The 68,037-nt window shown below is 51.5% G+C and overlaps 4 protein-coding genes across 5 annotated transcripts in view; 2 read left to right on the forward strand and 2 right to left on the reverse strand.

Annotated features, from left to right (window-relative positions):
* Positions 1-16,361: 16,361 nt before the first annotated feature.
* Positions 16,362-20,035, forward strand: LOC132331308 (protein FAM163A-like). The gene is made up of 4 exons (XM_059854646.1): positions 16,362-16,697; positions 17,053-17,075; positions 17,553-17,667; positions 18,476-20,035. The coding sequence occupies exons 3-4, from the start codon at positions 17,575-17,577 to the stop codon at positions 18,881-18,883; spliced, it is 501 nt and encodes a 166-aa protein (XP_059710629.1). The 5' UTR covers positions 16,362-16,697; positions 17,053-17,075; positions 17,553-17,574; the 3' UTR covers positions 18,884-20,035.
* Positions 20,036-21,584: 1,549 nt separating this feature from the next.
* On the reverse strand, positions 21,585-42,434 carry LOC132331412 (ADAMTS-like protein 2). The gene is made up of 18 exons (XM_059854852.1): positions 42,251-42,434; positions 35,411-35,633; positions 33,249-33,324; positions 32,662-32,764; positions 31,855-32,000; positions 31,510-31,633; positions 30,174-30,254; positions 29,676-29,851; positions 28,994-29,423; positions 27,896-28,304; positions 27,058-27,164; positions 26,746-26,872; positions 26,203-26,416; positions 25,499-25,654; positions 24,945-25,115; positions 23,134-23,310; positions 22,264-22,408; positions 21,585-22,146 (listed from the first exon to the last, which is right to left on the reverse strand). The coding sequence occupies exons 1-18, from the start codon at positions 42,432-42,434 to the stop codon at positions 22,028-22,030; spliced, it is 3,168 nt and encodes a 1,055-aa protein (XP_059710835.1). The 3' UTR covers positions 21,585-22,027.
* Positions 42,435-46,776: 4,342 nt separating this feature from the next.
* Positions 46,777-54,627, reverse strand: LOC132331309 (torsin-1A-interacting protein 2-like). 2 transcript variants are annotated; one of them, XM_059854647.1, is made up of 6 exons: positions 54,430-54,627; positions 53,424-53,623; positions 51,469-51,798; positions 51,027-51,338; positions 50,506-50,670; positions 46,777-49,723 (listed from the first exon to the last, which is right to left on the reverse strand). In XM_059854647.1, exons 2-6 carry the CDS (start codon positions 53,455-53,457, stop codon positions 48,963-48,965), a joined length of 1,602 nt encoding a protein of 533 aa, XP_059710630.1. In that variant the 5' UTR covers positions 53,458-53,623; positions 54,430-54,627; the 3' UTR covers positions 46,777-48,962. The 2 variants fall into 2 exon arrangements, with proteins under 2 accessions (XP_059710630.1, XP_059710631.1); XM_059854648.1 differs by having other exon boundaries at positions 50,572-50,670; positions 54,430-54,620.
* A 3,782-nt stretch (positions 54,628-58,409) lies between these two features.
* LOC132331310 (torsin-1A-interacting protein 1-like) overlaps positions 58,410-68,037 on the forward strand; it is a 10,442-nt gene continuing 814 nt past the window's right edge. Inside the window, exons 1-6 of the mRNA XM_059854649.1 lie at positions 58,410-58,608; positions 58,820-58,888; positions 61,766-61,867; positions 62,718-62,777; positions 65,276-65,335; positions 66,315-68,037. The exon at positions 66,315-68,037 is cut by the window's right edge and continues 814 nt beyond it. Of these exons, the coding sequence (XP_059710632.1) occupies positions 58,437-58,608; positions 58,820-58,888; positions 61,766-61,867; positions 62,718-62,777; positions 65,276-65,335; positions 66,315-67,108 (1,257 nt within the window). The 5' untranslated portion in view covers positions 58,410-58,436 and the 3' untranslated portion in view covers positions 67,109-68,037. The remainder of the gene's footprint in view (positions 58,609-58,819; positions 58,889-61,765; positions 61,868-62,717; positions 62,778-65,275; positions 65,336-66,314) is intronic.

Consider the following 68,037-nt stretch of genomic DNA (forward strand, 5'->3'; position numbering starts at 1 on the left):
AGAGCCAGAGCCATACAGGCTCCTGGGGGCTGTCTGGGTGGTCAATGGGGTAATGGCTCAGTCCTCCCTGACCTCCCTCTCACCTGTGCCAAAGGAGAGTAGAGCCAGGCTCGTCAGCCCATGGCCAGGAGCTGTCAGGGTTTGGGCAGGCACTGCTGTCTTGATTATGGCCAGAGTGTGACTTTGAAAGGCTCCTGTGCAGCCAGGAAGGTTGGATCGGGCTCTGCTCGCTAAAGAAAGAGGTGGAGGTCTTAGCCCTGCCCTGTGCTGGGGCTTGGGAGTGTTGGTTTGGGTTGGGGTAGCACCACTGCACCCCTTGCTCCTCACTGATGGCTCCTGAAGCTTGCCAGTAGGAGCCTGACTTCTTCCTTGTGGCTTTGTCCCATGCTGCCCTGTCCCATGGATGGTCCCTGTGAGGATGTTCCAACCAAACCATGGAGCTTGTGCTCCCATGAGCCTGGAGGGGTGGTTGGTGTATGTGTGGTGAGGTCATGCTTGGCTGCAAGGAGTTAATTTTCTGCTCTGTCTTTCCTACTCCACTAAGCACCACCCAAACTCACCCTTTGGGGCTGGGATGGGCTTTTCCCTGTGCCTGCTGCTGGCCCTGCTTGGAGCCACATGAGCCACAAATCCCACTGGGCATGTTTTCCCTACCAACCCAGTGCTATGTCTGTGCCCACAGTGATTGATGGGCCTCTGCCAAGACAAGCAGGGCTGTGGCTTGGCAGGCACAGAGACCCTTCAGCAATCGATGCACCAAGGAAATCCCTGGCTCTCATGAGAGCCTCACTGGAGCAGGGTAAAACCTCCTTGCTGGAGAGCCCCAGGTTGCTCAAAAGGTGGGGCATTTCCTTCCTGGAGCCAAGAAAAGCAGTTCAGCTCCATCAAATATTTAGGTTTCATGTTTGTGGGTAGGCAAAAGGAAAGCTGTGTCTCATGCCAGAGTTCTATCCACTAGTGATGGAAAGGGCATCAGCACTTTCCCCATGGGACCCCTGTGTTGGCTGGGAAAAATCCTGCCTCCTCACATGCACTGGGCAAGGAGGGTGAAAATGAACAGGTTTTTTAATTTATCCAAGTTTTCTATGGACACCACCATTCTTGTAGCTGTCCCAGTGGATACAGCTGGTGGTATTCCCCGTTTTTTATCCCAGACCCCATGTGAGGGAGCCTGTTCCCTTTGTGTGGCTCACTCTGTGTCTCCTGGGGAGGATAAACCAGGAGGGAGGTGTTTACTCAGCTCAGCAAGCATCCCAGTTTTAGACTGAACAGTCCAAAATGTAATGTGGGATATTTTCCCCACATCTGAACTATCTTAAGGTAAGGTAAAGTGCATCCTTAGCTCCTGGCAGGGTCTAGGAGCACACAGTACCCCATGGGCTACCCAGATCTACCCTCCACAGCTTTAAATCCTGTTCCTTGATCTCTCTGGACTTTTGAGCTTCTTCCCATGCCTCTGGGATGGGGAGACTGAGCCAGCTGAAGAGGGGAAGCAGCTCTTGCTCCCAGGCTGATGCTCTGGGAGTGCAAGGGGTTAATACTACTCTGCTGCCTAATCACAGCCCAAAGCTGTAAACTCCTACCCCGGGGGAACATCACTGCAGCTCTGGACGTAAAATACTCAAGCCTGAGCTTTAATGATCTTTATCTTTGGGAAGGAGAAAGCATAACTCTAATGATATTAGCCAAGGCTTGTTCTGTCTCTCCTCCAGCTCAGATGGATGGGCAGCCCTGTGTGTCCCTGTGCAGTGTGGAGAGCCCTGGTCCTCGACACCCAGGCTGGAGTTCCTAGATAGCTGTAGTGATGGGGAAAGATTCTCTTCTGGGCAATGCACCCTCCCTTCACCAGCTCCTGGGGGAAAACAACCATCTGCTCATTCAGTGGGTGTGGAGGTGCCACGGCGCATCTCTCCCCCACCCACTGGCTTTGGGGGTGTCTGCAGTCCCGCAAACACATCAGACTGGGGGGGAGTGCAACCACACAGAGACCCCCCCTGTGACACTGGTGCCTGGCTATGTGTGATCCCTGGGTTGCAGGATGGGCACATCCCTCAGATAAGGGAGGTGCTGAATGTTCCTTGTGTGATTGAGCTCGTTTTTCAGTGTTTGTGCAGGCCAAAGCAAACCCACCGAGGTGTACCATGGCTAATGAATGCACATCTGGCATGGGAAATATGCTGTGCAGGGGGAAGCTGTGCATTATTAGCTCCCCTGAGCTTTCCCCAGCGAGCAGGCAGGCTTGGGAGGCTCTGGCCAAATGCTCCTGGGTGGGGATGAGAGGGATGAAGGTCCAGTGAGGGGTGAGGGTATCACAGGATCATGCTGAGACACTGAAACCTATGCATACACTCACCCCCCAATCAGAGATGCAGAAACATGCTCTGGCTGACTCCTGAGGACCCTTCTGTATGTTAATCCCCCATTTTCAAGCCAGAAGCCCTGATGTTCAGTGCACAAGGCAACTAGAGAGCTTGAAACCTGTGAGGAGCAGGCTAGATGCAGGTAAGGACAGAATTTGACACTGTCGGGCTTTTTCTGATTGATACAGCAGCCTTGAGTTCTGCTAAAATGAAAATAAAAGCAAGATCTAGCACAGAATGAAATAAATTCTCCTGCCAGCAGCTGCAGGTTCAGCTCCTGAGCATCCTCCAGCATCAGCATTTTGGGCTGGTGGAAATGCTGGCCTGAACAGGAAGGAAATGATTTATGTGCTGGAGAGCAAGGGGTGAGATGTACCAAGGCAAGGGCACCCAGGAGTAGGGCTCTGCAGCAGGGCTGGGGCTCTGTGCACACACCTGGGTATCTCGTGGGGTTTGCAGGTGCAGATATTGTGGAAGAAGCACTTAAATTAAGGATTCACTGACTTATTTACCTGAATGTTCATCCTCATGAATAAGGATGTGGAAAGAGAAGTCTAGGGGCTTAGATTTTTTTACAACAGAGAAAAAGCCAGAAGGAACCAAAAGTATTTTATGGTTTTGTTTTAAAACTAGTCAGTGAAATCCTTTCCAGCATGGGCAAGATGGAAATTTATAAAACCCACAAGAACTTCCTGTGCTGAATCAGGATTAGCTGCAACACTTAAAAGGTTTAAAATCAATTGTGCATGTGGGTATTGCAATATCTGAGGGTAGCAGAGGGTGAGAGTCTGGCAGGCTCATGATCCCTCTATTGCCAGGGTACCTGTGTACCTGGGGCCTGGCATGCTGAGCTGTTTGTGGTGCCCTGGCAGCAGCTGATCCCGAGATGCCAACAAGGCAGGATGCTTTGCAGGTGCTTTGTGTTGCTCTTGCCCCAAAACAAACTGAAATAAGAACTTGACAAGTATTTTGTATCAAGCTGCTGCTTGATTTGCCAGTAGTGCTAACCTAAACACTCTGAACATGCCAGCTTAGCCTCCCAAACCATGTATTTTATTTAAAACCACATCAGCTGAAAACAAAACCTTCAGCTTTAATTTTCTTTCCCGTTGCAGAGCGTCTGGCGCTTCTGTTTCTGAGCTTTTCCCAGCCACCACAAAGTGGGAATCCCACCTCCTTCTCTGTTCTGTTTGGTCACCCATGCATTGCTTTAAAAATAATGTAACAACAATAGGAAAGACAGCTTGAGGGGGGAAAAAATGAGACCAGCATAGGAATCAGGCAAGCTGATAACTTGCTTGCTGGAGCGATGCTGCTTCACACTGGCTTTGCTGTGATCTCCTGCAGTGCCTGCCAGCTTTGGGCCAGAGCCACGGGGCTGATAGGGGAGCATCATCTGGATCTGGGCAATCGCAGTTCTGTGTAAGCCAAGTGACTCCTTAAGCCCAAAGAAACTCTTTTCCATGTCCATCTATGGAAAAGGCAAAATGTCAGATCCTGAATTAGCTGTAATAATGCCTCCCATGGGCCTGGCAGTGCTTGCTGAGGGGAGAAGTGGCTCTCCCTGCAGCCTGGGCTGTCATCACCTCCTTGCATCCTGCCCAGAGCAGCCCAGGAAATGACTTTGTCACTTTTCCTGGCCTCCTCCTCCGTGCTCGCCTGGATGTCTCTAATTCCCATCCCTCCAGCAGCTCTGAAGCCCAGCTAACGGGAAAATGCATCTCTCCTACCCTGCGCAGAAACACTCGGCGTGCTCCGTGCTCCTCTGTATTTGCCAGCCCTCTGATGGGCTGGAGTGGATGATGTGGATTCCCCCACCGGCAGGGGAGTAGGGAGGCTGTCCCTGGCCGGGCTGAGTGCAGGTGTTGGTGTGTGCCACGCAGCCCTGCATCCCACAGCAGCCCTGCATCCCACAGCCAGCAGGCGCAGAGGGTAAGTGCTGTGGCAGGATCCACTTATCTGGCCTTTGCATTTCATAATTCATCCTGCCCTTTTGCTGAAGGCACAGAGCCCTCTGCATCCAAACGAGCGTTCATTTCCTCCCGGCTCAGCTCTGCTGCTGGATCCCAGGGAGCAATCAGCGGGTCGGGCTCCTGGCATCACAACCAGCAGCTACAAGGGCTGGGCTGGAAGAACAGAGAGAGCAATCCGTGCCCAGCAGAATGCCCTGATGGATGGCAAGGTGATGGAGGAGAAGGTGAGTGGTGTTTTCTGCCCAGCTTTATAGCTTGCTCTGCAGGGAGGAAAAGTATCAGTGGTGTCTTGTCCTTAGGAACTGAAGGACAGGAGAGTTTGCCTTGCTGTAGCAGAGGTTCTGCATTGATCCCACCAAGCTGCACTGCCTTGCCATGGCTTTTTTGCCTTGTTGAGACCAAAATCAGAGAGAAACAGGCAACCACATGTTCTCCTGGCACAGCAATCCTCACACTTGCAGCGGTCAGCTTGTGGTGCAAGGCATGAGATTCAATTATCTTTATCGTAGCTCGCAGCAGTGAGCAGCTCTCTGCTTCCAAAGGTGATGCCAACTGCAAGCTGTACCTTCTCCAGCTTAAACTCTTCCTTTGGAGCTTCAAAGCTCCCAGCAGCTGGAAACTCTTCCTGGGAACAGTTCTGTTTATGTGTGTGTGGCTTTCCAATGCCAGCATGGGCTTGGGGCACTCAGCAATGGGCCGAGCTTGCAGCAAAGCCAGCAGTGCCTGTGGCCTCACACTGGGGAGCCAGTGTCTGCTAAGAGAGATGTGTTTTACAGGGAGTCGTGGAGAGGGAAGGTTGTTCTGTCTGAAAAATGGTGGACAGGCTTGGCATCCCCACCCCTGGGCCTGGCTTATCTCTGTGGCAGTGGTGTGTGATGGGTTTTTCTCCTGGCTGTTTGCAGAGGCAGAATAGTAGTAGCTGGGACATGGTGAATGGATCAAGCCAGACCCTCTGAATGCCCACCATGGGGCCGAGGCAGCGGTGACATCAGGAGACACTGTTAGGGATGGGGGTGCTCAGGGGACTGCAAGAGTGGCTTTGGGATGGCTGGGGTGCTGCAGGACCTGGGCATGGGGATGTTGCAGGTTTGACAGCGACTGGGGTGATGCAGCGCTTGGCTTTGGGGGTAGCCGGAAGGTACCCAAGAGTTCGAGGCTGCTGCCAGTGTGTGCTCCCCCGGGAGAGGATTAGGCTTTTTTGTGTGTGTTGAGTGGGTGTACCCCCTCTTTCCCCTACCGTGGGGCCGGGGGCGGTGCTGGGGGCGGCAGCTCCGGCCCCGACAAACTCCTCCCCCGCGGCCGGACCCGCCTGGGCGCTCCCGCTCCACCGCTCCGGTGATTATTCTTCCTCCTATTATTTATTATTCCCGCTGTTATTGCTCTTGCCCTCCTCCTCTTCCTCCGGCCCTCCCCCGCCGCCCCGGCCGGTCCCCGCCTCAGCCGCCGCCGCCGCGCTCCGGACCAGCCGCCGCCGCTCCTGCCCGGCCCGGGCGCCCAGGTAGGGCTCGGGCACCCCGCCGCCCGCCTCCCCCGCTCCGCGGCTCTCCAGGGGCGTCGGGGCCGAGGAAAAGCTCTGCCAGGGATGGGGGCTGCGATGGGAAGGGGGAAGCCCGAGTGATGGGGGGCGCCGAGCACAACGGGCAGGGATGCTCGGGTGGGATGCTCCCAGCATCATCCTGCTCCCTGCATCCCGGGGCTGCTCCGGGTCCCTGCGCCACAGCTTCGTCTGGGCAAAGCTCCGGGGCTGTGGTGCCCTACAAGATCCTGACTCGTTTTATCAGGGTTGTGTTGTCCAACTTAGCGCTGTGCTGGGTTTGTTCAGTCCCCGTGAACTCTGATGGCAGCTCGGGTGGGTAGGACAGAGTTTTCCCATCTCTAAACCTACTTCTTTGCAGCCGCTTGAAGTTTTGGAAGTCCCAAGCCAGGGGCTTAGCCTCCTGCTCCCTCTCCTGGGGCCCAAAGCTTTGCCATTCATCAAGGACATGTCAGCCCATCAAATCCCCAAGCTCACCACCAAACCTCTCCATAGAAATGGTGGCTGCCTTTGCTGAAGTGGAGGAAATCAAATCCTTTTGTTTATTCCGAAGGATCTCTGTTTTATCTCTCATTGGGCTGCAGTAATTAAAGGAGACCTCTGCTTGAGCTATTTGCCTGGCTTTTGTTTTCTCTTAAGGTTATCCTGGAGGATTTTATTCCCTCCAAAAGGGCATGTGGAAACATTTAGTGTTTTCAGCTGTATTTCATTTGTATACTGTTGATTGTCTCTCCAGGAGAGAGATTTTCTAAGGGGTGGTGGAATATTCCACCCCAACAGAGGTTTGTGTTTCTGGGGCTGTTTTTTATCCCTTCCCCAGCTTTGCCCCTTGCTCCCCTAAGCCTCAGAATTCCCTGTGATGCTGTTTGAAGGATACTGTGTGTACTGGGGCTGCTGGTTGGCATTCAGCTTTGTTCCTGCAGGATCGAAAGGGTTCTAACCTGGGCTTTGCCAGGAGTTAGGAGAAAAGGCTTTTCCTAGGAAGGACTTTTTCACCTGTTGAAAGTCCAAGAGGGGAGAGCATCAGAAGGCTGCCATTCTGGATGTGATGGTGAATATCAGATCAATGAGTCTGATCCTATTCCAGCACCATCTCTGCTGGGATGTGAAATCCTTGTCCATCTCTTTCCAAAGTGCTGGATTTCAGTCTGGCCCCAGCCCTGAGGGCAGCCAGTTCCAGAGACCTGCTTAGGAGAGACAGCCCAGCCCTGCACTGTTCCAGCCCAAAAGACCTTTTGCAGGGTGGAAGTCAGGTGGGAAGGATTTTCCATTTGGCAAGCCCTCCTCTGTGGAGAAATGCAGAGCATCCTCCAGCCATTTTGCATGGGGCATTTTGGGTGCGTGAACTGACAGGAGAGCTGGCAGCTTTGTGTGTCTGCTGGGAAGAGTCAGGACGGAGCATTGAGCTGCTCCCACCCGGTGCAGGATCACCCAGCTTAGCCATGGGCACAATAGGAGATATGCTCCTATTTCTGGGAGCTGCTTTGTGGTCATGCCTCAAATCTGACAGCCCCCAGGGCAAGTGGCAAACAGAAATAAGGTCAGGCTGTGGTGTTCCCTTTGTTCCCTGCCCCGGCTGCCTCCAACATTTCCCCCTCCATCCTCCATCCCTGCTGCCCCCTATCCCTCCTGGCATCTCTGCCCTCCTAACCTTTCCTGTCACTCCTTTCCCACCAGGATGAAATATTTACCGTGGCTCTGTTACCCTTGTTTTCTTGAAAATGAGTTTCACACTTCATCTGCAGGAGACATTTTAGAGACTTCACGTTGGGTTTTCCTCCTTGCTGGGTGTGTGTGGCAGTGTGTGCGTGACCACCCCAGCCAGCCCCGCTCCTGCCTGATGGGGCTGCTAAGGTGGAGCATCCTGAGTGATGGATGAGTCTGTAGCCCTGCTGTGTGATAAATCAACAAGGAGAAAAAAAAAAAGTCTGAAATCCAGCAAAGAGTTTAGCTCTGCAGGGCTGGCCCACCCGTGCCCAGTTGCATTGTGGCTCCTTGCTCTGCCTGGGATGCAGTGGGTGAAAGGAGTGTGAGTAGCAACTGCAGGTGAGCTTTTCCTGTAGCTTTATAGAAAAGTCAGTCCTGGACCTGATCCTGGAATGACTCCACTTGAATTTACCACAAACAGTGGGGTTTGGGTCAGATGCTGTGCCCTGTGTTTGAACCCAGAGCCAGCTGTGGCCCCAGCTTTCCCTGGTGTGTGCAGCCATGGGGCTGTGGTCCAGGATCCTGAAGAAGGGGCCGTCTCTGAGAGATGGATTCCTGGTGGCTTGGAAAGCAGTGCTGTGGCTGGGTGACCCTGTCCATCCCATGGAGCGTCTGCTTCCAGATGGGCTGTCCTCCCACAGCACGCTGTCAGCTTCGTTGTGGGTATTGGGCTGTCTGAACTGCAGAGCAGGAAAGGGGACCCATGGCTTTCCCATCCCTGCAAGGGGCAACTTTCCAGGAAGAGAGAACCTTAGGTCTATGTCAGAGGATTCACTCTGGTGACTGAGGGGAGCAGGAGGGGCTTCCCAGCATGTGTCGTGAGGATGGGGATCTCTGGAGATCAGAGTGGCTGTAAGCTCCTGTTCCCATGGGTGGTGTGGCTGTCCCTGGGTCTGCAATCCCACTGGGAAGGGTGAGGTACGAGGGCTCCTTGTGGATGGTGTCAGATTCCCTGGATTGCCAGTGGTGGGGTTTGGGCTGGCTCCCCTCCAGGCTGGCTGGTTTTCAGCATGGCCACTTCGTGGTGCCCTCAGGATGGGAGGAGCAGCTCATCCCTGTGGCATGTCCAGCTCTCTGCTGGGGTGACCTGCAGTGGCTCCCATAAAAATTCCTCCCTGCTCCTGCTATGCTTCCTTGGAAGCCCATGGGGAGGTTACAAACATTTGTGTTCCCAAGACTAGAAAATGATCACCCAGAGGCCCTGGAGATGGGCATCCAAGCTTTGGTCTTCCAAGCTCTGGGCATGTCACGTCTCCTCCCCGGAGCTCAGGGATGAGCAGCCGGTAGCAGCTGCCACATTGGGTAGACAGAGGCAAATGAAGAGAAGATTAGAGAGTTTTCTGGGTTGTTTTTTGGATCCTGATCACAAAGTCTCCCTTCCAGAGCCAGCAGCTGGCCCTGATGTCTGGCCCCAAAAAGAGACAGTCTGTCTGCCTTGCACTTTCGGGGAGGCTCCGAGAGCCCTCCCGACTATAGTACTGGTGCACGTGGGAGGCTCCTCTCTCTGTATTGCTGCCTGAATGCAATTAGGCTTTAATGAGTCATTAAAATAAATCTCTGTTTCTACTCCAAGCAAACATGCTGGGGGGATGCTGACAGTCGGAGCAGCAGGTCTTGCATCATGCGGAGGAAGAGGCTGCCCTTCCCCGTGCCTTCCTCCCCTGGGCTGGCACCCTCCATCTCCCTTTCCCTTGGAAAAAAATACATTTCCCAAGCACCATGCAGATTAGCAGCTACTGTGAGAGTGGGATTAAACTATAACCAGCCCTAGAGTTGGGTTTTTTGCTGGAGGAGCTGTGATCTGGAGGGTTGTCTGTTCCCTGGTGCCAAAGTGCACCTGTCTGGCTGGAAGTGGGCAGGGATGTACCTGGTTTGTTAGAGATGTTGATGGCCATGTCCTGTTTAACCCTTACCTGGATCTGGTAGGCAGCTGGAAGAGATCTCAGCTGGCCTCATGGCTGGATGGAGATGATTGTGAGGCAAGCAGCAAAATGTGAAAGTGCAGTGATTCACCAATAGAGATCCATATAGTTTTCCTAACTGTAGTGTAAGTGGGATGCAGACCTCCTGAGCCAAGAGGGGTGGTGGTGGCCCCTCACCTTATGGGCAAACACAAGACTCATCTCCTGTCATTCCTCTTAACTGGTAAACAGTGCAATTACCCCTAATGATGTCTATGCTAATTGAATCCCTCCATAGAGGCTGTCTAGCTGGCACACTTGCAGGCAGGAGGGCAGATGCTGGCAGGACACAGAGGGACATCCCCTGCGTGTCCCAGAGGAGCAGCGCCCTTCAAGCAGCTGTCACTGTTTCAGCCACCAGTCCCTGGGCTGCAGGAGGGCACAGGTTAAACCTGGGGGCGAAACAGAGAATTTATTTTGTGTTTTATTTTAGCAAAACACGTAAATTGGGTGATGCCGCGGCACAACGGATCCGCCCTGGTGTTGTGCCGTGCCAGGGGGACTGGAGCTGATGGGATTACAGAGGCTCCAGCCTCATCCAGAGCTTTTCCCCTGGGCTTTGCTTTCGGGAGCAGAGCTTGCTGCTGCTACATGGAAAGGTTTTGCGCAAGTTGTGTTTCATGTGGCAGGCTGGGAGGAACTGGGATAGGGCAGATCTGTGTGGAACTGGGAAACTGGGGAAAGAGTTTTCATGGGAATGGTAGAAATGAGATGGGAAGGGTGAGATGGCATGGATGTCCAAGGCAAGAAGAGTGACAATGAAGTGGTGCCTTGGAGGAGAAGTTGTCCTAGGGAAGCTGCTGAGAAACTGGCTTAATGAAAAAAAAAATCTTTGGAGGGAAACTCACTGCTCTGCTTGGCTGGATCTTGTCGGGGTTGCTCTGTGGGGTTTCTCTGAACAACGCTTCTGGGATTGATGCTTCTCTTCAACTGTGCCCGGGATGAAGATGTGTTTGGTGTCCCTAAGTCCTGGTGGAATCACCCCCACTGGAGAGCAGAGCATGCACCTTCCTGTGGGGGAGGAGCAAGACAATCAAACCAGGGAGAAGATCCACAGAGTGTGTTGGCAGCCCCCAGGGAATGGAGGGATTTGGCTGAGGTCTTCATGTCCTTGCCCTGATGGGAAGAGCCCACTGGTGTGCGAGGTTGAAGGTTTCATCTTGAAGCAATGAGAGTGCTGGAGAGACCTGCCCAGGGCTGGGAATGAACAGGGAGTATCCTTGGTGGGAGGCTGGCTCCATCACACTGCTGGGCAGAGTGCTGGGAATGCTGGCTGATGCTGGGCATTACCTGTACTGTGTTGGTGCCTTGCCACAGGGTTAAATCAGTCATGGGAGCAGTGCAAGGTGCTGGAATCAGGGTGGAAGCAAATAACCTTTCCTGCTCCTTTTCAATCTCATGAGGATCCGTGTCTTGCTGGATGTTGTAAGCACCCATTGTGACAGGGGCTACATGGGGTGCAAGTAAGATCCAAGTCCTTGCTCTCCAGGTCTGTGTCCTTCAGGGATCCACAGTGCAGCAGGATTCAGCCTGGCCTCTGGCTCTCCTCAGGCTGTGGCCATAGGCAAGGTCCCAAGCCTTTAGCACACGTGTGTGGGAAAATTCTCCAGTTTTTTGGCGAGGGTCAGTCTCACCTGGGCCACACCCAGCATCCTGGCTCGCTCCACCGCTGGCTGCCGCAGCTGCTCCTCACGGGGACGTGTGGATGCTGGGAGGGACGGTGCCTGCAGCAGGGATGCTGGCCAGGTGCTGCCTGTGGGGATCTGACGTGCAGGATAATCTCAAAAGCCTTTCTCTGTGTGACCTGGCTTCATGCCACCGGTTTTGTCCCTGGTTATTTTGGGAGCGTGGCAGAGCGGCTCCCCGGCACACGTTCCTGGCCTCGGCCGCACGGGGCTTTTGCCAGGGGCTGCCCCGGGAGGAGCCCTGGGCACAGTGGTGGGAGATGAGCCCTGTGGATATTCCCATCCTGCATCCCGCTCTGAGCTGCCCACGTCTGACGCCTTCCCTGTGTCCGGGGCTGCTCACCACCCTTCCCGGGACTGCATCCACCCAGCCTGGCTCCGGGCTGGGCTGCCTGGGAGCCGGCTGAGCAAACCCAGCGGGTAAGAGACCTGTGGGGGGGATGAGGAGCGAGCTGCCATTCTCCAGCCCTGGGTTTTAAGCCACCCTGCAATGAGGAGGAGCTGCAAATGGCCTTGTAATTATATGGAGACTTGCCTTGATCCAGGTGTAGCCCTGGCTGAGCCCACGGAGTTGATGTCTGTGTGTGTTTTTGGGGACAGGGTGGGGTGACAGTCCCTTCTGTGCCCCTCTGTCGTATCCATGGCTGCAGTTAATCCACGCAGGCAGGTGAGAGGGGATCCGAATGGGCGCTTAAGGAGATAAAGGGCAGATGAGGTGCCCTAGTAATGAGATACCAGGATAATCCGTGCCTGAGAGGTCCCAGCCTGCAAAGCTGCCCTTCCTCCAGGAGTCTGAGGAATGCTAGGAGGTCTCCCAGGGGGAGGAATGTGGATGTGCCAGCTGGTCCCAGGATGTGTCAGGGCTTCACACACCTGGACAGAGATCGGAGGGGAATGTTTGGTCCTTTGTGGCTGTAAAGACAAATTGCTGTTGGCAGGGAAGTTCTCCTGGGCTCCCACAGGACAGGATGAGGCCTGGTGTGGGAGGCAGTGAACCTGGGTGGTCAAGAAGGTGGTTTTTGGTTGAGTTTGATGGCCAGAAGAAGGGATCTCCTGGGCTCAGAGGGTCAGGAGCACAATGTTACAGCAGGAGTGCAGCCCTTCTGCCCACCTGGGAGCTGGGGTTTGGCTGGCAGCTTCCACCATTGAAGGTGTTTGATTTTTTTTTTTTAATTGAGATTAATATCTAATTTCCACAAATTTTTTGCAAGAAAAGAGCTGGTTTCACACCCTTGGCACTTTGTCTTTCCCATCCCTGGGCTGGGAAGAGGCAGTGGGGAGCCTGGGGGAGCTGGTCCAAGTGGTGGAGGGAAAGCAAGGGCAGACTTGCAGCAGGGCACAGAATTTTTGGTTTTGATGACTGACTGTGACTCACTGGAGCCTCAGCTGGAGGACAGTGTCATCTCTGCAACCTGGCTGCCCTTGTGGTAGCTGGGAGCAGGGTGTTGGCTGCAGCAAAACTGCTGGGAAAACCCCACGTGGCTCAAGGCACCAAAGGCATCACAGCAGGAAAAAGCTCAGGCAGGAAATGGGCCACATGAAACACCCTTTCTGCTGGGGAAAACCTTATCTGGAGTTCTCTGCAGCAGGCAGAAAAAAAAGTTTTCCCAACTGCTGCTGTGATTTCTGTCAGCAGACTGGTCCAGACTCCAGTATAATTCCAGCAGAACCAGCAGCAGGTTCAGCTGATTCGGCTTCACAGTGACCCAGGGGTTTTCCATCTGGGCAGGAAGCCTGGGGGCGAGCCCCGGGACCAGAGGGAGGTTCTTGGGGGGCTGCCAGCTGCATCCCACCACACTGCCATTGCTGGGTAAAATTCATTTCATTTGGCTCAGCTTGTTTGTGTAGTGGGGTCTCCTTGGCTGTGCCCCCGTGGCTTGGTTTGTCCCCTCATGCTTTGCAGTACAGAGCACCTCACATGCAGGGAGTTTGGGGGACCCCAGCCTTGCCTGAACATCCATCCTGGCCCAAGGCTGGGGGTTGCAGCAGAGGATTGATCTCCCTGAATCTTGCTGGGCTGGGTCTGTGTGGGGCAGGTTGCAGCTGCCTGAGAGCTGCCCTGTTGCCTGCTGCCATAATCTCTTTTGAAAAGGCAGCCCCTGATGCTGGTTTTTTCCAATTAGGCCCTGGGAGATGACTCTGGTGAGGCAGCGGCCGGGCTAATTTACCAGGCAGACATTTCATTGAATTATCCCGTGAGCTGCAGAGCAAAACCAGGAGAGCAGAGCTTGGGTTGGGGCAGGACTTGTGGCAAGGTTTGGCACGATGCTCTTGGTGTGTAACCGTGCCCTGCCCCAGCCTGAACCTGCTCCCGAGCTCTGGTGGGAGTGCTTGACCCCTGCCGGGTGGCAGGGATGAGCAGAGGCTGCGGGGACACCCAGCTGAGTAAGGATGGCAGTGTCTCAGCTGGGCTGGGAGCGCTGGTGGCTGGCAAAAACCTCACCAGCCGTGTAAATCTGCTATGGACGTCACTGAAGGAGAATAAATATAGAAGCCTGAGATGCCACTCGTTCCCAGAGTCACTTTTCAGGCCCTAACTTTGAGCCGTGAAGCGACATCAATTAAAGAAAATGTATCTCTGCAGCCAGCGGCTCTGCCCGGAGGAGTTCGATAGAGCCACGGACCCGCCCTCCGCCCGCCCCCGAGCGCCGGGGACTGAGTGACACCGCTCCGATCGCTCCCCGAAAGGCAGGAGCACGGTAACGCAGCCCTGCTGGAATAAATCCTGGTTTTATTCAGATGATCTGTGTGCCACAGGGTCCCCGTGCCTGTCCCGAGGCACCCGGGAGCGGGTGAGCAGCGAGTGCCAAGGCATCTGCTCGACCTGGGATATTTAAATATTTAAACAACTCTCGACTCCCTTTTTAAGCCAGAAGGAGAAATGGGACTGTGCCTCGGGGAATTGGATTTGTGCATCCCCCTGGGATGCCGATGTGTCCTATCCCACTCCAGGACAGCTCAGCTCACAGTGCAGCCTAGGTTTTTACAGGATCCATAAAATTGTACGGCCTTTTATTGGAATGGGGTGGTGGGGCTGTGTGGAGCTGAGCCAGTGGAGCCCAAAATGCTCCTTTCCCAGCAGGTTGGGATGTGCTTGGGAAGGGTGGATGGAAAAGGGGTATGGGATGGTTCCTGGTGGCAGAGATGTGAAAAGGTTGCTGTAGTTGTCCTGCTCCTTTCTGGACATACTGAATCTGTAATTCCCAAAACCCCAGTTACTCCTGAGACTGTGGCTCTTGCTCCTTCCCTGGGAGGTGTTACATTCCCTTCTTCATCCATGCAGGAGAGAGCTGTGGGCTCAAGAAAGCGATTTTATAGTCACAAACGTGGTAGGAAATGAACTTCTGGGCTGCTGGTGGGCTGGGTTTGGGGAAGGGGAGAAGGGCAGGAACTTCCTTCTCTTAAAAAACACCCCCTCCAAAGAGAAGAGGAAAGGCAGCACTTCTCTTGTACTTCATTTTCATTTTTGCCTTTGTTTAACATTCACTTTTTTCATAAGGAAGAGCTCAGTTCCTGAGCGGGGCTAAGTGAAATGCTGACCCCAGCATTCCCAGAATTGGGAACACCAGAGAGGGGCCATGAGGAAGCCCAGCTATCCTCTGAGACCTGAGTGTCTCAGAGGTGACCAAGAGAGCCCCAAGGCCAGCCCCTCCTTACCCAGGGTCATTCTCCAGGCCCGCCTGCTCACTCCAATCCTCAGGCTAATTTAATGCTGCTCTCTGAGCTCTAAATCAAATCACAGCTCCCATGAAATGAAGTTTTCTGGATGTGAACAGCTGCCTGCATCATCCATCACCACCCAGCTTGCAGCGTGTCCGTCTTGGGGTCATCAAAGGTCAGTGTTTGCCGTTTTCAGCCACCTACTGTCACCTTTTCCCTGTTAAGGAAGGCACCTGGGGAGGTGACAACTGTACCAAAGGCTCCCTGTGTGTCCCCTCACACTCCTGGCAGTGGTTCAGGGTACGGTTTGGTAACAGGGAGGCAGGAGCTGAGTGTGTTGGTCTCTATTATTAGCTCTGTGCTGGGTCTCCTGATGGATGGAGATATTAGCTGGGTTATGGACATATTGATTTCTTTGGGGTTTTTTTATTCCTTTGTTTCGTGTGTGAGAGCGGCTCAAGGAGGAAATCCAATGCGTGCCCGCCTTTTGGCTTCCTACAGGAACTTCCCATGAGCTGAAAATCAAATTTGTGGCAGGCAGGAGGTGCAAGCCACCACAGCAGAGTGAGGAGGGTGAGTGATTTTTGGGGAGGAGGGTTCCACACTGTGCCTGCTGGGACGTGCAGCGGACAGGGGCCAGGGCAGAGTTGGGAAGGTCTCTCCTGGAAGCTGCCACCTCTCTCCATTAATTAGGGCCACGTGGTGAGTGGGTAATTAGATCTCCTCAGCTGCAATGGGCTGGCACTTGGGCCCTATCAATTATCCCTGCTCTGGACGAAGCACAGAGGGACACGGGGGCCAGTAATGAAATGAGGCTGTGCTGCTATCGGCAGGGGTGATGGGGCAATGGCTGCACCCACTTGTGAAAAATGTGTATTATATGATTGGCTTTTCACAAATATTCAAATGAATATTCTATGTGTTATGTTACAAAGTGATGCTGTATTCATTTTCTTAAGTAGTGTGTTAAATATAGTTTTAGGTTATAACAAAATGTTAAAATAGAAACTGTGCTAAGAAACTTTTTTTAAAGAGAGAACTCGCACTGAGATAGCAGCCACAGGACACCTAAATCTTTCAGAGGAAAATAATTTATTGCTCTCTTATCGAGTTCTTCCTGCCTCGCTCAGCCCTGAAGATGCCGTCAGGATACAGAGGAAGAAGCTGACACTGCCCAGACAGAATCCTGTGTTTGAATGGAATTTATGCATCGTGGATGAGGTGTATGAATATGCAACAGGCTGTTGCTTTTAAGGGTTAATCCTCTGTTAACGTGTGCCCTTTTTTAGGCTTATTTTGCTCAGAAACAGGTACCTGGACTGTCCCTAACTCTTTGTTTTTATTGTCTCATATTGTCCTAAATCCTAATTGTCCAAATTTTTTTTACTCTAATTATATTGCTATTTTTATAACCATCTTGTTACTATTAAACTTTTAGAATTTTAAAAACAAGTGATTGGCGTTTTTCACACACTTCTTGCTACAAGTCCCCAGTTTTGGTGAAATGGCAGATTTGGGGCATGGCATCATCCTTTCCTGGAAGTTTGCTTTACCCACCTTTGCAGCACCCACCTTTCCTGACAGCCTCCCTGAAAAAAACAATTTATTTAGCCCCACTGCAGTGACAGAGGTGGCATTGGTGGGGATGGGGACACTGGACAGCCCCTTTGGGAAGGGGGATGAGATGACAGTGGAGTTTTTCTCCTTGTTCTCCCTCTCAGGACTGCTGAGTCTCCCTGTGGCCATGTGGTGCTGCCTGACCCCACCATCCGGCCCGGGGCCAGCGTGACTGCGACATCCTGCCTGTCCTTTTCCGGGTGAGTGTCCATGGGATGGGGTGGAGGGGGATGCTGGGGCTCCTGGAGGGGATGGAGGAGAGATTTCGTTTCCCAGCAGCACCTAAAACATCAGCACGATGATGCATCCGCCTCCCTTGTAATAAATTCTAAAGTGGAAAAGGCCAAGTGCTGACTAAGCCAGGCCTGCACCCTGTTCCTGTAGAGCTTGGGAAATGCCTCCTTTCCCTGCTTCAAATTAGAGAAAATGACATGGGGGTGAAGCAGGGCTTCCTGCACATCCCAAATCAAGGCAAATTCTTGGGAAATGGGGAAAGGCAGGCAGGTCAAGGGGTGCTGTCAGACCATGTCTAACCTCTCCCTCCACTTCTTCCAGGTCCAACGCCTCCGCCACTGAACGTGAGTATCCCCTGGGTGCCATGGCACAGGGATGGGGGTGGGGGCTGCTTGGCAAGTGCCTGACAGGCAGCCAGGGTGCAATTTTTGGGCTCAGACTTTTGTGGAGTTCAGAGGCTTCCCTTTGGCTTTGCCTGGTGAAAAGTCCATCCAGGTTTGTTCCTGCTTTTGAAGCAGAAATTGGATTTTCTGCCAGGAGGGTAGAAATCATCCCTTTTGGCTCAGTAAGGGTGAAGTTTTGCCAGTGGGCCGTGGGATGTTTGACAAAAACCCCAAGCCAGAGCAGCAATAACAGTGAGGGGATGTGACGCTACATCTCAGGTGTCCTCTCACTAAGAGGAGGATGATAATATTGGATTATGCTTTTCCAGCTGGGTAGAGGGGAACGAGGATGCAATATTTTGGGATGGCTTGTGGGGATCACATCCACGATGTGATGACAAAAGCAGGGAAGGTGAGTTTTGTGTCCCTGCCTTGCAGAGTTTGATGGAGAATCGGTCGGATGACAGCAGGAACTGTTGTTATCACCGGGGGAATCCTAGCAACAGTGATCCTACTGTGCATCATTGCTGTGCTCTGCTACTGTAGGCTACAGGTGAGTGTCCCCTGCCTTGCCACCCCCACCTTGTTCTGGTACAGGCTTCCCAGGGCACTGGTCACAGCCCCAAGCCTCCTAGGGCTTAAGAAGTGCTTGGACAATGCTCTGAGATACATGGTGGGATTTTTGGGCTGAACTGTGCAGGGCCAGGAGTTGGACACTATCCTTCCAGCTCGGGATATTTTAGGATTCTGTGCTCCCCGGGCCAAGGTGCTGCTGTAGGAAGGGTCTGGATGGGAGATTTTTGCCTGTGATGGCAGGAAGTTGAAACCTCCTATCTCCCCAGGTGCTGCAGTTATGTCCTTCCCTCCCCTGAGGCTCTTGAGGCTCTGCAGCACTTGCTAACCGAGGTACAGGCTTGGCTGGGTTTGCAATACCAGATGGAGATTTTTATATAATTTTTTTTTCCCTTGTAAATTAACTGAGGAGGCTTTCAACAAGGGCTAGCTACCACCCCCTGCTCTTTAAAAGTTAATGTGAAGTCTGTGCCATGCAGCAATGCCCGTGTGATGAAAAGTACAGCGCTCACTTGGAGCAGTTTTCAGCCGGCAGGATGAAATACCTTCCCCTTGCAAACCTCATAGGGGGAGGAGGGTGAGTTTCCCAGCTGGTGCCTCCTGCAGCACGCTCAGATCCAGGTTTTGTCTGGCTTCTGCTGCTTCCCAGGATGCAGGAATGATGGAGCAGATCGGCGAGAGGCCCCGGAGAGTCCCTCTGGCAGGGGGATGAGGGCAGTGGGGATGTGGCAGGGCCGCCCCATCGGCCGCTCCGCTTCCCCTCACACAACCCCTTCCCTCTCCTGCAGTACTACTGCTGCAAGAAAAATGACTCCGATGAGGAAGAGGAGGAGGAAGAGGAGGAGGAGGAGGAGGAAGAGCCCGACCTGCCCGCGCACTCGCACCTCATCATGTGCAACGCCTGCAGCTCCCGCATGGTGGACGGGCATGGCAGCCCCGCGCCGCCACCCGGCGAGCTCAACCAGCACGGGGCTCACACCTACTGCCCGACGTGCTCCCCCTACGGCTCCCCCTTTTACATCCGGACTGCCGACACGGTGCGCAACGGGGGCGAGAGGGTCGCCTACACCCCCGCGTGCTACAAGGAGGTGGGGCCGCCCCTCAACATGGCCTCCCTGCAAAGCTACACGGTGAGCCGCCACGGCCTCCTCCGCGACAGCTTCCCGAACCCGCGGGCCATCAGCACGGAGGTGTAGTCACCATTGCCACTAGCACAGGGTGTCCCCAGCTGGTGCCTGCTCCAGGGAAGGGGCTTTTCACTTGTTTTTGAGGAGAGGAGCCCGTAGCCCAGCCCGAGGCCATCGCGGCCCTGCTGAGGCGCCCGGCACAGCCAAGCCCCGCGGGCCAGAAGGCGAGTGAGACCTCAAAGGGCAACGCTGAACCGGCCACCTCCGAACCCATCATAAGTGTCATTATTATCTACTCTCTCTCCCAAAGGGACTTGTCTAACGAGGGCTATGTACAGTACAACCTAATTTAATTACCCCCGGCTCTCTGAGCTCAGTGAGGCCTTTGGTGTCCCCACACAGCCAGCCGAGGTGATGCCTGCTGCCTCCGGCACACGGAGCAATGGGCTGATCATCCAGGGCCACCTGCCGTTCCCAGTGAATCCCAGGGCCCAGCAGGTCATGCCAGCGCTCCTCAGCCATGGGGAAGTGAAGAAGGGAAGATCCAGGTCATCCTGCTCCCCTCGTACTGCATCAGCTGCCACTAGCAGTTAGCTTTTCTGTTCAAGTGTAAGATAGGGCATCGTCTCCCACCTGCTTCGGTCTTTGCACGTGCTGAAGAAGTTCAGGACATGAATTTAGGTCACTGCTGGGGGAGGAAAGTTCCTCCCAAAAGAGCTCACCCATGCCAACAGGCACAGGCCAGTCCTTCTGCGGCCAAAGCCCCCACCTCTTCTACTCTTCACAAGCTTTCTTAGGAACAGTTTTAACTTGGACCCATGAATATGGCAAGATTTTACTTATGGGAAGAATTGAATTCCTAAATAACCAGTTTTGGTCACCTTCAGCTTTCAAAGCCCCGCCCTGACAGCTCTGACAGCCAGAGGAAGGTTGGCTTTAGGATGGATTTTGATTTTGACAGCAACAGCAGAGCCCACTGGCTCATGTCTTCTTTGCAGGGTGCTCCCACTGGAGAGTGATGTTCAGGTGTTTGGGGTCCCCCTGCTTTTGCTTCTGGAAGAGGAGAGTGCAAGACCCAAATGTGTCCTGGACATGTTGTGAACGTGGGTTCACAGGCACTGCAGCCAACAGTGACAGCCAGTGACTCTGCCTTTCTGCAAAAATGAATGTGGGAAAGTTTCTTCTTCCTCCATAAATCAAATTAGGTGAAAAATTACTAAAGGGACATCTCCATCATTCCCAGGCACTTCCATAGCAACCAGTGCAGGACTGCTCTGCTGAGCACTTCCCATTCACGGCAGGGAGGAGGGATGGGGACAGCAGTGATCCCTGCAGATGCTGTTGGAGGCAATGGCAGGAAACCCTTGCCATGCCTTTGCAATATAGGGTAGGACTGCTCAGAAACATGAGTGGTGGGATTTTATTTTCACCACTGCGTTTAAGAAATCATCCCACTGCTCACAGAAGGATTTGGACTTGACCTCCCCGCTCACACACAGAAAAAGTAGGTCTCAGCACAGAGGCACACAGTGCACCAGCCTCAGATATCCACATTACCAGGCAAAAGGCTGATGTACACATTGGGCCTGCCCATGCCTTGGCACTTCTCTGAAGAAAGGAGCCAAAACATCACAAAACATGGTGATGGTCCTTGTAACCAAACACATTGCCCCAGCCTGCGTTTTACACACACTTCTGAGCAAATGTTATGCACCATCTCCCCCACCTCCAGCCCAAAAAGACATTGCATTTCCATTATCTGGAGACTTGGCCTGGCTGCATTGCTTTTAGAGTCTCTTTCCATTCTCCAAATAGTGATAGCAGGTTTTAATGTCCTCTCACATTAAGGGCAGGCAGGAGGGAAGATGAAAGTTACCAGCAGCAAAGCTCTCTGGATCCCACTGGTCAACAGTCCGTGGCTCCTACTGCCTCCCATCTAGCCAGTGCTCCTCCCTGAAAACATGGTAACTGGAAGAAAATCTTGGCTAACTTGATAAATCCCATTCCTTCCCACTAGAGCATCTGCTCAGCTAGGTGTCCTCGTGCTGGGAGCCAGGAGAAGTTAATGTGTCCCAGCGTGGTCTCTGCCAGACAGCCCCATGATGCCGTCCCCTTGGTGGGCGCAGAGCCAGCACACGGACACGGCGGCTCCTGGCATCCAACTCTACCTCTTGACACATAGAAAGGCTTTCCACCACCATGGCAGCACCATGACCTCCAGAGGGAGGGAGTAACACACTTCTGGGGGTCACCCTTGTGGTTGAAGGAAGGCCACTCCATTGTCATCTTCGTCACAAGCACATTAAGCGTGACCTGTCGTGGTATAACAAGGTGCCAAGGCTGGGCAGGCAGTTCCAGAGCAGCCAGATGGCCAAGATGAGGGTTGGCCTCGCAGCCAACACACACCCTGGGTCTGGCATGGTTACAGAGAAATGGGTGAGTCTGGAAGGGCTGAAAACAAGGGGGATGCAGCTGAGAATTAGAGGGTTTGGGAGCTGGTGGAAGAACAGGATGGGGTAGGGGCAGGGATCCCAGGTTTTTTTCCACTTCAGATTCCTCCTGTTACTATTCTCTGTCTTTGTTGCTCAGCTATGGGTCCAAATTCAATGTCAGAAATAAATGAGGACTTTGAAATACAAACCAGGAGTGGTTTCTGTTCTTTTGGCAGGCAACACCAAAAGGGCTTTATCCAGTGCTGCCTGGAAGCTCTACTGGTGCAAGGATTTTTCCTCCCACCCTTCCTGCTCCTGCTTTTGCTCCTCTTGTGTCCCCTGCTCCTCCCTTGGCTCTGGCCTAGGCACATGCATCCCAAATCCAGAGTTTTATAGTTTATCTCTTTATTGTGACAATTTTGGGTGTGTTTTGGCAGTTGCCCTTGTAATGGGAAGCCTGCAGGGCAGAGCAGAGGGATGCTGCCATCTCTGCCCTGCCGCAGGCTGGACTCAGCACCCTCAGAGACGGTGACAGCAGGGACAGGCTCTCCCAACTCACTCCTCAGTAGCTTTCTAGGCACTGATGGTTTGTCTTGTGTAAAACCCTCTTGGTGGAGAGGGAACAGTGATGACTAAGTCATAAAAATCCTTCCTCGCTGAGCAGGCTGCTCTACAGGGATTGGCTCAACAGCCAGGCCAAGTGGTGTGGCTTCAAGTGGAAAGTCTGAGTTGAGGGGGCTGCTGCCCCTGAACTTGGAAGGAAAGTAGAGCCTGGCAGCACTCAGGATGACTTGAGGCGACAGGACCAGCAGCAGGCCTTCCTGTAGTACCAGTGTGAGCACAGCTTCACCTTTAGCACCAGCACGCAGTTGGCCGTCGCTTTGTCTTCACAGGCATCTTCTGGGGAGGAAAAGCACACGCAGAAGGGGTTACAAAGGAAATGTGCTTCCCCAGCATGGACATCACAGCATGGACAAAGCCGAGGGGTCCTCCACCTCCCTGCCCTCCCAGATGTACCTGGTGCCTCCGTGGGGCATGGCTGGAGTTGGCATGCCTGCCTGGCCTCTGGCTTGGCAGAGGGGTCGCAGCCCTGAGCCAGTGCTTCCCCCTGGTAGCACTTCACCTCCCGCAATTGCACACCAGCACCACACGTCTTGCTACACTGTCGGGGTCAAGAAACAGCAGAGAGAGCATGAGAGGCATTTTCTGTTTGTCTATGGCTCCCAAGTTCTTTGCTCGAGTGAGGTCTCCTAATCCCTGCTTTGGATCCCTGGTCTTGAGGAGGTTTGGGTCAAATGTCACACTGATCTCAAACTTACTCTCCCTTTTTTCTTGTCGGAGGAAAGCATCCCTGAGCTGGGGCTGGGCCAGAGCAAGGGAGAGTTTGCTTTTCATCTCTTTGCTGCAGCTCAGAACTATTCTTGTTTGGAGTGCTGATGCCGTGACAGAAAATGGAGAAACTTGCTGCTATGAGCCAGACACAGCTCCCCAGTCTTCCCATACCCAAATGTTCACCAGTTACTATTAAGGGAAAGAGGGAAAGACAAAACTGGCAGTGGAGACTTCTGGCAGTAGAGCAGACACAGCTTTACCCTGCATGTTTGGAGTGTGGTGCATGCTCTTCTTGAGGCAATAACCCCCATGCTCCAAGATTTTCTCCAGCCTGCGTGTGCCAGTCTTTCATCCTGCTGCCTGTTCTGCAGAAGAGCAGAACTTGGGGTCCCATCGAGACCTGGCAGATCCTTGGGAGAGCAGAACTTGGGGTCTCATCCAGACTTGGCAAATCCTTGGCTGAGCAGGCTGCCGGAGAGCCTCAGCACAGGTCCTGCTCCACCAACCAGGGCTATGAAGCCTCCCCTGCCCCTTCCCCACCACCCCCAGCCCTACCTGGGACCAGGAGGTGGTGAACCATGTAGAACACGGCCTCCTGAAGCAGACAGCTTGTTCCTCAGGCTTTGGAGAGGTCTCACAGCGTTTCTCAGGGTACTCCCTGTACAGCCCGTTCTCCAGGCCCACGCACAGCACCAGCCGGGTCTTCACCCCTCGCCCACAGCTGGCGTCACACTGTGAGGGAACAGAGCAGCCTGGTGACAAATGATGCTCCAGCTTCAAGCAAGAGGGCATTCTGCTCAGAAGGAAGGCTTAATGCCTGTGCTAACACCAGTCTAACAGAGGGAAGTGCTGCCCAGGCCACAGGAGCAGGGAGTGTCTCCAGGTTTCCCAGGGAGCAGGGACAGATGCTGGTAATTAGTGTTCAGCTGAGTTCACCTTGGCTGGCCTCGAGAGCAGCTACCACAGGGTGCCTGGAGCGGCCAAGCTAAGACTGCAAGAGGCTGTTTCTGTCTTATTTTATGTGTAGCTCTGCTCTGAAAATTCAGATAGCAAATGCATGTAGCAACCTACATCTTGGAGTCCTGCCAAGCTTTCTGTGGGCCCAAGGGGACCCAAGTGGTGCAGTGCAGGTGATGTGCACAGACACACACTGCTGAACCCAGAGCTATGCAGGCTGAGCTGGGAAGGTTCTCTCCCTCAGGACAGCACCAGGAAAAGCAGCAGGAGGCAGGATGTGCTCCCTGATGCCCATGCAGGCAGTTGCCAGTTTGAGATTTCACTGCTTTGCGTCTTTTTTCACCACAGCAGGGCCAGCACAACTGGCTTGCCTCCGCCCTTAGTCATCCTGAAAACTCAGAGCTCATCAGTGGAGAGAACACAGCAAAGAAGCTGGCATAGGCAAAGATGGGGAGCTCAGCTGGTCTTTCAGAGCTCTGATGAGTTTCACAGCCAGGTCACAGCTGAAAATGGTGCTTCAGGACTGTGTGTGACCCACATGGAGGGCTACAGAACGGCCAGGTTTAACCAGCCTGTGCTTGTTACTGGTGCTGGAGGAGGCTCAGCTGAATCCAGTCAGCAGCTATAAAGGGAGCAAAGTGAGATGAGAGGCTTAGCCATTATTGGAGGGAAGAGGGCTTGGCTGTTTCTCTTATTTCCTAGAAACCTTCTTCCTTACTGCTATATAGATCCCTGTTTTTCTCAAGACTTCAAAGAAAAAGCCCAAGCCTCACAACTGACTCAATGTGTTTCTTTGGATATTCTGGGATTTGGATCAGCATGTATGGCAAAGCATGAAGTCTTTTGGCCTTGAGCAACAGAAAGAGAGTAAAAAGATGTGCAAAGATTGAGTGTTGGGTGGAACAGAGCAGCTGGACCACGTCCACTGGATTGTAATCCCTGAAGCAAGTACACTGTTATGATCTGGATGTGACTTCCAGCACAGGGATCTGGGCTGTGGTTCAGGTTTACCTTCGGCTGTTACTTATCAGAGATGAAGCCGGTTTTGTTCTGACTTTCTCTTTACTGGTGGGAAACTTGTGTCCTCTGTGGGGGTGAGTGAACACGGCTCTGCTGAGGAGCCAGGTGGGAGAGTAGTTTCCTCAAGGTATTGCTGCCCTCCCGTGGAGCTCCTTGGGAAGGCAGCAAATGCCACAGACTTTGGGGTTTTTATTGGGTACGGCAGGGACAAGCTGGGATATTCACTACTCCTTCCCCCTTTCTCAAAGGAGCTGGGGCAAGGATACAGATCCATGTCTGGAGGTCACGCCGTACAACTGTGCCCTGCCAAGGGAACCAAGCTCCCACCACATCCTTGGGATATGGGGTGGAAAGGAGCTCTGAGGACACAGGGCTGGGCTTGGCTTTACCTGCTCCCACTCCTGCTCCACCCAGTGTGCGGGGCAGTTCTTGTCTCCACACGGGTGGACAGCCAGGGGCTTGGTGGCCGGGTCACACTGCGAGCTGGAGATCACCTTGCCCTCCAGGTTGCGGCACACGACGAAGCGGCTCATGCGCCCCTCGCCGCACGGACCTGAGCACTTGGAGAGCAAAAGGCATTTAGACACATCAGAAAGCAGGGAATTGGACAGGTCAGGGTTGGGGGTGCCAGTAGAGTTGAGTCCAGAGTCCAGCCCTGACACTGGGACTGTTGCACTGGATTCCAAGGGGCTTTAGAGGTACATTTACTCAGGGGCTTCCATTCTCCAGATGCTGCGAGCTTCCCAGATTATCGACTAGAGCTCAGCTCACAGTTAACCAAAATATCCAGCAAGGACAGCCAAAAACAGAGGTTATTTTAGTTTCTGTAGCTCGGCCCTGCCCGAAGAGAGCCGACAGAGCTCTATCTGCAGCTGATCTGCCCAGCCGCTCCCACCCTCCAGCCCAGCGCTGGGTGCCAGCGGCGCAGCACCCCCGGACTCACGGGGCCCCAGTCGGAGGCGGTCCAGCGGCGGTCGCAGGGCGGGCCCGTGCACTCCTTCTCGCTGCTGGGCTTGCGGGACTCGTCGCACAGCGGAGCTTCCACGGAGCAGCGCACCTCGCGCTTCATGGTCCCCGCCGTGCCGCACCGCGCCGAGCACTGCAGGGGCCACAGCGAGTCAGCCCCGGCACTCAGAGCACAGAACAAGGTGCGGAAGCGGCTGTGCCGCCTCCTGTTTTCCTCCTGCTGCTCTAGGAGGGAGGGGAAGGGCCCCAGCAGGGACAGAAAAAGGTGTGTCCGCCGCTACCTTTGCTGCTCATTTATTTTGGGACCTAGAGCTTCAACACATCAATGTGCTGATGCTTAAACTGCTGTTCAAAGCCACTGGGCCACAACCAGAGCAGTCAGTCAAAGGGACTGCAATGGGCTTTTAGTTTTTCCCAATTGCCCCTCAGTTTGGATCCTCCAGAAGAGGAAGCTTCTTGCTGGCAGGGCTTTCACTTGGTCACTGTCCTGCTTTTGAAGTGACCTTAGAAAAAACGTTTTGCAATGGGCTTTGTCTGCTAAGCAGTGCTAGAACAGGGCAGCTACAGATAAAGACACTCCTTGTTTCCCCAGGGGCTTCCTCAGCACCAACACCTGCCAGCCACCTTCCTCCAGGTCCCCCCCCCCAGCCCTGGCTGCTCAGGTCTGGGAGCAAAGCCTACCTCAGACCACTCGGAGAGCTCCCACTGGGGCCCACAGGCCTTGTTCTTGCAGGCTTTCCTCTCCATGGGCCTGGCCAGCCCCGCTGCCTCGCAGAGGTCATCATAGACAGAGCTGTCGAAGCCTGGCGCCAGCATCTTCCAGCAGCGCACGGTGCGGTACTGGGAGCCCTCGCCGCAGGTCCGGGAGCACTCGCTCCACCGGCTGGTCTCCCACCTCCACGAGCAGAGAAAGCACAAAGGAACACCCAGGTAAGGGGGACCAGGGGCCTGGGGTGGCAGAAACACAGAGCTACACACCCAGGGCTGGCTCACCCAGCAGCTGCTGCTGTGGCTCTGCTCATGACATCTGAATAAATGTGGTTCTGGCCTTTAAAAGCAGGCAATTCAGGTCCCAGATTCTTCCCCTCTTTTTTATTACAAGGGGATATGAGGTCTTCTTAGTTTAAGCATACCTTTCAGCCCAAAAATGGCTGTATGCCTTGAGCAGAGAGTGATTCTTAGAAAGATATCTCCCTGTGGACAGCTGATGTCACTTCCACTCACCTAGGCTGGCAGTCTCTCCCTGTGCAAAATTCGTGGGTAGGTTCTGGTCGGGTCAGGGCATCACAGTAGGATTCATCCACTTCCACTCCATCATAGCGCACACACATGGCATAGGAGGTGCTGATACCTGCTGGGCCAGCAAAACCCTCAGCCATGCTCCCTCAGAGCCAAGAGCCTCCTCTCACCAGCATTAAATTGCTGGAGTGCTCACTGCATCTGAAACTCTCCCTGTCATATAAAGAAATACCAGGATTCTCTCCCTCAACAGCGCAAAAGGACCTCACGTGATCAGTCACCTGAAGCCAGACCTACCTGAAGTGCAGGTGGAGCTGCAGGGAGCATAAGCTGAGACTTTCCACCGATACATGTCAGCCAAGCTGATGTCATCGTGGCCCACGGGGCTCACATCAAACTCATTGCTGTGGAAAAAGGAGGTGGTGTGAGCTAAAAATGAAAAAAATTGCTGCAAACATGAAATATAGGGTAATTCCTCCTTGCTGTCTTTGAAGATGGAAAGAAAGCCAGTGTTTCTGCTTTCCATTTCTCCCATCTTGGGCAAGGCAGACCACTGATGAACAGACAGTGCAAAGCCTTGATCCACCTCCCAAATTCAACTAGCAAGGAGGAAGCATCATTCATAGTGAGTATTGTGTACATCGTGGTTTGCCAGCCATGGGGGTGCCCTCAGCCTCAGCTTGTACCTTGCCTCGAGGCATGATTTGAGTTGGAAAGGGAAGCTCAAGCAAAGTCTCTCTCATATCATATAATGTGGTGGGGAGAGTTCATATGTGGCTTGCCAGAAATATTTAAAAGCTGGTCCTCAGTCTCCTGCCGGATATTTACAGAAGCTTCAGAAGCTTATGTGCCCAGAGGAATAGGACAGGAAGGGTATGACAGGATGGTATATGTGACATGCTATGGATTCCTGGCCTTGTTTACAACCAACACCAGGTCCTTCAGCACCATTTAAATGGACCCTGAAATATGTTCCAGGAGCTCCATGTCAAGCCAGTTGTAACAATCAGTCCTTGGAGGAAACACCTACAGCAGCTTCCATGGATAGACACTGGTGAACAGGGACATCAAGGACAGCAGGGGACTGGCTTGGCCCTCCCTCCCCAGCCAAGCATGCTGGAAAATCAGGTGCCACCTTTCAGTGCCAGGGGCTCGCAGAGGCTCTGCCTGGCTGATGTTGGCGGTCGGGCTGGCCCCGAGCAGAGGGCTCTGCACAGATGCCATCGTGCTGTAGTTGGCTGCTTCCCCCTGACTCCCAGCAAACACCTCCACCTTCAAGTCCTCCAGCGAGTTCTTCTGAGCCAGGGCTCTGTGGAGGCCCTGTGGCCAGTGGGGCCAGAGCCTGGCTGTGGAGTTCCTGGGGACCAGCCTGGCTGCCAGGGGCTGCAGCTCCCTGCAAAAGGCGGCATTGTGGGGGTCTCGCTGGCAGAGGCGCCTGAAGAGACGGAGCCTGGAGGATGTCCCACGGCTCTTCTCTGACATCTCAGGTCTCCTCATGCTGTAGGGCACAGCTGTACTGATGGATATTTGGTTGAACCTGAGAGCTGGAATTAAGATACAAGCTTTAACTATATGGGATTGCTTGTATTTCAGTGTGTGGCATTTAGCAAGGCAAAAAACATTCAGCGTTCAGCCTAAAAATCAGAGATTTCTACCAGGGAGCATCAACAGGCTTTAATTACCCTGGCCAAGCCCTCACTCTGTCTGCCCACTACTCTGGAGCCCCATTTAAGCTCCAGTCTGGGCCTTCAGTACTGGGCTGCACAATGTTGCACATGTTCTTTGTTCCTGAATTGTTGTATGGCTTTCCCAGATCAGCCTCGGGTTGGACATTTGACTTGTCTCCTTGCTGTCCCCTGATGATCACTGGACTGTTGCCAAGCTCTGTTGGTGTCACTGCCCTACCTGCCAAGCCCAGGAAACAAGCGAGTGCCCTGCCAAATCCAAATTACAGGATCACATAGCTATAGAATGAACCAGATTGGCAAAGACCTTTGAGATCAAGTCCAGCCCATGTCCTAACACCTCCTCACTGTGGCCTCCCTCTCAGAGCCTGCCCTTCCCTCACAGAGCTACTGGCCCTTGCTGCTTCCTGACAGTCTCCACCCCACTGTTTACCATCCTTCCCTCCTGCTCACCCTGATGCTAAAGCCACCTGAGATTTCCAAAAGACCACTGCAGAATGTCCGCTTCCAGTCAATAAAACGGGGGAAGGAAAAACAAAGCAACCAACCCAACTCTGCTTCTCCACCAACTGTTGCTGCTTCCTCCTCCTCTTCCTCTCCTGCTATGTTTGCATGGTAGACCTGTCTGATCTGAAAGTCATACTTTTCCTTCTCTTCACTTTGTTCCCAGCCCCAGTCCTGGGTCTGACTGGTAAAGTTGGTCTGGAAGAAGTGCGGGGGACCAAAGTCTAAATCTTCTTGCCCTTCCCTTAGAGGAAGCTGTTCACTGGTGTCATCTGGTGACAGGGAGAGCCATGTGGCATTGAAATCTCTCTGGGCAGCTCTGGAGTTGGCTGGAATGGGGTGGCTCTGGCTGGTCACTGGTAGGTGGTGATAGAGAGGCCTGGCAAGAGCAGGGGCTGCAGTTCGGAGAGGTGGTGTCCGTGGCACAGTGTAGTCGTAAGTTATGTGAGGCATTTTCCCATTAAAGTTATAGTACTGGAGGAAATGGGGAAAGAAAACAAAACTGCTTTTAATTAAGGGTATGAATTTCCCAAAAGCCTTTTCTAGCCACATCTGTTTGGTGATGGTTGTTAAGAGAAGACAGCATCCTCATAAATCCAAAAGGAAAGCCCCCACCCACCTGTCTGGCTTCCTTAACCCACCTACACCCAGGTTTGGCTTGGGAACCAGGTTATACTCCTGTTATCTGAGGGAGGCAGGCAAGCCTAAATCTGGTTCCTCACGTACCATGGCATTCAGAGACTGGTTAGTGGGCCCATGAGCTATGATATACTCCAGCCCATCCGAGTTCAGGCTCGAGGGCCGCCGGTACTTGAAGACAGTCCCAGCCACCCTGAAGTTCTGAGGGTTGTCAATGGCAGAGTTGCCGTTGAAGAAGAAATGTCCAGATTCATCAGCAAGTGCTTCAAAGAGAGAGAAAACAGACAAATGGGACATTCTGCAGAGCTCTGGCACTAAGGAGAGCAAAGAGCCCACGAAAGAGGAAAGCCCAGCAGAAACAGAACCCCAGGCCCTGACCATAGCAAACTTGAGTTCCAAATGTCTCTCCTGGCACTGTTCTCCAGTAGCCTTGGTTTTTGGAGAGATGAGGCACCCATGTAGCTACCCTGGAGGAAATGGCTCTCAGTGGCTCTCTCACAGCATAGGTGGGAGTTCAGGGAGCCTCCTCCCAGCTCCCAGGCAGCTGAACCGGGGTCTCCACACCCATCCAGCTCCTCTGCTCACCCAGGATGTTTTCTGTTTTCCTGCGCTCAATGATGAGGATGTCTGTGGCACCAGCAGGGATGTTGGTGATGAACACATAACCTGAGGAACAGAACAGGGCGTGAGGAGACCCCCAGGGCAGAATAAAAAGGTCTGGGTGGGAAAAGCAGCTCATGGGACAAGTGTGTTTGTAGAGAGGCAGCGCTGCCCTTCAGGAGCAGGGTGCCAAGGACCTAAATGTACATTGCACCAGTCTGAGCTCTCGTCCCAGATCTCCTCTGAAATCCCATTAACAGATCACCATTACGGATGTCAGTCTGAGCACTGCTGGGTTTGGAGTCGGGAAGGAACTGCACAAGGAAACAGTCTGGCTTTGGGGGTGTGGATGATTGTGCTTTCACACTCTTTCTGGCAAGAGCACAGAAAAAAAGCTTAGTAGTGATCAGGGCTGATGCTGAACAGAGGGTGGAAAAAGAGCATAGGTCCCCTCAGCTCCTGACTCCATGGAATTTGTCTCAGGAGTAACATAAAAATTGACCTTTAAAGGGAGAGGAAATAAGAGGCTTTTAAAGTTGCGTGGTTTGGCAGTTTGTCTTTCCTGCTGGAAACACAGGTCCTGTCTGTTCTATAAGATATTATGAGGGCTGGAATGGGAGCCCTAAAGTGTACCCATACTGCTACAGGGGGTAAGACCATTACCCCTGCCCTGGAAAGGGGCCTGAGTGCTTTTCTAGGCTGCTGTTTGTAGGGAGTGAGGCAAACTAGTGAAACAACATCAGTGTGAAATGTTGTTCCAAAACATCCTCAAACCCCAGTCCATTAATTACTAATGAACATACCACAGTCCATTCCTCCTGTGGTTGGAGGACAGGGCCACCAGGCTGCAGGGAACCTCAGCCCAATTTCAGAGGGGTATGTCCCTCAGCTGTACCAGCCACAGGACTGGGGAAAGCAGGGGATTAAATGCAGGTTGAAAAAATGCTGTGACCCTCATCATAGCTTAAGTTTCAGATGAACACGTAGCACAAATAAAAGAAGATTCATTGATCTCTTCACATTATCTGAGGTGGGCGAGATGCCAAAATCAATAGGAACAAATAGATCCCCAGCTGCTTCCTATTCTAAACAGGTGAAGGGAAACCTTACCAGCCTAATACAGAGCACATTAAACCAATCTCCTCTGATGATTAAGTGAGAAGGACAAAACACAGGCGTTTAAGCAAGGGTGGTGGCACTCCTCCACTTTTTCCACCAAGCAGCTGGGAAAGCTCCTACCCACGTTCAAGCCAGTCCCCCTCCATGCCAGCTGGTGGTGAGAAGTAGCAAGTGAAGTCTCCAGACTGGTAGCAGGGAGTACCTATCTGTGAGATTGCCTTTCGGAAGGTGCCCGAGACACGGTGGCAAGTGCTGCCGTCCCCTCCACACACCCTGCATCTGTCCATGGTCCGGGGCGAGTACAGGCTCCCATCGCACCCAACTGGCTGCAAAGGACAAAACAACAGAGGGTTTCCTGGGGCCAGCTTATCTCCACAGGGGCAGGGTCTTTCCCTGAGTGCTCTTTTGGGGAGGTTCTGGGGGTAGTAATGAATGAATCCAATGCGAGGCCTCTGTTTCAATTCCCCTTAGCTTTGCGATGACCAGAAGGTCCAGCCACGCAAGTAAAAAATCCCAGTTTCTCTACTGCTTCCTGCCAGGACCTCACCTCACACCTCCCATTGATGCAGACCCCTTGGTAGGTCCTGTCCTTGCAGGAAGTGCCATCCTGTGCTCGGGCCATCAGCTGCCTCTCTCCACTACGGGTGGTGCACTGGAGGTCACATGGCTTGTTGGAGATACTGGTGTAGTCATCTGCAGGGACAGAGCCACAGGGTCACCAGGCAGCTCAAGGTGCCCAGAGATGGGCAGCAAGGAGGGGGACCTTCCCCTTGTCCCTGCTGATGGTTTGATGTCACCCTGGATGTTCCTGGCACTTGCAATGACACCCCAAGGCCATGGATTTTACAGCAGAGCAGGGGTCACGGTGTAAGGCTGCACTGGGGATTGTGCCAAGCAGAAATACTTCCTGCTGGCAAACCCTCTTCCTTGCCATGCCCTTGTAGTGCCATCACTGTGCCCAACATGGCAATGTGCATCAGCAGATCCCAGGCCACACACAAATGCACAGGAGCAAAAAAAGGGCTGTAAGAGGGGCACTGACTGTGGGCTGGTGGCCAGCTCTGCCCCGTTCACCTGAGCAGCTGCAGGTGCAGATGTTCCATGTGCCCTTGGCAGCTAATAGAAAAACAGGTGAGTCCAGAAAGAGGCTGATATCTTAGGTGAACTCAGTCTGGGCCTCAAGGGACAACTGGACACCCATGTGAAGTCACTGTGTAGGAAATGGATGAGCATCCTGTTCAGAGCAACCCAGAGCATCCGTCCCTTGTCCCCTAGGACTTTACTTTTCTGCGCCCAAGAAGATTCTGTGGGTGTTTCCTGACCATCACCCTTGTGTGAAGTTGTGAAAACCCACCTGGATAGAGGGGCATCCAGTGGTAATAGTGCTTCCCAAAGGCTTTGGCATTGAAGCTGGAGCACTGCTGCTGCTTGAAGCTTGCTGTGTTGGCTGGGCAGGGCTATGGAGGGAATAAAGGCAATCACAAAGCTCCCTATCTCACAGCCATTCTTGTGACAGCTGCTTGTCCCTGCTCCATCCTTGCAGGATGAAAATGCCCTGTCCACCCTGGAAGGAATTGGTGATGGCAGAAAGGCCAGGCCTTCATTGCCAAGGGCCTCTCAAACAGCTGCCTTTAACAGCCCTGCAAAAATTCCTTCCAGCAATGGGAAAAGCAGCAACGGGAAAAGCACACTGGGAAAACTTTATCCCTCCCCTCACCCCACAACAAATATGCTTTTACATCCTTTTGTCCCATCTCCCAGTCCCAAAGAACAGAGCCCATCTCCCACATCCACCTCCCCAGGAGAGGATCGTATCCCTTGTCTCCATCCTCTGAGGGACCAATCCCACCCCCAGTGCTGGTGACTTTGCAGCTCCAAGTAGGACCCCCTGAGTCCCTCACCCCCCAGTAAGGACCAGGCAGAACTGGAAGTGGTTCTCACCTGCTGCTGGCACAGTTGGTAGTGCTTGGCTTGACCAACACACATGGTGCTATTTGTTCCCTGAGGCATCTGGAGCCTGAAAAGCAGAAGTTTCCAGACATGAGCTGGAGGTCTATGAAGTACCCAGGTACTGAGGATGACACAGGAGTCAGGCCTGACTTAAGTGGGAGGAACAAGGCAAGTGTTTCACCAGAGCAGAGCCTTCTGGATCTAGACTGGCCAACATCTCATCTGAAACACATCTTCAGTGCTTTTAGGTGGGCTGTGATTTTAGGCTGGTCTTGTTTTGGGGTAGGTTGAGCAGAGAGGGAGAAATTGCAGTATTGGCACCCCTGTGTCCCTTCGCCTCTGAGCTCCAGAAGGGCTGATGTGACCAAAAGACTGCAGAACCTGATGGTCCATCATTCCTATGGACGTGCCCAGGACTTGCAGTGACTGGGGGAGGTGATTTCAGAATCCACTGTGCAATAAGCACAGAGAGATGGTGCCTGTCAGGGGGACTGGTCACCCCAACAGTTATCAGAGAAGGCTTGGTACAGGTGATGAGCCAAAACCATAGGAATTTCTTAACACTTGAATCTTTCACTCTGGCCAGCATGAGCTCTGCAGGAGATACTGGGCTGATGCAAAGACAGAAAAAACTTCTTGAAAGCTGTGCAGATATATGGAGAGTGGCTGAGAGCATAGGTTAAGGCAATGCAGTAATCATCTGCAAAATAATTTAGGCAATGTGTCAAGATGTGCAGCAGACAAAGTGTTAACAGCACTGGGAACTGAGGATACAAGATCACCATAAGCATATTCAGGCTGGCCTGGCTGGAGGTGCTGCAGCTGTCCCTCCAGAGCAATGCTCTACATGACACAGGCAGAGCCTAAATTTGCAGGAAGACTTCAAAAGTACCATGCCTTTCAGAAGCCGAGGCTTCCTGCAGACTCAGACAGAAATTGTTTCATGGCCATACCTGGCTCACATTAAGCAATTCACCTTAAAGCTGCAAAAACCTTTGGGCTGGGATTTCTCTTTTTTTTTTTTTTAAATTCAGATTTGATCCCTGGACTAAAACACCATAGCAAACCCTTCCCTCCCCAGCTGTGGAGTCAAGGATAGAGGTGGCATCAAATGGAGAGAAAAATCTCTATTCTGGAATCAAGCAAAGGGCAGAAGGGCAGCTCTGGCTGTAGGGGTGCAGGACCGCCCCAGGCTCCCTCTCTGTGCTGTTCCCCACTGCTTTCCCAGGGTGCTGGAGAGGAGGAGCAGCAGCAGAGCCATCCAGAGGGAAGGTCCTACAGCACATCTGGACCTTCACCATGCTGTCAGCCAGCTCACCAAAAAGAAGTTTTCTGCTGCAGGAAGGAGGGCAGGCCAGGGGCCCTGGTCTGAGCCTGCTCTGCTCAGGAGTGCATTCACGCAGAAGGGAAAGCTCGCTGTGCTGCAGGATGCCTGCTCTCATTAACAGCCCACCAGCCTGGGGTAGCAGGGTACAGAGCTGCTGGAGGACGAGGAGGAGGAGGGGGAATTGGTGGCAAGGTAGCCCAGAGAGGACAGCAGAAGTTCAGGCAGCTGTAGTTCCCTGCTCTCCCCGCTCCCACGAACCCAATCCCACTGATCCCAGCACTGTTACAGCTGTAGGGGACAAATGCAGATGCTGTCAGATAAATGACAGAGGGGAAAAAACTTGCCAGCTCTGCAGGGAATAAAGGGGAAATTGCTGAGATGTGGCTGAGCTGGCTGCTGCCAAGAGTAAATCAAGTCCCCATAAGGTGTCTGGCAGTGTGTGCCCACATCCTGAGCACAGGAGCTGGCCACAAATCAGGGCTGGACTGGTCAGAGCAGCCGTGGCAGTGAAGGTTTGTGAGGGAAAGGAGAAGAACAGAGCCAGCCCATAACCCTGTCCTCTTCAGGACTCCAAGAGAGGACCAACCCCTTGCTCCCCATCAGGTAAGTCAAGCTGAGTGAGTGCCATGTTCAGGGAACCTGTCACCTGCCCACTGCAGCGTGCTTCTCCTGTCACCACTGCCCACACACAACAGCTGCCTTCCTTTCCCAGAGGCCAGAGATGAGGGAATGGCTGACCCTGCAAACCCAGGAGGTTCAGCCCCAAAACACAGCTCTGGGGCACCCCACTGCCCTGGCCACAGGCTCAGGCTGGGCCACAGCTCACCTCTGTCTCAGGCAGTGCCTCTCCCGGGATGTGACTCCCCCTCCACAGGACCGGGAGCAGGTGGACCAGGAGCTCCACTCTCCCCACCACTTGGTGACTTCTTCATCCCTGGTGCCAGCTCCATCTGCTGCCTCACTACTGTCCTGACAGAAACAGAGCATTGTTAGCTGGAGAACCTGGCTCTTCACCACCAAAGGCAGCTGTCCTGTCACCTGGATGCCTCCTGGAGACCCAACAGTGGGACAAACATGCCAGGGTCTGAGTCCTGTGGGGCCACACCAGGATCTCAAAATTAAAACTTCCCTCCAGGACCAAGTCCTGCATGGGAAGCAGGATGCCTTGGGATATGATTCCTTAGGTGTTGAGACTTTCCATCCCTAAGAAAGATGGGGAAGGGCTGTAGGGCTGGACATGTATGGCAGAAACAGCAGCTGCAGCCTGGCCCCACAGCATCACTCTCAGCACAGCTCACACCTGGCTCAGGAGAGAAGAGTTGCAGTTCTTGGCTGTGCAGGGAAGCTGGGAATACACAGGTGTCAATCCTCAGAGTTCAGTTTATCCATGAATAACCTTCCCTTTGTGACTAAAGCAGCTCAGATCCAGGCTCCTCATCCCCCAATAATTTTCAAGAGAGCTTCAGAATCAGAGCCTCTCCCCACAAACCCTACTATGTTCAGAGGAGGAATGCTCCCTCTCCCAGCACACCTTGCTGGGTCTCAGCCTTTAAATCCTTTAAATTTGGCAGACCTGAGCTCCTCTGGCCCCAGAAGGGTCCTTGCAGTAGGCTGCTGTTGGCTGTGCCTCCACAATTCCCAGCAGGTAAACAATTCTGGGGTTTAGTTGGAGGTTTTTTTTTTTTTTTTTTTTTCCCTGTTTAGTGTTTGATGGTCTAAAAGCTCCCAGGGACTTTGGCAAACTTGCCTGTGCAAGAACTAATCTGCTGTTTAGTGAAACACAGCTGTGAGTAGTGTTGAATGCAGCCCTGAGTTTAACACAGGACAGTGACTAGAAGGGATTTATCCAGCTAAAATGCCAAGTGTTTAAATATTAATGAACAAAAATGAATATTCTGTGTGTGTGAGGTGTGCTTTCTTAGAGCAAGGGCTCAGGGAAGTTGTATCAGTGCTACTGTTAGCAAAACATGCTGGGTTTAGCTGGTCCTGTTGTAAACAACCCTCTGCAAAGGAGAACTGATGGATGGGAGAGAAAACTCTGCAGGGTTTGCTCATCTCTAAATGTGCTCTGCTCACTGCTAGGGCTGTCTCTTGGCTTTTATGCTCTTTCAGGGTGTAATAAAGCCAGAGTGCTCTTCTTCTTGTCGAGTAATTCCTGCCTGAGAACTTGTGTTTCCTCAGTGCCTGCCAACAGAACAGCCTCTGGGCAGAGGAGATGCAGCTGCTTTATGCAAATGGTTTTAAGTTGTACCTTAAATGGTTGAAATGTGCATAGTGCCTTTTTTTGATGGCCAAATTCTGCTGCAAAAAAAAAAAAAAAAGCACTGTGCTACCTGATGCTTTGCTCTCCAGTGACTGCAATAGCCAATTTCAAAAACAAGACAACAAAATTCTTTGTTGTACTTCAGTGTTCTGGCTGGAGCTGACAGGGACCAGATGCTGTGAGCAGCTGAGCTGCTCATTAGGAAAGTGAAATTAAAAGAAACAGAGGTGTTTTCAAAAATACCTTTTTCTGTTCTTCCAAACTATCACCTAACCAATTTCCTATGAGAATTTTTGTCTCGCTGTGTATTATCAGACTGTAAATGGAAATTCTGACTGTGCAGCTTCCACATTTGAACAGGAAATAAACCAAAAGTCTCTCATGGTAAAGGATTTTCAGCTAAAGTCTTTCCCTGACCACTCCTATGCTTCTGTGTGACACATATTTCAAGGCTGGGGTGGAAGAGCTCTTCACAGCTGTCAGGAAGGAGATTTCTAGTGATTTATCTGGTGTCTGAGTGGAGAGCTCAGCACAAAATTGATTCTCCCATAGTTGCAGGAACACCCAAAGCTGGTGTCTTACCCCTTCCATGAGGCACATGGTCTGCCTGGACAGAAGATAAAAACATGAGTAGCTGTAACCTACAAGGCAGTCCTGCCCTGAGGATCTTGTGATCCCTGCAGGTGAGAAGGGGCAGGAGGAGGAGGTGAAGTGAAATAATCTGCTCTGTTGATCTACCCCACAAACAAAGCAGGGTTTGTGTGTTTGGAATGGTGAGAAGCTGCAGGCTCCTTTCAAGGGTTCCTGCTCTTGGGGTGCTTTGCCTGGGTGCAAGGAGATGAGGGATGTGGGGGCACAGCTGAGGTTTGGGGGAGATCAGCATCCCTGCCTTTGTGAGCTCCTTTCTGTGAGAAACAGGACACATCTCTGCACTGCACCTCTCTGACAGGATGAAGATTTATTGAAAGATGCTGGTCAGGGAGATTTGTTCTTTTAATAGAAAGTGTTCTCCCATATCCATAATCCCTGCTCCCGCTTCCTCTCTGTGCTGGAGGAATCAATCACTTTGTGAGTAGATTGATTTGGCTCTCAGGTTTTCCATGACCAAGCTCCCTTGCCAGACCTTCCCTAGGAGCATTTATTTTCTTGTGTAAGCAAGGGCAATGCTGAGCTGCCCCCTTGGCCATGTCCCTTATGGCTTGACTGCATCTGAGTCCTAGGCCTGGACTAGGAGTGGAAACTTCAGGTACTTAGAGCTGGGGCAGCTGGTTTCAATCTCTGCTGAATTTTCTGCATTGTCAGAAAAAAGTCTGCATTGACCACAACACACAAATGGTTCTTGTTTTTAATTGAAGATATATGCCTTTTCCAAAAGTCTAGATAATAAATTAGGGACTGTGGGACAGACTCCAGATTAGATTAACTCCTAGCTTCAGTTTCCCAAGCCTCTCAACAAATCCCAAGAGTGAATTCTGGACAAATGAATCCCCCTACTCCTCACAGAGGGAGAAATGAAAGGGGCTGAATTTTGAACTCTTTTGTAGTGTCCTGGTTATGGGAGCTGCTGGAGCTGCTCTAATTTGCACTCTGCTGCAGAATCATGGAAAAGGAGCAGGCTAGGAACACCAGAGCACAGGAGATGCACATAGGTCCAGCCCTTTATAAGGCTGGCTCTGACCAAGGGCTCTGCCTAAAGGAGATATGATTCCTTAGGTGATGAGAATTTCCACCCCTAGAAAAGACAGACCATATTCCAGCTCTGCCAGGTGTTCCCCACAAGAATTCCCCCGAGGTGCCTGTGGTTTGGCACCTGGCAGAGCTCCAGCTTTTCCTCTCTGAGGCTGACCAAGGAATTCCTGTGCCTGCACACCTGTGCTGGAGGCCATGGGAGGGCTGCCCTCCCCTCACTGGGGGAACCCCAACCTGCAGGGAACTTTTCCAGGATAAAATGCCTGTCTCCAGACTTGCCAGTATCAAAGGAACACCACTCTCCAGGCCAGTGCTACTGAAAGCTCTTTCTGCCCAAGCCAAGGCCCAGCAGCTGTTTCCCCTCTCCCCCCTGCCAAACAAAGGCTGCCACAAGCAAAAAATGCTTCAGCCCTGCACAGAAGGGTGGGCCTGGCCTGACATCCTATCGGATTTCCAGGCAGCCTTTCTGAAGTTTAAAGGGATTAAATGAATTCTCCACTGCCTCTCTGTCATGCCCTGGATCAGCTCAGAGCTACTCTGGGTTTCCCAGAGACCTGGGAATAGCTGCAATTACCGTGTCGGTGGCCCAGTCCCCCGTGTTGCTTATTGTTGTGCCTGATCTTGAGATTCATTAGAGCCTGGCTCCTGGAAGAAAAGCTGTCTGGGAAGAGAGACCACAAACATGCCTCCTTAATAGAGGAGCTGGGGGAAAAGGCTCTCTCTGCAGCCTTGAGGGCTGGGCCACCACTGAAGGGCACAGTAGCTGTCGTAAAATGTTCTGCTCAATGCTGTCTGAGCGCGTAGGACAACTTGAAACAGCAGCTGAAAATGAAATAAATTCTTCCCAGACCTTTTCTGAGGCTGTTAACTGTATGTCCTCTCCCAAAAATTCCCACAATCCCTTTGCTGAAGGGCTTCTCTCTACAGCAAACCACACCACTTAGTGAAATAACTAAGTAGCTTCAGATGTCTGAATGCCTGGAATGAATGGCAGATTATTATCTGGGAATGAATGACCGTGTTCAACGGCCCTGGTTTGGGTTCCCCATCTCATTCTCTGACTAAAACTGTGGTGCTACACTCCACCAGAGCCCTGAGGAAAAAAAACAATAGCAGTTGCAATTATGCCCCGATGTTTCACAAAAGAAATGGGGTTTGTATAAAGTTATTACTCATCCTGTCATTGTTTTACACTGTTTGTGTAGGCTACATAGTCTGTGTGAGAGATTCAATACTGGAAGCAGACACAAACCCAAATTTTCCCTAGAAAAGCTGAAATAAGGTATCTTAGGAGTTTTTCATAGGGGCAGGTATCTGAGGTAAAACAAGCAATGCAGAATAATTTTTAAGGTATCAGGAAGAACAATAATTTGTAGGAAAATAGATGGAGATCCTTGTTAAGGATGTGGAATTGCAGCAGATAAGTCACAAAAATCTGGACATATAATGAGGCACAGATGAAAAGCAAATTAGAAAACCAGTGAACAGAAGTCAGTGGAGAAACTACCAAGTTCTGTTCATAATCCTGCCATGACAGAAAGTTCGCAGGCAAGTGCTGCACGTCATTACAAAACACTGGGTCCTAGTCAGGTCATTCCCTGCAAGCAGGACAACGCTCTTATCCTGGGGCAAGCTGCTAGAAAGGATGGAAAGCTGGGAAGGGAGAGGAGGGAGTGAACATGAGACACATTTATCACCAGGTTTTGCAGAGGCATCGAATGCAGTTAGGAAGGAAGTTAGTTGGGAAGTTGCTTGCAAACTATGGACTGAGGTTTTCTGACACTCTTTGTAAAATATTTTATGTGGACAACGGGAGGGCAGGGGGAATTCCCCAGTGAGCATTTTGTGTGCTGCCTTGCGCTAGAGACCGAGACAATTCACAGCACATCATCTGTGATCAGAGTGCTCCGTGGGGAGCAAGGGAATCTCCAGGGCAGAGCTGGACACAGAGCTGGTGTGTGTTTATCCTGGGGAGCCCTCCTCCCACCTGGGGATGCCCTTGTCTGAGGTGTTGTGCAAACACAGCTGCTGGGGCAGGGAGTGCACACGGGTTGATGGAGCAGTCCATCCCGGTCAGTCCCGAATGAAGGATTTCACATCTCTTTAGCTTGACCTGGCTTGCTCTCCCTGAAGCTTCTGACTTGGCCCTGCAGCTCAGGGTAAACAGAACAGGCAGCAGATGTGCAGGGAGGTAAAAACAAAGTGGGAATGAGACACGTGAAAGTCAAAATTGGGACAAAGCCCAGAACAGGAGACACTGCTGCTCCTCAAACCTGAGTTGTCCCCAGTAAATCTGCAGTGTCTGGTCTTCTCTGTGTCTGAAATGGCTCATGTGGGATTGCTTTATCCCGGCCATGAGTCTGGGGGTGGGAAACACAACCCAAAACCCTCTTCCTTTAGCAGAGCAGAATTCCTTAGGCAGCAAAGAAATCCGGCCGGGCTCCCCTCGAGGAAACAGGAGCGCCGAGGCACAATGCAGGCAGTGACCCGTGGAGGCAGGGGCACTGCCGGCGCCCCGCGAAGTCGGGATTTCTGCCGGGAACACGGATTTCTGCCCGCCCTGCCACGGGAACGGGGGCCTTTCACCCCGGCTGCGCCTCGGGAAGGGGACGGGACAGGCACAGGGGTCTCGGTGCTGCGGTGAAACAAGTGCCACTGGAGGAGGGCCAGGTTGAGGGGTCCTTTGTGGAGCAAAGAAGAGATGAGGGCAGCGCGGGGCTCTGATGCCTGGACAGGCACCCCATGGTTAGTGGGGAAAGCAGCTGCCTGAAGCCGTGCTCGGGGTGGCGGGGGGAGACAGGGAAGGGAGAAATCTGTTTGTTTCCAGCCCTAAACTTGAGCCAACCTTCTGCAAGGGACGAAGGATGGGAGGGATGAACGTGGTGGGCAGCTTCGGGCGAACCCCCAGGCAGGGAAAGGCGCCGTGTCCCCGTGGTCCCTCTGGTGATGCTGGGACCCTCTTGGTGCATCCTCACACCCCCATCAGCCTTTTGTTAGTGCCAGACACGGCAAGCGGGCAAAGCATGCTCCTCGGGGTCAGCCTGGGGCACAGGCGACGAACCCCCTGGCCGAGCAGCGCACGAGTGCGGGAGGGAAGCGCGGGGATCCCGGAGCATGGGAACCTGAAACCTGCGGGGAAGGGCGAGGGGCCGCGGATCGGACCCCTCTCCGTCCCTGCCCCGCCGCGGCTCCCCGAGGGGAGGGAGGACGGGGAGGAAGGCAGGAGGGAGGGAGGGCGCGGGGGGAGGCTCGGCGGCCGCCGCTTACCTTATCGCCGAGGGGGGCGGCGGCGCGGAGGAGGAGGAGGAGGAGGAGGAGGAGGAGGAGGCGGCGGGGAGCGGCGGCCATGCCGCGCTGCTGCTGCCGCTGCCGCGGAGGAGGAGGCGGCTCGGCGGCCCACCAGCGGCGGCTGCGGGCGCGGCGGGGCCCGCGGAGCGCGGCCCGGCATGGCTGGGGGAGTTAATGACTTTACAACCTGCCGGGTGGCGGGCGGCGACCCGAGGCGCGGCCGCTCGGCGGGGGAGGGATGGAGGGATGGGATGGGATGGGGATGGGATGGGGATGGGATGGGATGGGATGGGATGGGATGGGATGGGATGGGATGGGATGGGATGGGATGGGATGGGATGGGATGGGATGGGATGGGATGGGATGGGATGGGGATGGGGGCCGGGCGCTCCTCGGGCCCCGCCGCGCCCCGCCTGCCCCTCGCACCGCCCTGCCGCCGCCGCGTCCGGGGCTCGGAGCTCTCTCGGCGCTCGGTGCGATCCTTTCCGAGCCCCCGCGGCGGCCCCTGCACCGAGAGGTCCCTGCGGAGCCACCCGCGCTGCCCCTCGCTCTCGAGCGGAGCGTTCCGCTCGTTTCCTCCCGCACAAAGCTCTTTTGCTGCCCGATTCATCTTTCCTGCCCTCTAGGCAAGCTCTGCTTCCCAGGGCATCCCTCTGCCCGCGCTGGAGCAGCCTGTGCTCCGTGCTGGGACAGAGCACAGCATCCCCCAGGACACGGGGAGCTGCTCTTGCGGGGTGGCGGTTGAATCACAGAATCCTAGAATGGTTTGGCTTGGAAGGGACTTAAAAGACCATCTTGTTCCACCCCCTGCCACGGGCAGGGACAGCTTCCACTATCCCAGCTTGCTCCAAGCCCTGTCCAACCTGCCCTTGGCACTTCCAGGGATGGGGCAGCCACAGCTTCCCTGGGCAACCTGTGCCAGCGCCTCCCCACCCCCACAGGGAAGAATTGCTTCCCAACATCCCATCACACCCTGCCCTCTGACAGTTTCACCCCATTCCCCCTTGTCCTGTCACTCCATGCCCTGAATAAAACCTCCCTCTCCAGCTCTCTTGAAGCCCCTTTAGGCACTGAAAGAGGGTCTCCGATCTCTCGCCCTCTCCTTTCTGGGTTGCTGTGCTGGTGGTCAGAGGGCAGCTTTTGGCAGGATGCTGCCAGTGGCCGTGCTGGCACACCTCGGCCCTCCCGGGAGGTGCCTGCTGTGATCCGTGGCCACAGGCTGTGCAAGAAATGGCATCAGGTGTCCCCGGCCGGGGCGGGCAGCAGCGGCTGCTGCCTGCCAGATGTGCTGTAATTAGTGCGGGGAGGAGATCGAGTCCTCACCGAGAGTTTCAGCCTCCAGGTGGAGGGAGGGAGGGGAAAGACAAGGATGTCAGCAGGGGGACTCCTGATCAAAGCTGTCTGCCGGCAGGGAGGGGCAAGGGGAGGAGGAGGCGATCTGCTTCGGACCCACGCAGATGAGGGTGAGAAGCACTGACAAAGAGCACAGTTGTGCCTACAAAAGCAGGGAGGGGAGAAAATGTTCAGTCCTGCCCCGCTGCAGCCCCGTGTCATGTTCCTCCGGACCCAGCTCCTGCCCCGCAGATAAGAAAAATTGTGGAGGGGCACGGAGGTGGGGGAGAGGCTGTGCCTAAGCAGAAGAAGGGGCTGGCTGGCTCCAGCTGAGCGAGTTTCAGCAGTTTTAGCTCCGTTTCAGCATCTGATCTTCTTCAGCCCCTCTCCAAAGCAGTGTCCGAGAGGAGCCCTGGCAGGCAGGGGAAGGATGTGCAGCACGGATGATTTGGACAGGGGGATGGATCTGCCTCTCAGGCTCTGCGGGAGCCTGACGGGGCAAATCCAGGTGGCCTCTGCTGCTCTCCCCTCCAGGGCCCCTCCGTGCCCTCCTCTCCTGACCTTTCTTGCTAGTCCTGCTTTCATCCCCTTTCATCACTCCTGAGCCTCCTGTGCTCACAGGGGTGACAGGAGTGCAGTGTGGAAGGCAGAAGGACGGTGTTTAAAATGTTGCTCTTGTCATTTCACATCCTGAGTTCCGGCCGTGTGGTTGTTTCCTCCAGGTGCAGAGGAGGTGTTGAATACTCTCAGCCAATGTGGGAACAAGGATATGGGAAATAAGATTTCCCTTGTAGTCTTGAGACACCCCCAACATTACCCTGTGTATGGGAAGGTTTGATAACTCAGCTGATTAAATACATCTTAAATCTTGTTAACAAAGCCACCACAATTTACTCCCAGCCTCCTACTAATTTCCAATCCAATTCTCTCAATTAATTTTTTTTCCTACTGTCTTTATTCAGACCATAAAGTAAAGCTGCCACTTTGCAATTGGGCCAGCTGGTTCTGCTGTGGGATGTTATGTGTGAGCAGACTGAGCCTGCCATGTGCAGCAGCCCTTTGTGGCCTTGCATTCAGCTCTGCCATCACAAGAGGCTTTCCCCTTGTTGCTCTCCTGTTTCACATGTCCTGTTAAGAGAGCAGGTCTGTACTGCCACCAGGCAGTGTTTAAAGGATTCAGGAGTCTGAGGATCTCCCCTGTGGTAGCACCCATGGTTTCATCCCAGCTGTCTCTCCATAGCCAGTTCTCCATTATAGGATGCCAATCCTGTTTGGGACTGATTCACACTCATCCCCTGCCCTCTGGAAGTTGCCTGGGATTATTTCAACCTCTTGTTTCATTGAATTTGGTTCCATCAGCCAACAGTTTCCCAAAAAAATCTTCCAGACACAATCAGGAGGGGAAGCACAGGCCTCTGGAATCGAGAAGCTGTGTTTGTGGCTGCTGTTGGATCAGGTCCTGATGCATTCTGCTCCCAACTCACCTGTCACAGGTAGCAGCTGCCTTCTCATGGGGAAAGTCTTGGGATCATAATCATAGAGGTTGAGAGTTAAGAAAGATGTATGTGAGACTGGCCTGGTGAGGAGAGGTCTTCAGGCACCTCTTTATTTCGCTGTGTGTGTTCCTTCTGCTGCCCAGCCTGCTGGAGGGAGCCTGGTGCTTGCCCCAGAGCAGGAACAATTGGACTTTTCTCCCTGTGAGGAGGAACCTGTGTGATCCAGGCACTCTGCAGCCACGAGCTTTGCCCAGGACTGAGGCTGATCCTTTTTCCTACTGCTCTGAGCAGCCCTAAGGATTCAGCTCTGTTAACACAGAGATCAGGGGATTCCTTCAGCTCAAGCTGTCATTGTCTGGCCAGGTCTGCTCCCCTGTGGACATTGCCATGTCCTGGTTTTTGTTTCTGAGTGGTCCCTGGGCTGCTGGGGCAGGGGATGGAGCAGACCTCAGAGGACTGTGAGCTGTGTGGAGGCTGTTCCCATCCCTTGTGCTGTGCTGTCCTGGTACCTCTGCATTGGCTCCGAGAGGATCCTCAGCTCTTGAGTGCCCTCAGGAGGGATCTGCAGAGCCTCTCCTCAGCCTCAGCACAACTGCACAGTCCAGCTACAGCAGGAGAGGCCAGGGGGATGCCTGCCATGGCTTAGCCTCCTCCCTCTGTGGGGAACACACTTTTAAGCTGCATTCTTTGAGCCTTTCCATGGATCCACGTCCCACAGGCTGAGGCCAAGCTCCTTTGTGTGATTCATTGTACGGCTGCTTCCCCTGCAGAGGCTAAGGTGGGAACTAAAAACAGCTTCCAGCTCCCAATATCTGCAAATCTCAATTACAATGGAGGTATTGTAGGCCTGAAAGTGGCCCCCGAGGGAGCAGCCCTGTGCATGGAGCTGCAGGAGGGTTAAGCTGCAGATGAGCTCACAGGAGAGATGTGACAGAACTGGGTTCACACCTCCTCCTCTTTGTGCCCTGTCTTCTTCCAGCTCCAGCCCGTGCTGGTGCAAAGAGGTGAGAAGGGATGTGGCAGGAATGTCCCTGTCACAGGGGCAGGGGTGCTGCAGGCAGCACAGGGTGATGTGCCACACCTGGGCAGCACTGGCTGGGCCACTTGGCTTTAAACGCTGAGGGTGGCAAAGCTGCATCAGCTCCAGGACAGCAGCACATTCACAGGGATAATCATCACTGATTTTGTGGTGGAGCAGACCAGGCTGGCCTTCCAGGACTGGTTTGCCCTCCAGTTGTGCTCCTGTGTAATTTTCAAGGTGATTTTTTAGGATTGTTGAGCACCTCATGGCAACACATCCTTTCCTGCAGAGATTGGGACTCAAAAAACCCCACCAGTGCACCTTTCTGCCTCTGAGTTTGTTCAGCTGATCTCTTTGGACCCACTTTTGGATTCATTTGCAAGACTTCAAAAAGCAGCCTGGTTTTAGCATCAAAACCCAGTGCTTTTTGCATAAAAAACCAGCATTGCTGTACCTGGGGACACTGGATTTTCATGCTAAACTGTGGTGTAAGACCAAGTCTTCTCCTCTGGCATCAAACAGGAAGAAGATGGGTGATGTTTACTTCTGGCCATCAATCACATGGACATCCATGTGAAGGCAGGTGCCATTGTTATGGGGACTGAAGAAAATCCAAACTAACGGGGTAAATCCTTTCTTTTCCAGACCTCTCTCTGTTTAGGCTACATCTGGGCCAAATAATTCATCACAAAAGTAAAAGTTTGAGTGTGCTGAAGTGGTGGAATATCAAGTGGAACCAATCTGTTGAAATGAGAAATATTTGCTTTTCGTATTTCTGAAACATTTCAGTTGTCAGTGGATTTAAGCTTCATTTATTATCATTAAACATTATGCAAACCCCAGTGTACTTCAGCCTGGGTTGAATCCAGCAGCTCTTTGGGGTTTGTTTTTAATTTTGCCTCAGCTGAAAAAGCTGCAAATATTTGCCCCAAACAACTGAGAAAAACATTGTTTAGAGTTTTTCCAGGAAAAGCAAATATTCACTTTGTTTGAACAGCTACAGCCCTGACCTAAAGAAAACTTTGCCTAATATAATGATCTCTTAAACTTAATGAAAATAGCTGAGAAAAAAAAAACAGAATACAGTCAGACTCCAGTCTCACTTTGCTGGCTTCTTTCACAATCTCACCATTTATTTTTTAAATAGAAATCCTGTTCCAGAAGCAAGCAGATATTTGTCTTTAGAAGGCCATAAAAATATCTCTGTATTGGAAGAACTCAGGTAGGTGACACTTTCAGCAATGGGGAGTTGCCTTTGCATACCTGGGCTATGCACTGCAAACACAGTATGAAAAATGGAGAGAGAGAACATTAAAATACAGATTTCCACCAAAATACTGGCATAGCATGATTAATGCTATGCTGGTTCTTACTCCAACACCCTGCAGAGCAGGATGCAGCATTTTCTCTCACCAAAGTAGTGTACAGCAATAGAAAAGAGGGAGAGGAGGAAGCAAGCTGTATCTTGTATCAAACCGTGCCCTGGGCTCCAGCAGGTGGTTCTCACATTTAGCCCAGTGTTTACCACAGTTGAAACCCCTGTGGTCTTGTCTTCACATCCCCAGCCAACCAAAAAGTCTGTTCTTTCGCCAGAACATGGACAAACAACCCTCCCTCTTCCTTCATTTTGTCCCCTCCTCCAAGTTAAGGGCCACTAAGCTCCTGGGACAGGTCAAGGCACACGGCAGGGGGAAAGAAGAGACAGGCTGTGGTTTTTAGGGTGCAGGGCTGCACCTCCCCAAGCCCTTGGTGGGGCAGATGAGCAAGGCACTGTTGGCAGGAGACCCATCCAGCACCAGGGTCCAGCTGCTGTAAGGAGCACCCAGATGTGCAGCTGCTAAAAACCACCATGGTGCTGTGGATTTGTTCTTGTTTGGACACAGAGCCTGGCTCTGCAAGGCCACCATCTGCTACAGCTGCTCCTTCTGCACAGGCACATGGGGCTGGCCCCTGGGACTGCCCTTGGGTTATAAAAAAATGCTGTAACCTGCACCTGCCCCTCCAGGTGTTCCTGAGTTGGCTGCCTTGCCCCACAGCACCTGCAAAAACACAGTGTGCAGGGAAACCACAGTGCTTCCAGGATTTGGATTTCTCTTCCTAGGATGCAGAAGAGGAGGCACAGAAAGAAACAAACCTGCTTTGTCAAGGTGTTTTAGTGCTAATGGCAGAGATTTGGTCTTTACCAGCTAACCCAGCTCTTCTCCCACTTGCTTTGGGAGATGCCAGAGCTCCATCTGCCTGGCAGGGAGGCAAATGTACCCTTGGAGGGCAAGGACCTGGTGTGCTAGCCTACGTGGTTTGAAATACCAATGTTAACATCCACATTCATCAGAAGTCACCTGGGGAGAGGCTGGGACAGGCTGCCAGCCCTGCACACAGACCAGAGATCCAGGTGAAGAACAATCTGTTGTGTGGGAGAGCCTGAGGAGAGAGTCACAGCCTTTGTGTGGCAAAGGGATTGACTGGACTTGTTTTAGAGAGAGGAAGCATTACATTATATTGTATTATTCATTTTTTCACCTGTCTAATCCCTTGAGATCTCACACTATCACAGTGACAGCCACTGTTTCATTGCTCTCTGGTTCTGGAGCTTGTTCTTTGGCACGTGGGATCCCCTCATGGGATCCCTGCCATTAGTGTAGTGTTCAAGTGCTGACAACCTGGGATTTCTGGTAACTGATGTTCAGGGGATCTCTGAATTGCAGGTTTGAGGATCTGGGCTTTGCCTGGTGTCAGTCAGGCTGTGCAAGTGGGACACTACTGGGGCTGACTGGTTACACCCTTGACTGGCAAACTGCTTTTCTTTTTCAAGCATGCCTTCAAAATGTCGGGCCTTGAGGAATTTGATCTGTGTTCCAGCAGCTCCCTGGATAAAGTATATTGTGAGACTGATATACACAACTTTAGCAAGCTGAGGGGCAGGGAGAGATGAAAGAGCTGCTGAATCACAGCATCTTTCAGTCATACTAATCATGAACATGATTTGTCTGTTTCTTGATAGAAACGCTACCTGCCAGGTCCTGTTTTTCCTCCTCCCTCCCCACACGTTGATACTCTCCTGTGGAACCCTAAAACACCCCCTGTTCCCATGTGCCAGAAGGAAGTGTGTGTATCACTTCCAGGACTCAGCTTCCCAAATGTCCCGGATCAACCTGTACCTGTCAAACTCTTCCCAGGAACCTGCAAGAAACAAACTGAAGAGAAGTAACACTGGTGGTGCCTCTGCCTGTACCAGAGACAGCCAGGACCATCTTTCCAACCCTCCTCGGGGCTCTGGCCACCTTTGTCCCTAGGCTTTGGCACAGTAGCCCCCCTCCTCGATGGTCTGCACTGGGTGTATGGGTAGGACCAGGTGGGAGATGCGGCTCCACAGCCCACTCAGCTTGTCAGAGTCCATGTTGTCGTAGGAGCCGGGGCTCCTGGTGCCGGTGAACTTGGCCCAGAGGAAGTCACGGACCCTCTCCTCCACCTGCTGGAGGCTGATGTGGCTCTCCAGCACATCCTCCTCCAGCAGCACCGTCAGCAGCAGGGCCACGTCCTTGAAGGCGGCGGTCTCGTGGTCGCAGTACTTGTAGAAGATGAGCGTGGCCCCGGCGGGCAGCAGCTCGAAGCGGTGAACCACCGCGGCCCGGCCACCGGCCTGGAAGGCCGCGCTCAGCTCCGAGTCCACCTGCAGCTTGGCCTGGTCGCTGTGGAGCCCGGCTTTGTCCCTGCCCTCGATCTGCACCGTGCTGCCGTGCAGGGCGGCTGAGTAGCAGTCGGCCAGGCGGGCACTGAGGCAGCGCAGGGTGCGCTCGCCGCGGTGGGCGGCCGTGAGGATGATGATGGCCGGCTGCGTGGGCCGGGACGTGTTCAGGTGCTTGCGCAGGAACTTGCGCCCGCGAAGCCACAGGTCGGGGCTCTGGCCCGGGAAGCTGCGCTGCAGCTGGTCAAACTGGGACAGGAACGCCTCCACCGTGGGGTTCTTGCGGGGCTGCTGGGAGCTGGAGGTGGGGCTGCTGAAGCAGAATATGCAGAAGCCCAGCACTGTGAGGCCCACGATGAAAAGCCCTGTTCAACAGGGAGAGACACAACACGGGGAACGGGAGTCAGTCCCAAGTGACCCGCAGCGACATGCTGGAAAGTAGCTACAAAGGCTATTTCTCCCCTCTCAGAGCTTCCCTTCTGCACTAGGAAAGTGGAGCAAGTTGGTCAAGAAAGGTTTGAAAGGGCTGCTGGCTCCCACTCCAATATGCCAGGTGAGGGAGCTGCAGCTCCAGGGATGAAGGCAAGGATTGTGCAAACCTTCCTGAGGAAATTGCAGCTGCCCACAAGCTTTCTTCTTTTCCCCCTCCTCTGTTTTCTTTAGGGTTTGTGGCTGTTCAGAGCACCACACATGGAGGTGTCTGACCCAAGTGAAGCGCTGCCTTCACTGCCCTCCTCCATGCTATGAGTGAACAAAGGCCACCCTGCTTCTGCTTAGGAAACAGAAGGTCCAGACACAATGCCTTGTGTCCCTCTCCATAGCAAAGCAGAGTCTCCTTCTAACAGGAGAAATGTGTTGATGCAGATCAGCATCAGTGTTCCTGCTTAAAGCCACAGGACAGAGCAGGGCTGGGGAGGGGGACGGGGGACCCTCAGCACAGCAGCCCCCCAGACTTCTCAGGACATTCCAGGCACTCACAGCATGATGACCACAATATGCCAGCTTTTGAGGCTGAAGAGCTGCAGGGGAAGCTGCCACTATAGGCTCGAACTGAGCCTATATTTAAGGGGATGTTTTTTCTCTCAAACCCTCAGAAGAGGATGTGAAAGGTCTCGAGAGAGAAGAGTAATTAAATGTGCTTCATTACTTGCTCCTGGAGGATCAGTGCCTTCTGGTCGATGAGTAACATGCAAGGGAAGCTTCTTTTCCTCACCTTTCCACAGGAGGGACTTTTTGGCCTTCTCCTGCTCTGTGTTTTGGGTGGTGATGTTCTGCAGGGAAGACAGAGTCTCTGGGTTTGGGGCTGTGTCCCCTGCAACAGGAGAAAAAAAAAGTGCCACTCACTGCTGAGGGAACAGGTAAATGGAATAAGCAAAGCAGGAGCTCCCAGCTGAGGAAATACTGCTTTGGGTTAATACTGCCCCGAGTCTTGGCTCCCTCCTGTTGGGCTGGGCAAGGACAAAGACAATGCAGAGTGCAGCATGGCTTCATGCCTTTCACAGCACAACAGGAGCAAAGGCAAGAGAAAGAGAGAAGCCAATTAATTTCTTATACCTTATGACTCCAGGGAAGTGACAATGGCTAGGAGAGATCTCACCCCACTATTGTTCTAGTGCCTGTGGGAAATGTAGGAAGTGGAAGAGCAGCAGTGTGCAGCCACCAGCTCACCTTTTGGTCTTTTCCTTAACGTGCCTTGGGACTCGCTCTCCTGTGTTTCTTGCCCTCTGGGTGCCTCTGGCTCCCAGCCTGGGAAAGTGGCACTGCTCTTCTCTGTCAAGTGGCCCCTGGGGACATCTTCCATGCCAGTCCCATCCAAATATGTCATTTCACTGTCAGAGCTCCGTGCCTTGCTTGTTGATGAGGTATCTTTCTCTTCCTTGCAGAGACTTTCACACTGCCCAGTTGTCTCCTGGTGCTCCCGTGTTTCCTGGGTGACAGACCTGTCTCCTTTGCTTTCCACATTCTCATGGCCCAGCTCAGCTGTGGGGAATAAAATTCACAGACCTACACTTCGTCTCTTTTAGCCCAAGAACCAACAACTCTTTCTCCTGCTCTGCCTCCTCTAAGCCAAGGCCCAAGTTATCAGGCCCAAGGGTGGGGAGAGACTCACCTTCATCCAAGTCCTGTTTTTTCAGGGGTCTTTCTGAGACACCTTTTCTTGTCTTGTCAGATTCTTCTGGCAATACTTCAATTTCCTGGGCAGACTTCTCCTCTAGTGTGGGACCGGCTGAACCCAGGAGTGTTGTCTCTCCCCCATCAGCAGCTGATTCACACACTGAAGAGTCCTCCTCTGGTTTGCAGGATGTCTCAGGCCACATGCTTGTCACTTGGTGCCCAAGTGCTTCCTGGGTGGCCTCCTGGTCCTCAGGTGTTTCCTGGGTGGGCTCTTGGTGCACAGGACGCTCTGCTGTGCTCCCCACCTCACCCTGGGCTGGTCCAGCTGTTGGCATCAGAGTTCACAAGCCCAGTGAGCCACACAGGAATCAGGAATGCCCAGTGCTTTACTACCACCCACACATCTCCCAGTTCTGGCACTGCAGAAACATTTACCCCCAAGTGAGATGGGAGAGAACAGAGTGACCAGAGGTGAGAAAACTCTTGGGTTGAGATCCAGACAGCTGAGTGAAGGGAAGGAGGGAATCAGGATGCAAAGGCAATCACTCACCACCTCCTACAAGCAGACTGATGCCAGGCCAGTCTCCCAGCAATGGCCACCTTGGAAGCCACCCCCTTTCTCCCTTTGCCCCAGTTTTTGTTGCTGAGCATGATGCTATATTGTGTTCAACAACCCTTTTCCCACCTTGAATCCCTGCCCAACCTTCTGCCCACCCCAGGGTATTTGCTGGGCAGGGGCAGAAAGCCTTGATGCTGTGTTCAGCAACAGCCAAAACACTGCTCTGTTTTCAACATTTTTTTCACTAAACCCACAAATCCAAACCACAGACCTTACAGCTACCATGCTAAAGCTAACTCAATCCCAGCTTATGTCCTAGGTAGGATGGACAGGCAATTCCTTCCTTCAGTGGTAGGATAAGATACCACATCTTCCACAGACAGTGGGTTTTCACAGACAGCAATGGATTTGAAGAATTCCTGTGGCTGTTGTTGAGTACAGTTATGCCAGTGCACTTCAAGCATCTGTCTGAATGTAAATTATAATTCTGCTCATGCTCTGTCTCTGTGTTTCTGTGCTGGAGCTGCTCTCCCAAAGACCCATGGCAACATTTAATTAGAAACAAACACTGGAGCATAATTCAATAGAGAGACTCTGCAACTGAACAGCATTTGTGACATATTCTGACTCTCAGAGAACCAAAGTGCAGCTCAAATTTCAGGCACTATTTGTGAAAAATTGTTTATGAATGATCAAGCACTACATAAATTATTATGCTATAATTAGAATAAACACTGATTAAAAGGGCGAGGAACTCCCTTCTAATTTGAAAACAGAGAAAAAGCTGCACTTGTCACTTGTCAGAATATGATTTTTACATTTTTTTGTTGCTGATTATTACAGTGACACTTCTGACTATCAAGGACAGAGCTGAGCTGGTGATGGCATCACTTTATCACTGACACACTCATAGGCACTAGTCATAACAAGGCTCCCACAGAATGTAAGTACATGGTAGAAACTGAAACATGAGGAATTTGGAGATATCCTGCTGTTCAGGCTGGGCACAAACTACTCCCTGCCCTGACTCTTCCAGAGTTTTTCCAACCAGAGGTGGTGGAAAACGGGCTTATTATTTAAGCATCTGCAGTTGGGAAGCACGAAGATGTAGGGAAGAAAGCTCTTCCAGTCTGGATCTCTCTCTTCAGCATTCCTTGTGCTGCCATCTTGGGACACAGAGTCTAAACCTGTTGCAGATCAGAATCTAAAACTGAAAGTGACTTGTTCATCTTTCACCCTTTAAAAAATGACGGCAACTTGCTTTCCTTGGCCTGGAAAAGATGGGATTATTTTACTGGTTTCTTTTTCTTTTGCACAGGTTCCTCATGTCACTGCTGAAAACTGGCAGCACAGGGATTTTCCTAAATGGAGTAAGCAAAGGATTCACTTACCTCCAAGCAGATCCACGCTTGGATTCTCTTCCATTTTCCTTTTCCCTGGAGCTCTGGCTTCTGCGCTGTTTGGTTTCACTTTCTCCGACGTTCATAAGGAGCTGTATCTCCCTGCTGTTCAGGAGGCTGACCGAGTCCTGCCCTCCTCACAGCCACCATCCCGTCCTGGTCCGGCCAATTCCAACTACACGCCCACAAACCTGATAAGAAGAAACACGGGAGCCGTGAATCACGGTGGGAGAGGCTCCTCCTCCGTGATTCCCAAGGTGAAAATGGGCGGATGTCGCCCCTAACCATGAACCTTCAGCCCGTGGGCTCTCAGCTATTTTGCTTCCCGTCAGAGCAGGGGTTAATGCAAACCGCATTTATCTTGGGCCATGCCAGGGGGGTGAGGCACTGCTGTCTCATCCCCACGAACGCCAGCCCGGAGTCTGGGGCTAGGCAGGCTGCCCCTTGAGCTTTTGGGCACCTGGTAGCTCGCAGCCAGGCCGGCACGGAGCGATGACCCTGCTCCTCCTGTCGCTCCCCCAGCCTGCCTCCAGCGTGTCGGATCGGGAGGCGATCCGGCAGAACCCCGCGGGCTCAGCCGGGCCGGGCCGGGGGCTGCGGACACGGAGCCGCAGCTGAGCCCTGCACGCCTCCAGCGATGACTCCCCCCGGCTAAAGCACTTGGGGACAGGGCACGGACGGAGCTGGGCTCGCCGGTGTAACCCAGGCTTTCCCAAGCACAAGTAAGCGGATGGAAAACTCCCAAGAAACTTTCCCCGCTGGAGAGCGGTCCGTGCGGTTTTCCGTGCAGAAATCTCCAGCCCAGCCCCCGAAAGCAGCAGCATTTCGACATCGGGGGACCCCTCGCCCCCCAGCAGTGTCTCCACACACGCTTTGGGGCTGGGGGGGTGCATCGCTGTCCCGCCGCCCGGCGCTCGTCCCTCCCCTCCCTGTTCCCGATGCTGACGCTCCGGCGGGAGAAGGAAATCAGCAGAACAAAGTGGAGCTGGACGCTTACCCAGGCAGGTTCGGAGCCGGTCAGGGCGGCGATCAGGAGCAAAGAGGTGGCAGGAGGAGGCCAGCGCTGGCCTTTCCCCTTGCCCTCCGTCCCAGAGGTCCTTTGGTGGCAGGACTCCAGCGCACACCCTGAATCCTCCGCTGGAAACGTGACGGTGAACCCTGCCCTTCCCTGACTCCCGGCTGCCTGCTGGGAGCTGTAGTTTTCCTTCCCGCAGTCATTCTCGGGAGCCTTCAGGAAACATTAACTTCCTTTTTTTTCGCTGTGTTTCCGCGACTCTGTGGCTGTGCGCTTTTATTCCAGGAGCTCTGTATGACTGGCGGGTTCCTGCATTCAGTAACAGTGTTGCTCGTTGAAGCAAGGAAACGATAGCGAAAGGAGGGAACTGGTTTGAAAGTTGGTTTAGGAAAGGTGCTACAAGAAAAGTAACCAGAACACAAAGGCAGCAAAGCCCAGCCTTTGGAAATGTCACGTTGCCAGTGCAGGGAGGCTGGGGAGGATGTGACATGGAAAGTCTTCAGCATCAGCCTGGGGGGAAAGGGATGCGGAGCCCACCCGCTGTCCCTTGAAGTGGGGAGAGACTGCAAAGCAGGGAAAGGTCAGTGTGTGTGTGTCAGCCCTTGGCCTCATTTAGGCAATGCTTCTCCAAAAAAAATCCTGTTCTTACTTGTGAAAAACACCAACCACTTGTTTTTGAAATTTTAAAAGTTTAATAGTACTAAAATGGTTATAAAAATAGGAATATAATTAGAGGAAGAAAAATTTGGGCAATTGAGATTAGGACAATATGAGACAATAAAAACAAAGAGTTACAGACATCCAGGTACCTTTTTCTGGGCAAAATAAGCCCAAAAAAGGACACATGTTAGCAGAGGATTAACCCTTAAAAGCAACAGCCTGTTGCATATTCATACACCTCATCCATGATGCATGAATTCCATTCAAACACAGGATTCTGTCTGGGCAGTGTCAGCTTTTTCCTCTTAATCCTGACGGCTTCTTCAGGACTGAGCGAGGCAGGAAGAAGTTCGTTTCTTCTGATAATGGAGCAATAAATTCTCTTTCTCTGAAAGATTTGGGTGTCCTGTGGCTGCTATCTGGTGCGAGTACCTCATTCCTTTCTTAAAAAATATCTCACAAACATAGTTTCTATTTTAACATTATGTTATAAGCTAAACTATATTTAACATACTACTTAAGAAAATTAATACAGCATCACTTTCTAACATAACACATATAATATTCATTTGAATATTTGCAAAAAGCCAATCATAAAATATGCATTTTTCCCATTACTGGTGGTGCCTGCACAGTGGCATGTACAGGCATGGGTATGTTCCAACCCCTTCCCTATTCCCCCTGCCCAGGACACGTTTCATGGAAAGCAGCAGCATGGAACACACCAGGGGAAAGGCAGCAGCACAGGGAGCAGCAGAACAGAGACAGCAATGCCCCTGGGACTCAGCTTGCTGCCTTTTCACCAGCATCCCCAGAGGAGCCCAGCAGCAAATGGCCAATACAAAACACAGGGAAAGGCAAATGAGGCAGTGCTGGAAAGGAGGAGGCACTGAGTGGCTGGGACTCGGTCTGGGGAGCAGAGGGCTGAAAGGGGGATGGGACTAATGTGTTTGGTTTGTTTCAATTTGACTAAAACCACCCCCCAAACTAGTACTGGAGGCACTTCTAAAACAGGCAAGAGTTTGTGCTCAAATGGGAAGGAAAAAAATACTTCTTTATGCTGTATGGAGGAACACTTGCTGGCCCAGGGAGCACAGAGGCAGTGTCAGAGGAGTCAATAAAATGTGTGTGCCATGTTACCCGGGGTGTTAGGAGGTGCACAGGCATCAATATCAACGCTGCTTATGTCAGGAAGGTGGTGAGAAGGCGAGGTGTGCTGGCCACTACACCTCATTTCTGACAGTGGCTTCCTCCATCACTCAGAGCCTGGGAGGGGACAGTGGCCATGGCAGACTCAGCACATTCCCTTGTCATGATCAACCTCTCACCAGGTACAGCAGAGGCTGTAAAGCCAGGAGAATGGAAAAGCAGGAAGGAAAAAGTCAGCGTGGCTGATTCACAGGGGCCAAGGTCACATTGAGGGCCCTGCTCCTGGCTGCCATCAGTCTTGCACCACGACTTGATCTCCCTCAGTAAGGGACAGCCAAGGAACAGCAGAGAGGAGCTGCAGGTGGCAAGGGCTTCATGAAAATCCAGGCATTTTCCATCCCTCTGTCCCTAAAACCATCCAGTCCCTTCAACACAGTGTTTGGGGCTGAGGAGCCACCCTTTCCATGGAAGCACAAGTGTCACAAAACTGGTGGCAAGGGTGTGACAAAGGGGGGCAGGCTCCCTTCAGCCTCTCCAGATTGAGAACCTGGTTCTCAAAAAGTCATTTGGCAGGAAAATTAACTGGCTGGCCTAGGGCGTGAAGTCATCACAAAACAGTTACAAAAAAGGATCTTGCCAATGTTTTATGATTTTCTTTTCCTGATGTCGTATTTGTTACATCCTCTTTAATTTTTGCTTTAGAAAACAATGATCAATGTGTGTGTTCTGCTTTTGGGACTGAAAAGAATAACAGTATTTAGGGCTGGTACAGTAGGAGGTATGTATAACTTATCTCACAAATACTCACTTGCTTTTGGGTGAAACTGCAACATTTATGGTGAGTTAGTAAAGAATTTAGGGTATTTTTTGTTTTGAAATCTTTGTACAGAGAAGACACAGGAGTGGAGGCTGAAAGGCACTTCCCTCATCCAGCCGTCCTGCTGGATTGCACAAATGCCAGACTCTCCTCAGTGACAGGACAAGGAGCAGTGGCCATAAACTAAATGACAAGAAGTGCCACCTTAACATGAGGAAGAATTTCTTTACACTGAGGGTGGCAGAGCACTGGAAAAGGCTGCCCAGGGAGGGAGTGGAGTCTCCCTCTCTGGAGACATTCCAAGCCTACCTGGATGTGTTCCTGTCACCTGCTCCAGGTGACCCTGCCTTGGCTGGGGGGGGCGTTGGACTGGATGATCTCCAGAGATCCCTTCCAACTGGAACAATTCTGTGATTCTGTGAATTTGTAAAAGGGTCTCTATTTGCTTAGCAACTCATCTCCAAGCTGCTCTTGAGCTGCTAGGGAGGGAGTCTAGAGGAGACCTTGTAGTCCCATCAAATTGCATCTTGAAAACTTCCAGCCATAGGAACTCTACCACATGCCTGGGTAAAAAAGCTTTATCAAGATTGCAATCAAACACATTTAAAAAGCCCTGTTGCCAGTAATGCATCTGAACAAACAGGTAAGAAAAGTGAAATGCCTAGTGACATATTCCAGATCTGATTAACCTAAACGATTCCCACACTGAAGAACTGAGTAGTGCGTTATCAGCACCACAGGATCTCACGTCCCTCCAAGTACTTCCAAATTCCCCTTCTCTGCTACTCAACTGCTATTTGTTCTTATTCTACAGACTTTTCTACCTCCGAGAAATGCAAAACCGGCCTCGTTGCGCTACGATCGGGCCGCACATAGAAAGTAACGCGGTGGGAAGCGGAGGCGCAGGGCCCGGGCTGCCCTCAGGGGCCGCCCCCGCGGGGCCCCGCCGGCCCGGGGGTGCCGCGCCCGTCCCGCATTTTCTTCACTGGGGGGCGGCAGCCGCGGGGCCGCCGGACGGACGTTGCAGGGGCCGCTCCCGCGGGGCCCGGGCCCGATCCCGATCCGGGCGCCGCTGCGGGCCCCAAGGGGGTTCGGCGGTGCCGGGGCCATGGCGGACCGGCCGCGCTACCACGTGACGCCGCGGCGGCCGCTCCGCGCGCGGGCGGAAGCGGAGAGCGCCGGTCCCGCCCCGCGGGAAGTGAGGCCCGCGGAGCTGCCCCCGCCGCCGCGGGAAGGCGGTAGCTGCAGGCCCGAGCAGGCGGTGGAGGAGGGCGCACGGGGAAGAGGACGGGGCAGGGGTAGGGGTCGGGGTCGGGGTCGGGGCCGGGGCCGGGGCCGGCGGCGTGGCGCGGCGGCGAGCGGCATGGTGGGCAGCGGCGACGACGAGGCGGCTCCGCCGGACGGTCCCGGGTTGGCTCCTCCGGACGGCCCCGGGCTGAAGCGGCGGCGGAAGAGCCCCCGGCTGGCGGCGGGGGCGCGGCCGGAGGAGCTCGAGAACGAGGTGGACAGCGCGGCCCAGCACGGCGCGATGCAGGGTGAGCGGTGCGGGCGGGCGCAGCGGCCCACGGTGGATCATGTGGTTGAGGGCGCGGTGGGGCGGGGCGGGCGGGCGCCGTGTGGTTCCTCTCCGGGCGTGTTGGGACGGGACCGCGGGCTCCCGGTGAGCCTGGTGCTCCTGGAAGGCTGTCAGGCCGGTGGGCTTGAGCTGAGTTGCCGGCTGTGCTTCTCACCTGTGTCTCGTTTCAGGGGAGGAGCATCACTTCGGGACCCCAGACTCCCTGACGCGACCCCCTATAAAAGCGTACAGATCGCCAGGTAGGCTCCGATCCCAGAGCTCCGGAGGGGCTGGAAAGGCCCACGCTCAGGGAAATGTGGTTTATTGGGTTCTAGCTCCTCGGCAGGTGTTACCGTGGCGCATAGGTGAGGAAATCCCGCTGTGGCTCTTACCCGATAGGCGAGGGATGGGAGGAGAAGCGATCCTCTGAAGGATCGGTGCATGCAGAGCACCCTGAAACCCTCAGCTGCCTGTTTTTTTCCTAGGGCATCACTTAGAACAGTAGCACAGCCTTCAAATTTTACTAACAGTGCTTGGTTTTGAAAGGCAGGATTTAAATAAGGTGTGCTGAGCTGCAGGAATCGATCCCTCAGTGGCTGTGCTCCTTACCGGGGGCAGCATTGTTTATGAGGAAATGCATAACTGGGGTTTTCCTTCCTTTGAAACACCAAGGATGCTCTGGGACTTGCTCCTGGAAACTGGGCTGCTGTGCTAGTGCTGTGTGGCAGCCGCTTGTTGCTTTAGTTGATGAAACTTGTGTCTTTCTCCAAGCTATAGAAACATGCTAGCTGACTGAGTGTAACATAGTCATGTGGCTTTAGCCTGTCATTCCACCAGGAAACTGTGATTAAATTGTACTTCCTTCCTCTTTTCTCTGTTTTGGAGTGTGGCAGTGCTCAGGGATGTGTTGGGATAGCCTGAGACTGTTCTCCATTCCCATATGTGTTTTTGTCACCAGGAATTGTCTGCCTGTATTCTGCTCCAGAAGCAGAATTTCCAGGAGGCATGGGGAAAAAAAAAATCTTATCTTGAGGAAGGTTATAGGTATTTCTTTAGGCAACTACAGAGGTTTATCTATGAAAAAAGCTCTTGCTCCCACATGGTGGCTAACAGGGCGTAATAAGCTCAGTGTTTTAAACGTGGCTATGCTGCTTCAGGAGGTACAGCTGAAAGCTGGGTTTTCAATTAGATGCCTCTAAAAATGAGGCTCCTCTCCCTCCCAGCCTCCCCAGCTCTTAGCAGCTGTAGTGGGTTATAGGCACAACAGGTGTAAAAGTATGTTAACAGACTTTTAATTGTTTATATAGCAGCAGAGGATTAGTTTTCCCCCATCTATAGATGTGCAGTATTTTGCTTTTCCTGCAGAGCTTAGGGGATGGTCTGTGAGGCAGGGGAATAAGCAGGTTGGGTTGCTGGGGGAGCAGAATTGTCCTGCTTCCCTGAGAACAGAATGGAAGCAAAACCACACCTTGAGAAACTGGTTCCTGGCTTCTGCTAAGGGGTTTTAAATACAGGTTGGACAACTTGCCTGGGGAGCTGGAAAGCTTTAAGAGCTTTAAGAAGAGCTTGCAGAGTTTTAAGAGCCTAAGACCCCCTGCCTTGAATTAGGGCAGCTTCTAGATCAGTGAGCTGAAGATACGTCCTAGCAATCTCCATGGAAGTTGTCTTACATTGATCTTTCCTTTCTACAACTTCTAAGAAGTCTCTGTAACACAAAAAATAGTGATTGATGCCAAGAAAGGGAGAGGCATTAAGAGTAGGGATTGCCTGAGTAGCCCTCTTCAGATTCATAAATCTTAGTGGTCTTCTGGTCACAATTACTTAGGAGGTTTTCCTTGTAAAACCTGGCTACATAGTGAAATATTATGGCTATGTAGTTAGGCATTCCTGAACATAATTTGTTGAGGAGCTTTGTGGGAAATCAGTCACTTAATAGCTTTTTAAGATAGGTTTAAAACAGAGGGCCCCATTAAGCATGGGGAAATACTCAACTGTTCCACCTGTGACTTATCATAGTTTAAAACTTACAGCTTTTTCCATTTTTTGTGGTTTGGATGGGTCAGGTGGTTTTGTTTTTTCTCCTTAGTACGTTTGACATACAGTGGTGTGCTGAAACTGCTGGAGCACATTAGAAAAAGGTTGTTTTCTTAGTTGAAATAAAACTACTAAACACTAGGTGGCAAGCTGTGCATTGCCATTGGCATGTGGTAAAAGAGCTACAGAAACACACTGAACCCCTGCAGGAACCTGGGCTGTTTAAAGAGTAAAAGGGCCCAGGGTGAATGTTAGAAAAAAAATTACCCATTGTATTCTTCCCTTTGCTGTTTGCTCTGCTGATGCTTGATAGCTGTGCCCACAATCTCAGTTCCTCAACTGTTCTACAGCTTCTTATTCTATACCTGAGCTTTTTCTTGTCAGCCCCTTGGTTCTGGGATTGCATTTTATCCTTTCCTGCATTTGGTTTCCCAGCCCTGACCTTTGCTCTGGGACCCCTGATATCTTACAGGGTTTACTCTTTCTAGTTAGTGACAGTAACTAAGCTGGGTTTCACAGCTGAATGGCTCTGTAATTTGGCAAACAGCTGAAAGATTTGGCTTAGATTCTTCCCACCTATCTGAGGGGTGAAATTAGGTTGCTGGTATGGATTAGGAGAGAATGAGACCTAACTAAAGGATGGCTTGGGCTCCATTAAAAGGGAACTTATTTTCTGTATTTGCTTCTGTCTCTTTTCCCCTCTGCCCAATGCTGCATAAGAAAGCACAATTATTGTTTGCAAGTTGAGCCCCCAAAGCTGTGGGAAAAACTCTCTATAGTCCCATGGTGTTTACACTGAGTCCCTTAGTATAAGGACTTTCCTGGCTCCTAATATTCATCTTTTTAAGCCAAGAACTCCTAACTTTTTTTTTTTTTAAAGAAGCGTGTGGTAGTGAAGACAGCTGTATTTCTGGTGAACTCAGATTTACCATAAGCATTTCAAGTCTTAGTTGCTTTTTGTTGCAATTTGAGAGAGTAACTTTTGGGAGTTCATAACTTGGAAAATCACTGATTTAGGTCATGGATGTTCTGAAACTACAACTTGGTCCTTCAGGTTTATGATCTTACCAATCCTCTTTTTATTCTTTTTTTGCTCCTGACAGGTGGTACTACAGTTTACTTTGAAGAGAATCCAGTAAAGGAAAATGCAAAGGCTCATGACAGTAACAGAACTGAGAAACCAACCATTTCTGCACCATTAAAAGGTAACAGCTTTTATCAGTACTTCTTCCATGGTGTAACAAATTATTGCTTAAATGTATTAAAATGACAATTATTCAGTTATTTTAGAAAAAGGGGAGTTTTTGAGTTGAAATCTGAATGGATGAAAAAGGGTTTCTTTAAAATAAATAAAGTTTAAATGTGTACTCCTGCCTGAGCCAAAGTAAAACTGGTTATAATATGATGATAATCTGCTTGCGTGAAAAACCTTAAACTTCAAGAAAAGGCAGATTTCAACTTTGATCAATATCCAACTGTGTGGTTTTTGAAAAGCAAAACAAAAAGAAGAGTAATATCATACCTGCTTCAAAAAACTTATGAAAGTGGATCTTTAATTGCCCCAGGCAAAGAAAACTAAAACTCTTCTTTTTCTAAGGAGGTGAATTATCTTTGACTTTAGCAGGGGGAGAGACTACACCAAGTAATTTCAAGGTGAGGGAGCACTTTGCTCATTGCTCAGAGATTTTTCTCCATGTGTATTGCAGAAGCAATGGGGAGATAAAATGAGAAAACAATGGGATAATTTTTAGCCACAGAAGGAAGTTACATGTATTTTTAAAAGAAGACATAAGAAGAATGATTTGTCATATTGGCAAAAGCCTTGGGGTGAAGGGCCAGATTAAGCCCTAACAGATAACAGTAGCTTTCTTCAGCTCAGAGGGGTCCAAGAGACTGTGCCTAGGCTGCAGGCTTGGTTTGGCAGCACAGCATATCCTCCTGCCCTGATAAGCTTTGAGGATTTCATAGAAAGAGCCAGAAGCATGGATGGCTGGTCTGTCCTGTTCTGACCTCTGATGTGGTTACTGGGTTCTTCCATTTGTGCTTTGCTTTCAGAAATAAAGGCTGACTTCCTTGAGAAGAATCAAGAGTGCTACTCAACTTCTGCACCACAGAGTAAGTAAAAGAAGAGAACCTAGTCTTTCCCTGTCATTAGATGAAAAGGACAGAGTTATTTTCCCTTCCTCTGCTTCTGGCTTTTCTTGTGCCCTGGGACACTGTCTGGGAAGATGGGCATGCACTCAGGAGGCAGATTCAAACAGAAACTGGAGGAGGCAGCATATTCCAGTCAGAGCCTTTCTATGAGGTTATTCAGCTTGCTGACCACAGAAAGTGCTCCATTTTCTCTTTTATTTTTCTTTTTGGAGGTGACTCATGGGACAGTAAGTGCAGAGCATTGGAGTAGAGGCATTGTGGGGTAAGCTGAGGAGGGGGAACAAAACCTTCACCTTTTGGTGGCAGTGAATGTTAGTTTGTACACAAACCTTCCCTTTTACCCTTCCCCTGAGAAGTGGTGGCTTGCTGTGATTGAATTAGTTGTCCTATACTCTTGAAAAGGAGCAGCATTTTTCTTTGCTGGCAAAATCCAGTCTGCTTATCTAACAACCAGCTCCCAGTGTTTCTGACTTTTGGACTTTTTTTTTAGGTTCTGCCTGTTTTTTTTTTTTTTTCCTGTTGGAAGAGTACTTGAAAGAAGAAGAAAAAAAATGTTCTGAATTCTTAGTAAAATCTTGGTGCTTGTTTCTATCCTCAACAAGTATAGGTACAGATAAATGAAGTTCTGTAAATCAGATTTCAGTCTGAACAACCTGCAGGGTACTTGTTTCTTTTTGGGTTTTTTGTTTTGATTGTTTTTTGTTTTTTTTGTTTTTTTGTTTTTTTTTAAACCATCGTGCTATCAGGAAGAGAAGTTCATCTTGTGGTAGCTGCACATCTGTGAAATGCCTTTGAAGAATGAATTGATGCAGAGTTCTATCTTGTCTGATAGTTCTACTTTTTTGTGTCACTCCAGGTGCTGCAGGAGTTGTTAATTGTGTATAGGGTGAAGAACTTTGGAAGATCACTTAAAACTCTGAAATCTTTAAGGTGTCTTCAGAAGTTAGACTTTTTGAATTAAGCAAGACAAAATTTACTGGGTCTTTTTGCAAATTGTGTTGTAAACAATGCACAGTTCTTAGGCAGAGTAAGATTTGGTTTTGGATTGTTCATTGAATTATTTTTTCCTTTAGTGCATGAGTTACAGCTGTCACCTAAATATGAAACCTGCTGTGTGCAAACAGAGCTGCACTGTGATGTATGACAGAATCGAGGTGATTTTGAGCTGTTAACTCTTAGAAGATTGAGATAAGTTTAGCCGGTGACAAGCTCCATGGCTGTGCCCTTTTGGGGTAGGGGGTTGAAATTACAGAATACTGCAGTTTATTAAGCCAGTTAAGCCCCAGCTTAAACCAGAGCTCTTTTAGCACCTTCTGCAATCACATTCATACAGAAACAAGGTTATGGAGTTTATTTCAGTGTCTTTAAATAACTACTGCAATTTATTCTCAATAGTGCTGTTGACAGTGTCCTGATTTGGTTATATATTAAAGACCCTTCAGCTTTGATCCAGTTGCTGTTCAACAAGGAGCCATAAATTCTCCTGTCTTTTTAATTAACTGGCTAAATGTAGAAAACATGCTGACCAAAAATTGCACAGTATATATTCATACTGGTCTCTTGGGAAAGTTGTTCATAACACTTTATGGATAATGTTTCTTGTACTTTGCTGTCTGAGCCCATTTAAATAGACCAAAAGTATATTTTGAAGTTGAAAGCTTTGCTTTAAAAGCATAATTCATCCCAAGAAACTGACTGCTGATGAAGCAGGCCTCCAATCCAAGCTGCATGGAGAGGGAAAAGAAGACTGTGCATTTAACATTTTGCTTTGCTTTTTCTATTTAGGTCTTGCATTATGTTGTTTATCTAGTGTGTCCATTAATTAATTTTCCATTTTTATGCCTCTCAAATTCTTGAGCAAAATCAGGAGACTTAATTGGGACATGGGATCCTTGTGCAGAAAATAACAGCTTGTTAAATCTCTTCCATTTTATCACCTTGTGCTTGAATTTGAGTTTTATTTGCATAATTCTTCAAGAGTTGGAAATCTTTGGGGGTGATTTGTGGTAGGCTGGGGACTTGTGCTTTCTAGGCAAGGTTGTGAGGATGGCTTGGGAACTGGCATTTGGCAAAGAGCTGAGATTGAGATTTGCTCTGACAGTGGAGTGAGACTTCTCAGGCTGGTGACAGTGGTGAAGGTGTAATTTTCGTGGTTCAAGATGATTCTATTGAGCACAAGGGGGAGAATGATCTGGAAAGGAACTGAAAGCCCTGAACTTGACCCTGCCCCACCTGGGGGTGGGGATGAAGTGACAGCCTCACCTTTGCTCCAACTGAGCAGGACTGGGTTTGGTTCAGCAGGGTGCTTTGTTACCCTTCCTGTAAGTTTTGTGGAATTTTGCATGTAAAAGTTTTCGTTCAAAATAATGCAATTTGGTGATTTCAACTCCCTGCTGGAAGATTGGTCATAATTGTTGTCTTAGTGTTCTTCTCATGTTCCTTTCTTAATCTCTTAACAGGCAGAAGTAAATCTCGGTATCAGTCCAGTACAGAGAAGCAGTCACAGCCTTTGGCCAAAAGTAAGACTTCAGCTTTCACTTCTGTTTCATGCTTGTGTAACATTTAACCATTTTTATGCCTTTCCAAGTATTTCAGTTCCTGGGAGTTGGTGTTAACCTGAGGGTCCTTGCTAGAACAGATGAATTACTTGCTAGGACGTGTCATCAGCATGAAGGAAGGAAGGGTGTTGTATAATGGATAACATTTTCACCTGAATTTGAGGTCTTTTATCTGTAATGTTTACAAGATTAAAACTGAGGCAGGGCTAGTGGTGGTGTTATTTAATTATTGTTGTGTTGCTGTCCTCATAAAAGTTAGGGTGCAAAAGGGTAACAAAAGGAATGCGGTTCTTCCTGTTTCCAGGAAGATTGGTGTATTTCATCTTACTGGGAACAGAATCCTTTTGCTTTCAGTGCATGAAACAAGTGTTAATTTAACTGTTCAAATATGAAACCAAATGAAAATATCTGAAATTTTAAACCAAATCAAAATATCTGTTATCTGATGTTTGCTGTGTGTACTTTGTGAAGCTCACTGATCCAAAGGCCACAACGTTCTCTAATAGTGTTGACCACCAGTGTTTGAGATGCAAAAATTGCTGCAGGAACTATTTTTATCCTAAGGGAATAGGAAAGAGAAATAACACAGAAACCATTCTGGTGCAGCTAGGTTTTCTGTAGGATCCTTTCTGGAGGCTGTAAATGTAGGAGAAGCTTTAACCTTTTCCAGAACCATTTTAAGCTCCTAGTTTGGATTTTATTAAATTGAATGGAATATTGATGAACTTTAAGAGCTCCTTTTGCAGAAGAAGGTCTAATTTAATCTCAGTCAATGTGGGAATATGTAAAAATGTTCTTTTTTTTAATGTTGTCACTTCACAAAGTGGATGAGTTCAAAACTGTGTTCTCTGTTTTGTTTCTTCTTATTTTCCTTTCACTTGTTGACTTCTGATGCCTTTTAAAACATTGTTTTCTTCATGTTTGCTTCATCTCTCTGTAGATGACAGTGAATCACAAAATGGATTTCACAAGATGTGGACTTTGTTACTGGTTCTGTTAATTTGTGTCCCACTGCTTTATTTCCTGTGGAGTGGAATTCAAGGTGGAGCCTCCTCAAGGAGAGATGCTGAAATTCTGCAAGAGTTTCGGGCCCGGATGGAGAAACTAAAAAATACTTACCAAAGCCAGGACCCCAGACTGTGGAGAAAAGCCCGTGTGTCCCTTGAGAAACGTCTTAACTCTTCCCATGTGCATCTGGAGCCTGCTATCCTGTTGCTCACAGCTGGCCAGGAAGCTGAGAAGGCCCTGAGGTGCCTCAGCAACGAGATTGCCAATGCTTTTGCCTCATCCCAGAATGCCACCACGATCAGCATCGACGGGGTGGACAAGGCTGTGCTGGACAGTGACATTGTCAAGCTGGAGGTGGACACAGAGCTCAGCTCTGGGTTCAGTGAAGGCAGGAAGGTGGCAGTGGTGCATCGATTTGAGTCACTGCCTGCAGGCTCCACCTTAATCTTTTACAAGTACTGTGACCATGAGAATGCAGCGTTTAAGGACGTGGCCCTTGTGCTGACAGTTCTCCTGGACGAGCAGTCACTGAGAAAGAGCCTCACCTTTCAAGAAGTGGAGGAGAAGGTCCGGGATTTCCTCTGGGCAAAGTTCACCAGTTCAGATGTTCCTAGTTCTTACAATGGCATGGACACAGATAAGCTGAGTGGACTGTGGAGCCGGATATCTCATCTTGTGTTGCCTGTTTGGCCTGAAAAGGGCCTCCCTCTAGAGGGGTGCACATAAAAGTTGCTGGAGAGCGCTTGGGAAAGGAGGAAGACACAAAATGTGTTGTGCAAGGCAGAACAGGGAAGAACTTAGCGTGGCTGCTGAGCTCAGGCAGCAGCAAACCAGTCCTTTCTGTGCAGAGCCTTTGCACCAACTGGCAGAGTTGTTTCTGCCAAAGTAACTGGGACTTCGCTAAGTAAACTACAGAGTGTAAGCAAGGAACTTATTGGTTGCTGGTAAATTGTGTTCAGTGATGCAATCAGCCTTGGTATCCTGGAGCTGAACATTGCTGTGCCTCAGTTCAGAGTTACTCATCTGCCTCTGAACCTGTGTTTAAGCACCGTTGGCTCTGCTGTGAGGATCCTCCTCTGGTGGTGCATAAAGCTGGTATCACATTTGACAAGGTAACAGAATGTAAAACCATCACCTTCATCTCCCAGAATTGCTTACTTTACTTCTAACATAAGAAATAAACTGAAAACGATGATAAAGTGGTGTGAGTCTAAGCACAAGCTCCTTCCTGATCCTTTGGATCACAACATAGGTGTCAGCTCTCTCTGGCCACTTGCAGAAGTAGCAAAATTGCTTGAAAGATCTGTGACCTGTAGAGAACCTTTCAGCAAGCATTTCTTCCTTAAATGAGCCTACCCCAAACAGTTCTGGGGAAAGAGAAAAGATGAGGTACAAAGGTTGCTTAAAGTCAGTAGTAATGTCACTTAAATAATTCCTCAGTACCTCTTTGCCTGGCTGCTTGCAGGAGTTTTCTACTCTTTTTCAAAGTTTTGCAAGTCGTAAAATCTGGATGGAAATGATAAAATGTCATCCCTGTGTACATATTATCTCCTTTCCAAACAAAACTTTAGGAAGCTATAGGTTATTTCTCCTTTTAATAAGATCATTATTTTTGCATTGAGAGAATCTATTTATTTGTGGTACTTGATATCCTA

Source organism: Haemorhous mexicanus, chromosome 9 (assembly GCF_027477595.1).
Source record: "Haemorhous mexicanus isolate bHaeMex1 chromosome 9, bHaeMex1.pri, whole genome shotgun sequence".
Lineage (NCBI taxonomy): Eukaryota > Metazoa > Chordata > Aves > Passeriformes > Fringillidae > Haemorhous > Haemorhous mexicanus.

What these genes read in the sequence shown, in the direction of transcription:
- LOC132331308 (XM_059854646.1), top strand. Translation starts at nt 17,575, where the DNA reads ATGACAGCAGGAACTGTTGTTATCACCGGGGGAATCCTAGCAACAGTG. An exon ending in TCTGCTACTGTAGGCTACAG is followed by an intron (nt 17,668 to 18,475) that starts GTGAGTGTCCCC and finishes CCTCTCCTGCAG; the next exon opens with TACTACTGCTGCAAGAAAAA.
- LOC132331412 (XM_059854852.1), bottom strand. Translation starts at nt 42,434, where the DNA reads ATGAATCGGGCAGCAAAAGAGCTTTGTGCGGGAGGAAACGAGCGGAAC. An exon ending in ACCAGTCTCTGAATGCCATG is followed by an intron (nt 29,424 to 29,675) that starts GTACGTGAGGAA and finishes CATTTCCTCCAG; the next exon opens with TACTATAACTTTAATGGGAA. An exon ending in CCGCCTCCGACTGGGGCCCC is followed by an intron (nt 25,116 to 25,498) that starts GTGAGTCCGGGG and finishes TTGCTCTCCAAG; the next exon opens with TGCTCAGGTCCGTGCGGCGA.
- LOC132331309 (XM_059854647.1), bottom strand. Translation starts at nt 53,457, where the DNA reads ATGGAAGAGAATCCAAGCGTGGATCTGCTTGGAG. An exon ending in GTTAAGGAAAAGACCAAAAG is followed by an intron (nt 50,671 to 51,026) that starts GTGAGCTGGTGG and finishes CTCCTGTTGCAG; the next exon opens with GGGACACAGCCCCAAACCCA. An exon ending in CACTGATCCTCCAGGAGCAA is followed by an intron (nt 49,724 to 50,505) that starts GTAATGAAGCAC and finishes CCTGTTGAACAG; the next exon opens with GGCTTTTCATCGTGGGCCTC.